The sequence below is a fragment of the Arachis ipaensis genome, chromosome B4, assembly GCF_059453495.1.
Source record: "Arachis ipaensis isolate K30076 ecotype BB chromosome B4, ASM5945349v1, whole genome shotgun sequence".
NCBI lineage: Eukaryota > Viridiplantae > Streptophyta > Magnoliopsida > Fabales > Fabaceae > Arachis > Arachis ipaensis.
In genome coordinates, this window is record NC_142439.1 from 34,599,556 (window position 1) to 34,671,644 (window position 72,089).

The 72,089-nt window shown below is 36.5% G+C and overlaps 3 protein-coding genes and 1 non-coding gene across 7 annotated transcripts; all 4 read right to left on the reverse strand.

Annotated features, from left to right (window-relative positions):
- Positions 1–32,714: 32,714 nt before the first annotated feature.
- Positions 32,715–35,523, reverse strand: LOC107639246 (vesicle-associated membrane protein 721). The gene is made up of 5 exons (XM_016342724.3): positions 35,088–35,523; positions 34,795–34,942; positions 34,565–34,685; positions 33,307–33,369; positions 32,715–33,052 (listed from the first exon to the last, which is right to left on the reverse strand). Exons 1-5 carry the CDS (start codon positions 35,275–35,277, stop codon positions 32,903–32,905), a joined length of 672 nt encoding a protein of 223 aa, XP_016198210.1. The 5' UTR covers positions 35,278–35,523; the 3' UTR covers positions 32,715–32,902.
- A 2,729-nt stretch (positions 35,524–38,252) lies between these two features.
- Positions 38,253–41,141, reverse strand: LOC107639245 (FKBP-like peptidyl-prolyl cis-trans isomerase family protein). Its single transcript, XM_016342723.3, has 5 exons — positions 41,106–41,141; positions 40,274–40,739; positions 40,008–40,130; positions 39,719–39,835; positions 38,253–38,533 (listed from the first exon to the last, which is right to left on the reverse strand). The coding sequence occupies exons 2-5, from the start codon at positions 40,655–40,657 to the stop codon at positions 38,411–38,413; spliced, it is 747 nt and encodes a 248-aa protein (XP_016198209.1). The 5' UTR covers positions 40,658–40,739; positions 41,106–41,141; the 3' UTR covers positions 38,253–38,410.
- Positions 41,142–41,640: 499 nt separating this feature from the next.
- LOC107639244 (uncharacterized) lies at positions 41,641–49,430 on the reverse strand. Of its 4 annotated transcripts, none has more exons than XM_088484019.1 (18): positions 49,141–49,278; positions 48,807–48,905; positions 48,319–48,464; positions 48,088–48,132; positions 47,878–47,918; positions 47,707–47,788; positions 46,967–47,011; positions 46,285–46,341; positions 45,840–45,899; positions 45,629–45,756; positions 45,181–45,448; positions 45,025–45,091; positions 44,425–44,495; positions 44,265–44,354; positions 43,600–43,708; positions 43,121–43,212; positions 42,722–42,827; positions 41,641–42,121 (listed from the first exon to the last, which is right to left on the reverse strand). In XM_088484019.1, the coding sequence occupies exons 2-18, from the start codon at positions 48,865–48,867 to the stop codon at positions 42,009–42,011; spliced, it is 1,581 nt and encodes a 526-aa protein (XP_088340145.1). In that variant the 5' UTR covers positions 48,868–48,905; positions 49,141–49,278; the 3' UTR covers positions 41,641–42,008. The 4 variants fall into 4 exon arrangements, with proteins under 4 accessions (XP_088340145.1, XP_088340147.1, XP_088340146.1 ...); XM_088484021.1 differs by having other exon boundaries at positions 48,811–48,905; positions 49,141–49,159; XM_088484020.1 differs by lacking the exon at positions 48,807–48,905 and having other exon boundaries at positions 49,112–49,430.
- An 18,861-nt stretch (positions 49,431–68,291) lies between these two features.
- LOC148567152 (small nucleolar RNA R71) lies at positions 68,292–68,395 on the reverse strand. The gene has a single exon (XR_015881703.1). It is a non-coding gene; the product is annotated as a small nucleolar RNA R71 (small nucleolar RNA).
- Between the last annotated feature and the right edge of the window lie 3,694 nt (positions 68,396–72,089).

Below are 72,089 nucleotides of genomic sequence, written 5' to 3' on the forward strand. Positions count from 1 at the left end.
AGTATTACCACTGGATACATAAATGCCACAAACACTTAATTGGGTGAACCCTTTCAGATTGTAATTTAGCTTTGCTAGAATTTCCAGCCAGTGGTGTCCAGAGTTCTTAAGCACACTCTTTGCTTTGGACTACGACTTTAACTGCTCAGTCTCAATCTTTTCACTTAACACCTTCACACCACAAGCATATAGTTAGGGAAGTAGCTCAATTGAACTGTTTAGGCTAAGATATTTCTTTTAGGCCCTCCTAACCATTGATGCTCAGAGTCTTGGATCCTTGCTCTTGCCTTTTGGTTTAAATAGTTATTGACTTTTTCTGCTCTTGCCTTTTTGTTTAAAGTGCTATTGGCTTTTTTTTGCTTTTTATATCTCTCTTTTTTTTCTTGCATATATATAATATATATATATATTTCTTTTATTGCTTTTTTGCTACTTTTTCTTGCTTCAAGAATCAATTTTTGGATTTTTTTCAGATCACCAATAATACTTCACTTTTATCTTTATTCTTTCAAGAACCGACATTCTTAACTTCAACATCAAATATGCACTGTTCATTCATGCATTCAGAAAACAAAAGCAATGCCACCACATCAAATAATTGAACTATTCTTAATATATAATTTGAAATTCATGCATTTTACTTTTCTTTTTCAAATAAAATTTTTCTTTTAAGCAAGGTGATAGATGCATGGAATATTTCATAGCTTTAAGACATAAAGACAGATGATCATGCACTTAGAAACAGACAATGAAACATAATACATGGAAAATAGAAAAATAACATGAACAACAGGGGAGTAAAGGGAATGAATCCACCTTAGTGATGGCAGCTACCACTCCTTCTGGAGGATCCAATGGAGTGCTTGATTTTCTCTATGTCACGCCCCTTCCTATGTTGTTCTTCCCTCACGGCTCTTTGATCTTCTCTTATGTCATGGAGGATGGTGGAGTGCTCTTGATGTCCTATCCTTAGTTGATTCATGCTGGAGCTTAATTCTCCTAAAGAAGTGTGTAATTGGTTCCAATAGTCTTGAGGAGGAAAATGCATCTCTTGAGGCATCTCAGGGATTTCTTGTTGAGGTAGCTCCACATGCTCTTGCTGTGGTCCATGTGCTGACTCTCTAATTTGCTCCATCCCCTTCTTGGTGATGGGCTTGTCCTCCTTAATAGGAATGTCTCTTTCTATGACAATTCCAGCTGAATTGCATAGATGACAGATAAGGTGGGAGAATGCCAACCTTGCTAAGGGGAAAGGCTTTTCAACTTTCTTGTACAACTCTTGAGGTATTACCTCATGTACCTCCACCTCACTTCCAATCATGATGCAATGAATCATGATGGCTCTGTCAATGGTCACTTTTGACCGATTTCTAGTAGGAATGATAGAGCGTTGGATAAATTTCAACCATCCTCTAGCTACGGGCTTGAGGTCAAGCCTTTCTCAGTTAGATAGGCTTGCCTTGAGCATCCCTCTTCCATTGAGCTCCTTCCACACAAGTGTCTGAAAGGACTTGGTCCAACCTCTAGACAAAATTAACTCTCCTAGTGTAAGGATGTGGGTCTCCTTGCATCAGTGGAAAATGGAGCGACAACCTTACACTTTCTGGGCTGAAATCCAAGAGATGCCCTCGGACCATGGTATGCCAATTTTTGGGACTTGGTTTTACACTAGTGTCATGATTTTTCGTGACCTATTCATTGGCATAGAACTCTTATACCATCAAGATCCCAACTTCTGGGATAGGATTGGTTAGGACTTCCCAACTTCTCCTCTGGATTTCTCTTCGGATCTTCGAGAACTCATTCTTTTTTAACCAAAAGGGGACTTCAGGAATCACTCTTTTTTTTTTGCCCCTACTTCATAGAAGTGGTATTGATGAGCTTTGGTGATGAATCTCTCCATCTCCCAAGATTCAGAGGTGGAAGCAACTGCTTTCCCTTTCCTCTTTCTAGAGAATTCTCCAACTTTAGGTGCCATAAATGGAAATGGAAAGTAAAAAGCAAGGTCTTTCCAACACCAAACTTAAATGCTTTGCTCGTCCTCGAGCAAAATAGAAAGAAAAGAGAAGAAAATAGTAGAATAAGAAGAGACTGGAGGAGAAGGAGAGGGATAGTGGATTCGGCCAGGTAGGGCTTTAGTGTAAGAATAGAGTGTGAATGAAGGGTAGGAAGAAGGGGTATTTATAGGAGTGGAAAAGGTTGGGTTCGAATGAATGGGTGGGAATTGGGTGGGAAATTTTGAATTTGAAGTGGGTGGGAGTTGGTGGGAGTTATGATGGTATTGGAAAGTGATATGGATGTGATTGGGTTAGGGTTTATAGGGAAGAGTATGTAGGAAAGAGTGAAAGTAAGAGAGAGAAGAAGGTGGGGTAGATGGAGATTTTGTGAGACCCACTGATCCTGAGAGGCTAGGGAATTCAAGTTCCCTGCCCCCTTGTGGGCGTTGAACGCCCAGCTCTTGCTCCTGGCTGGCGTTCAACGCCAGCTATGTGCCTCTCATTGGGCGTTGAACACCCTTAAGGGACCTCCTTCCTGGCATTCAACGCCAGGTCTATGCCTCTGTTGGGGCATTGAACACCAGGTTCTGCCTCCTGACTGACGTTCAACGCCAGCTTCAGGCTCCCTGTCTGCCGTTCAACGCTAGCGAGGTCTCTGCATCCATGGTGTTATGTTTTTAGCTCTGACTGTTTTTGTTTCTGCTCTAACTACTGCACATGATTACAAACTTAAATGAATATGAAAATTAAACTAAAATATCTTAAATAAACTTAAAGAAAAATAAGAAGATATTAATTATTGATGGGTTGCCTCCCAACAAGTGCTTCTTTAACGTCACTAGCTTGACTGTTAGCTCCTTGCGGAGATGCATAGGGGCTCAGAATTTCGTCCCTTACAGTGAACTTCTTGCCTATGCTCTCATGGATGAGCTCCACATGCTCTAGAGACAGGATCTTGTTCACAGTGTGTGGAATGACTGGGTTATCAGTGAAGATAACTCTCATGTCAGGTGAGAGGCCTTTAGTGGGATTTTCTTATCCCTCCAGCCTTTAGGTACTTTCTTCTTAGTACCTTTGTTCTCAGTGCTTGATAATGGCTGTCCAACACCAAACTTAGAGTTGGTGTCTAGGGACTCTGCATAACCTTACACTGAGAGAGAGGGTCGAAACACTAAGTATTGCACAACTGTTTCTCTGTTGTCAGAGAGAGTTAGGGTTAGGCATCTTGAATAAAATGTGGTCCTTCCATAACTGTAGAATTAGCTATCCCTTTGCTGCATCAATGATGGCATTGGCAGTGGCTAAGAAAGGTCTTCCAAGGATGATGGATTCATCCTCTTCCTCTCCTTATCCAAGATTATGAAATCTGCAGGGATGTAAAGGTTCTCAACCTTTAATAAGACATCCTTTACACGACCATAAGCCTTTTTCATTGACCTGTCTGCCATCTCTAGTGAGATTCTTATAGCTTGTACCTCAAAGATTCCTAACTTCTCCATTACAAAGAGTGGCATAAGGTTTATGCTTGACCCTAGGTCACACAGAGTGTTATCAAAGGTCATGGTGCCTATGGTGCAGGGAATCAGGAAGCGTCTTGGATCCGGCAGCTTCTGAGATAGTTTCTGCTGAACCAAGGCATTGAGTTCCGTGGTGAGCATTGGAGGTTCTTCTTCCAATGGCTCTGTGCCAAACAACTTGGTATTTAGCTTCATCAGAATTCCTAGGTACTGAGCAACTTGCTCTTCCCTGGTTTCCTCTTCCTCTTTAGAGGAAGAGTACTCTGCAGATTCTATGATCTTCAACCAAGCATTCAAGGGAACTTCAATGGGCTCCACATGAACCTTGGGTTCTATCAGTTCTTCAATAGAGAAGTTCTCAGTGAGCATAGGGTTGCCAACTATCCCTATTGTGGCATTCAATGCCAGGACTTGTGTTTCTTTGGGGGTTGAACGCCCAGCTTGAATAGCTTCACTTGTGCTGCCTTGGGCGTTGAACGCCCATTAAGGTGCTCCTTACCGGCGTTCAACGCCAGTGATGGTGGCTTGTTGGGCGTTGAACGCCCAGTAAGGTCTTCCTTATTGGCATTCAACGCCAATAATGGTGCTTTTGTGGGTGTTGAACGCCCAGTAAGGTCTTCCTTACTGGCGTTCAACTCCATTGCATCCTCTTTAGATTTGGCCTCAGTCTCTACAGTGATGGACTTGCACTCTTCTCTTGGGTTTACTTCAGTGTTACTAGGAAGAGTGTTATGAGGGGTCTCAGGGATTCTCTTGCTTAGTTGACCAACTTGTACCTTCAGATTTCTGATGGAGGACCTAGTTTCTGTTATGAAACTGTGAGTAATCTTAGAGAGCTCAGAGACTATGGTTGTTAAGTCAGAAAGGCTCTGCTTAGGAGTCTCCATCTTCTGCTGAGAAGATGGGAATGGTGGTCTGTTGTTGAACCTATTCTGGGTTCTTCCACCTTGATTATTGTTGAAGCCTTGCTGAGGCTTCTATTAATCCTTCCATGAGAGGTTAGGATGATTCCTCCATGAGGAGTTGTAGGTATTTCCATAGGGTCCTCCCATGTAATTCACCTCTTCCATCATGGGTTGATCTGAATCATAGGCATCTCCATCATGGGAGGTGTCATGCGTGCTGCTAGTTGCAGCTTGCACTCCAATCAAGTGCTGAGAGATCATATTGACTTGTTGAGTCAATATCTTGTTCTGAGCCAATATGGCATTCAGAGTGTCAACTTCCAGGACTCCATTCTTCTGAGCTACCCCATTGTTCATAGGGTTCCTCTCAGAAGTGTACATGAATTGGTTATTTGCAACCATTTCAACGAGTTTCTGTGCCTCTTCAAGCATTTTCTTCAAGTGGAGTGATCCACCAGTAGAATGATCCAAGGACATCTTGGATATCTCAGATAGGCCATCATAGAAAATTTCTAGGATAGACCATTTTGAGAGCATGTCAAGAGGACACCTCCTGATTAGTTGCTTGTATCTTTTCCAAGCCTCATAGAGGGATTCACCCTCTTTTTGTCTGAAGGTTTGAACTTCCACCCTGAGCTTGCTCATCTTTTGAGGTGGAAAGAACTTGGCCAAAAAATCATTGACCAACTTTTCCCAAGAGTCTAGGATTTTCTTAGGTTGGGAATCTAACCACATCCTAGCCCTATCTCTAACAGAAAAAGGAAAAAGCATAAGTCTGTAGACCTCATGATCAACTCTATTGGTCTTAATAGTATCACAGATTTGCAAGAATTCAGATAAGAACTGATGTGGATCTTCCAGTGGAAGTCCATGAAACTTGCAATTCTGTTGCATTAGAGAGACTAACTGAGGCTTAATCTCAAAATTATTTGCTCTAATTGCAGGTATAGAGATACTTCTGTCATAGAGGTCAGAAGTTGGTGCAATGAAATCACTAAGAACCTTCCTTGCATCTCCTCCATTATTTGGCTCAGCTGCCATATCTGTGTTTTCAGCTTCTTGTTTGAATAGCTCTGTGAGGTTTTCTCCGGAATGTTATGCTTTAACTTGCTGTAAACGTTTTCTTAGGGTCCTCTCAGGTTCAGGATCAGGATCAAAGAGAGGTTCTTTATCTCTGTTCCTGCTCATAAACAAAAAAAGAAAACAAGAAAGAAGAAGAATGAGAGCTCTATGTCCAAGAATAGAAGACCCCCTGTGAGATGTGAAGAAGAAAGAAGAATGAAGATAGAGAGAAGAGGAGAAGAATTCGAATAAAAAGGGGTAAAGATTTCAAAAATTAAGAAGTGAAAAGAAAAACTATAATTAAAATATTTTTGTTTTTATTTTATTTATTAAATGAATTCGAAAATAAAAACTAATTAACTAAAAAGATTTGAAAATTGAATGATGAATTTCGAAAAAGAAGAGAGAGAAAGAAACAAGAAGTTTTCAAAAATAGAAGAGAGAAGAATCAGTTATGAAGTTTTGAAAAACAAGAAAGAGAAAACAAGTAACTAATTAAGAAAGATTTGAAAATAAGTTAAGAGATTTGAAAAAGATTTAATTTTGAAATTTAAAATTAGAAAAGATAAGATAGAAATTGAAAAGATTTGAAAAAGATTTGATGTGGTCGACGGGGAAGAAAGAAATGAATGAATGTTCTTTTGGGAAAATGTATAAGAATACACCTACCGAGACGGAAGCCAAAGGTGAGTCTCGCAGGTGGACGTATCGAACCGAAATAAGATCTCAGATTTACATCTTTATTTTTGAATTTTGAAATTGAAACAAGATAAGATAAAGATTTGAAAATAAGTTGAAAAAGATAGGATATGATAAAGATTTGAAAAAGATTTGGAAAGATAAAATTTGAAATTGAGTTTTAAAATTTGAATATGAAATAAGATAAGATAAGATTTTTTTTGAAAAAGAAAGATAAAGAGATAAGATAGAGGATTTGAAAACAAAAGATTTTGAAATTTGAATCTTGAAACTAAGATAAGATAAGATAATAATTTGAAATTTTTGAAAATATTTTGAATAAAGATAGAAAAGATATTTTTTGATTTTTTTAATTAATGAAGAAAGAGAAAAACAACTGAAAGACACCAAACTTAAAATTTTTAGATCTAAAATACTAAGTTTTCGAAAATTCAAAAAGAAAAACACCAAAAGACACCAAACTTAAAAATTTTAAGATCAAAATAAGAACTTGAACACCAAGAAAGAACACAAAGAACAAATTCGAAAATTCAAAGGAAACAAAAAACACACAAAGGACACCAAACTAAAGAATTGGCACCAGACTCAAACAAAAGACACCATTTTTTTGAAAATTTTTTGAGAAGAAAGCAAGAAAGTTCAAAACTTTAACAAGAACAAGAACAAAGACTCAAACAAAAAGATAAAGATCAAAAGGAAAAACAAAGATTTTTGAAAAATTTTTTATTTTTTCGAAAAAGAAAATAAAAGACTCAAACAAAATTAAAAAGTACCTAATCCGGTAGTTTGTCGAATCCGAACAATCCCAGGCAACAGTGCCAAAACTTGGTGCACAAAACTAGCTCCGCAGAATTCGCACAGATAGACCGGCAAGTATATCGGGTCATCCAAGTAATACCTCAAGTGAGTGAAGGTCAATCCCACAGAGATTGTTGGTTTGAGTAAGCAGTGGATACCTTGCAGATCTTAATTAGGCAGATAGAAATTATAATTTTTCACGAAAAGCATATAAAACAGATAAATAGAACATTACTGGATAGATGAGAAATCAATGGTGATAGAACGGTTGAGGCTTCGGAGATACTTTGTGTTGAGTTAAGAAAATTAACTAAATTAATTAGTGATGACAAACATTATTTTATTGGGCAAAATAAATAATTAAATATTAATTGTTTATAATTATATGCTGCTGATTATTTATGATGATATGTTGCAGGCCAAAAATAAATATAATGCAGCAGCAGCCCAAGTGAATGAGAGAAACATATAAATAAGGCTGGTGGGCTAAAATGCAAACGAAGCCCAAAAGAAACAAAGAATACAAGGCAACGGACTCAACGAAAAAGATCCGATCCAAGCCCAGTTCGTTGCCTCTCTCATTCAAACTCTTCCACCTTGCTCTCACCCAAAAGCAACGTTATCCTATCCCCTCTTGGTCAGAACTCAGAAAAAGAAAGAGAGAGCTTCTTCCCTAAGCTATTCACTAAAGAAGCAAGAAAGAGAAGATTAAGTAAATGATAGAAGTCTAATCACCCATCATCAATCTATATCAAGAAGAGGTCAGAAGTTAAAGGTGATTTTCATTTCCTTCTACATGCATCTCATTTTCTTCTCTTCTTCCCAACACTCTGCCATTCCAAAAATGGGTTACAAGGGAAAGTTGATTTTTGCTCTAATCTGCTGTGTATCCACGGTCACAAGTGTATCTTGGGGACCAAGTTGGTTTTCAATGGCTGAGATAGGGTTTTACCATTGGAAACATCTGTATATGATGTCAAATGTCTTCGGTCAAGCAAAAAGGAGACAGCTTGGGAACCAATTTGGGATAAATGAAGAAAGTAATCTCTGTTCACCACTACTGTACATCAATGGTCAAGATTGTTTCTTGGGGAGCAAGAAGTATCTCATGGGTTCAGATCTGGGTTTACGATTGAAGAAATCTTTTCTGCTGTTAAAGCGGCTTTCGTTCAACCAAGGAAGGTTAGAAGCAAAGTTTCCATTATGAGGATTAATGGGAAAAAATGAGACAGTGGGTTGGTGAAGCTCAAGGCTCAAGGTGTTGACCTTGGAAGAAGAACCAAGCAACATGTAAAGAGATAAATGAAGCTTGTTGTTCATTCAGAAAGTAAGGAGAAAAAACCAGAGTGTGAGAACAGTGTTCTGTTAAGAAGTTCCTCTACTTGGATAATGCTTTCTTTCAAAGAAGCATTCAGCCAATACTGAAGAACTGTATCTGAGGTTTGCGAATCTGGTTTTGCACATAGCAAAGAGGCTGCTGATGAAGTCAATCTCCTTCATGTTTTACAGATTGTAATGTACTTTTCTATGTTTATCTTTCTGTAATTTCTTGTGAGAAAAGGCATTGTGAGAAAGCTCAAGTAAAAGCCATGAGTGGAAAAAGGCTGAGTGATACACTTGAGAGAAAAGCCTAGAGTTATTTTCAGATTTCTTTAGGTATGTTTGTGTCTTGTATCTTGTACCTGTAAGGTATCCCTTTCTTAGTTGGGTCAGCACTAAGAGGTATAGTTAGGTATTAGCATAGCCAATGTCAAGTTAGGTTAGAACTTGAGTGTGAAAGGATTGGGTCAATCCTGTGTTATTGGTGTATGTAATACTGTTAACTATAGTGAAATTCTTCCATAGTTGTGGAGGAGACTAGATGTAGGTTGCATAGCACAAGGCAACTGAACCAGGATACTTGCTGGTGTTAGCTTTTCTCTTCTCTGCTGTGTTCTGTTTTCTGATATTCATGAGACAAAAATAAATTGTCTCATAAATTTCCGCTGCTGAGTTCAAACAGAATCAGAATTGCAAATTTGTTTTAAAAGGGTAATAACAGCAACTTAAAAGGAAGGCATAGATTCAACCCCCCTTCTCTAAGCCTACCACAACCTTCAATTGGTATCAGGAGCTAAGGTCTCAAGAATCAAGCTTAACCGCTTGGAGCAAAGATCCAATGGCGAACAATCTGGGCACAACCACAGTTGCCTACATCCTCACTGAAGGCCAGTCAAACAACCGACCACCTTTCTTTAACGGAAAGAACTATTCCTACTGGAAAGAAAGGATAAGGATCTTCATCCAATCCATTGACTACAACTTATGGAAGATCGTTGTGAGTGTGACAAACCCCAATTTGACGGTTTGTTTTGTATTGAATTTAGAGCATCTTGATAACCTTTTGTCACAATTAGCCTAGGAATTAGCATGATTTTGTTATCTCTCCCATATTTGTGCTTAAGTGTAAAAACATGCTTTTTAAGCCTTATTTTAATGAATTCTAGTTCTTCTTTGATTCCATAAGATGCCTTGATGTGTTTGCTAGTAATTCCAGGATTGAAGTAGGCTAGGCATGGATCAAAGGAAGCAAGGAAGGAAGCATACAAGTGGAGAGAAGCATAAAAAGTCAAAGAAGCAAAGTCAGCCATGCACGCGCACGCGCACAAGGCGCTCGCGCGCACATCGCAGAATTAGCCAGGGACGCGCACGCGTACCGTGCGCGCACGCGTCGATGAGGGCACATGACCTCACTAATGCAACACGTGCCTGGCGATTTGAGAGGGTTTCTGAACCCATTTTTGGCGCCAAATTGCTAAGGGAAAGGAATAAAAGGATGAAGGATTAAGGGGAAGGCATCATTTTTACTAATCAAAAATTCCCAACCACTAATCACTTTTAGTTTAGAGTTTTAGAGAGAGAAGCTCTCACTTCTCTCTAGAATTAGAATTAGGATTAGGTTTAGTTCTTAGACCTAGATTTAGATTCATGTTCTTCTACTTCTACATCTCAATTCTTTGTTGTTACATTCATTCTTCTTCCATTCTTTAGTTGTAATTTCCTTTATGTTGTTCTTATATTTTGTTGTAGATCTACTATTGTTCCTTCTATTTTCTTTCAATTCAATAAGAGGTAATTCATAACAATTGTTCTTCTTTGCTTTTCTATTGTTGATCTCTTGCCTTTGTAGTTGTAGATTCCTTTAATTCTTGCAATTAATAATGTTTACTTCTATTGCACTCTATGTGTTTGTTGAAATGTCTCTTTTAGTTTTAGTGTAGATTTTGTTCCTCTTGGCCTAGGTAGAGTAATTGGTGACACTTGAGTTATCTAATTCCTTTGTTGATTGATAATTGGAGAGATTGCTAATTGGTTTGGAGTGCACTAAAGCTAGCCATTCCTTTAGGAGTTGATTAGGACTTGAGGCTCAAGTCAATTCATCCACTTGACTTTCCTTTAATTAGTAAGGGTTAACTAAGTGGTAGCAATGAACAATTCTCATCACAATTGAGAAGGATAACTAGGATAGGACTTCTAGTTCTCACACCTTACCAAGAGCCTTTTTATAGTTGTTAGTTTATTTTCATTGCCATTTACTTTTTATGCTTCTTATCCAAAACCCCAAAATAACTCGTAACTAATAACAAGACACTTTGTTGTAATTCCTAGGGAGAACGACCCGAGGTCCAATACTTCGGTTTATAAATTTTAGGGGTTTGTACTAGTGACAAACAACTTTTTCTATGAAAGGATTATTGCTTGGTTTAGAAACTATACTTTACAACGAGAATTCATTTGTGAAATTCTATACCATCAAAAATTCATTCATCAAAATGGCGCCGTTGCCGGGGAATTGCAATGGTGTTATGTTATTGGTTATTGTATATATGTGAATAGTGTGAATATGTTTGCTTTTGTTAGCTCTTGTTAGTTTTAGGATTTAATTTTCTTGCTTCTTATTTGATTTTGTTTTCATTTTCTTCTTGCTATCATGAATTCTCACCTTGGCTATGAGTTTGGCTATCAACATGTTGTAGGAAATGAGGACTATAATGAAGATGTGTATCAAGAATGGGATGACCAAAGGTGGGAGGAGCCATATGCATATGATCAATCCTCATGGCAACAACCTCCACCAATGCACTATGAAGAAGAGCCATTCTATGATGCATACCAATCCAATGGCTATGGTGAATCACCTTGTGACTTCCAAGCACCGCCACCATATGCCTACGACTCTCACCCTCGACATGAACCTCAACCATTCTCACAAGCCTTCCCATACCAAGCACCTTCTATGATCCCTACCCCTCATATAACCAACCACCCCTACCATATTCTTATGACCATTATGAGCAAGAGCCCTTAGAACCACCACCCTATCAAGATCACTCCCAAGAACCACCTCAATACACACAATCTCCACAACCTTACCAAAAAGAACCACCTTCCTATTATGAACTCTCTCTCCAAAACAACGAACCTTCCTACCCACCACAAGCCCCAATAGACGATTCTCTCACTTTGTTACTTCAAGGACAAGAGGCCATGAAACGGGATACACTTGAGTTCGTGACCAACTTGACTAAGGTGGTGCACACTTTAGCCCACCAATGCTTGAATATTCAAGGTACTTCCGTGACCACATGTGAAAAGTCAAAAGAAGAGCAAAGCATGAAGGAGAAATTGGAAAATTCGGTGGAAAAGGAGGAGTCAAATTTTGTGTTGGAACAATTGGAGAAACCTATGATCATTGAAGAAAGGGGAGAAGTGGTTGAAGATCTCGGAGATGTTGAAAGTCCATGGGAATGTAGCATCATGGAGAACTCTTCCAAGAAGCTTGATATTGATGTTGAGGAGGGTGCGCAATCTCCAAGACATATCATCGTTGGAGACTTGGAAGAGGTTTATCAAGAAATGGATTCAATCATAGATGAATTGCTCTCTACAATGGAATCTTCACCCGTTGGACATGGAGTTGAAATTATAGAAGAGTGTGCACGACCTCCCAAGGAAGATGAGAAGGGCATGGTGTATATTGAAATTGAAGAATATGAAGAGGTTGATCAAGAGATGACCTTGTTCATCAATGAATTTCTATCCAAAATTGAATCGCCTCTCATTAAACAAGAAGAAGTTCTTGAAGATAACACCAAGCCACGTAACAAAGAGGATGAGGTTGAAAGTGAAGAGAATTTTGAAGAGGTGGAAACAACTAAAGAGGAGCACAAGAAAGTGGACCTTGGATGGTCTAAGTGTGGGGAAGCCTCTCTCCCCAAATTACCATCCAATACAACATTTAAGTGGGTAAAATCTCTATCCCTGAGCTTTAATCTCTCACTTGAATATGGTTTGCTTGAAAATGATGGTCAACTTAGAACTCTTTGTGGAATTAAAAGTAAAAACGAGTTGTGTAGTGGTTGGAAAATGGGTGTTAAGCCTATCAAGGCCAAGGCCTCAAGGTATAGGGATGATGCTGGGACAAGGATTACTTTATACGGATCTAGGAGGAAGCATTGGTGGAGTAAAGAGAATTCTATGAGTCAATCACCTTTATGTCAACCGCTCATCCGACAAAACCATGAAACTCAACTAACGGATGGGTGTGAAGACAAGATATGGGATCCCGGTTCGCTATGTGAAAACCAACTATGGGGACTCATATCTTGGGTAGAACTGTGCCCAAGCTTGATGAACATGGTTGGAAATTCTGTCAACCAATTGAGAAGCAAAGATCCTTGGAGATTCAAGGACGAGTACAAACACAAGCCACCATGACAATAGGCTTCTCAAAATGTCCAACTTAAGGACTTAAACTAAAAGTGCTAGGTGGGAGACACCCCACCATGGTAAACTCTTTCCACTCTTTTAAATTTACTTAATAAGTGATTTGAGTTACCATTGTAGGTAGATGCTTCATACAAATTTGTTTGTACAACTTAATTGTTAGCTTCGTCACGTGCATGTTGTGTTTAGTAGTAGATGAATAATATCAAAAATTGCATTTTTGGGAATTGTATGATGGTTGAGTGAATAAGAGTTGTGAACACTAAGGGGAGCACCCAGCAATTTTTTTCTGAAACGAAAAAGAAAAAAAAACAAAAAAAAAAACAAAAAAGAGGGCGTGGACGCGCGCGCACAACGTACGCGTACGCGTCCCGGTGCGCATGCACCACGAGCCACACTCCCGAGAGTTGAGCCTCTCTTGGGCAAACATTGTGCCTTGACCCCAACCTGACCCACGCGGACGCGCACCTGCCACGTCCGTGCCGATTTGCTGCTGCAAATGATTGAGCCAAACCCCAGAGAGTTAAGCCATTTCTGGGCTAGCTTTAGGCCCCAGGCCCAACCCGATCTGCGCGAGTGCATGCATCGCGCCGACGCGCCATTTCACAATTCGTCAATGTACGCGGACGCGCATTTACCGCACGCGCGTCCTTGCGTGTTGCCACCAATCTAGGCCACGAACCCGAGAGTCGGGCGTGCCTCAAGCCCATTCTAAGCCTCAGGCGCAATCTCATGTACGCGTGCGCGCACCGTACGCGCACGCGCCCCTGCCTAATATGCCACCCCACGTTAGCGCGCACTGCACGCTCACGCATGAATCTCCCTTTCCCCCAATGCGCGTGGACACGTACATGCCGCGTGCGCGCAGGTCTGGTGCGCGACTCCCAGGCCAGTCTCCAGAGAGTTAGGCCTGAGTTAGGCCAACTTTAAGCCCTCAGCTCAACTCAACTCGCGCGAACGCACGCTGTACGCGTCCGCACCCCTCGCTGTTCACGCGTTGGCGTACTTCACGCCTCCGCACCCATCAAATAAGATCAAGCAACTCACGCGAACGCGCCCAGTGCGCGTGCGCGTCGATGCGTATTAGCATCACCCAGGGCCAAAGGACCCGAGAGTTGTGCCAACTCTGGGCCTCTTTTAAGCCTCCAGCCCAGCACATCCGCGCTGCTGCGCACCTTGCGCGCCCGCGCCATTCCTTCATTCCTTCCACTCACGCGAACGCGCACGGCGCGCGCACGCGCGGATTCAAATTTTCACTTACCCCAGAGACGCGAACCCTAGCGCATTCGCGCACCACACTTCTTCCCCCCCTAACGTTCCATTTCTCTTCCCCCACCACTCAACCCCCAGCAACCTCCGGCGAGCGCCACTCACCGCGACCGCCGCCGCACGACCTACCTCCGTCACCGTCCTTGGCCATCAATTCCCTTCCCCTCTCACCACCACCCGTCCTCTCTCTCTCCCTCTCACTCCTCTCACCCATCTCACCGTGACCAACCCCTCCGCTGCCACCCCATCATCACTGCCGGCTGCTCGCCCCCTCTCTGTTCTTCCTGCACATTCTCCTATCATTCTCCTCTTTCACCATCATCGTCCCTCCTCCCCTCAGTTTCTCCAACCACCGCGCCAGCCGTCTTCACCGCCACCGTTCACGGCGGTGCCAGTTTCTGTCTCTGCTGCCCCTGCCCTATCGTAGTCCCCCTTTCCATTCTCAGTTTTTCCCGGCTCCCAGGTTCCTGCTCCATTTCTGTTATTTCTTTTTCTATTTTCCTTTTTATTTGTTCATTTATGTTAGTTACTGGAATTGCATGTTAGTTAGCTAAATTCAAATTTTGTATGTTAGGTTAGATAGATATAATTGCTGTTAGGTAGCTAGGGCTGGATAGAGGATTCTAGGCCTGATAATTGCTCCGTATGTACATATCTGCTGCTTGCTTCCTTGGGTACGGTATGTTGGTTTTGGGTTGATATTCCATGCAATATGTGTTGCCAAATAATATCTGTTTGCTGTTGTGCGTGATTGATGTTATTTTTTGTGCTAATTGTGTTATTTTGCTATCCGGGAACGTCCAATTTTAAGCCGGAATGCTGCCCGATTTTCAAGGAAATTAGTTTCATTTTGATCTTTATTTCAGTTTTGGGTAAATTTCCGTTTCCTTTTTGACTTCCCGGATTTGCACAACCATTGTGAACATGAACCGCAACTTCCGGTTCAATTGAGCCTATATATCATCATATCACTAATCCACTTTTCTAACTTACTAATTTCTTTAACCGTTTTACTTCCACTCACCTTTAACCCTCTTTAACAATTCTTTCAAAAATATGATGATATTATTGCCTTTTGAATATGAGATGTTGCCTTTAATGAAGATTACAGTCTTGGTCCATTCACTTATGTTCACTTGTTCACTTTTACATATTCAGTGCAACATCATGATTGCTCTTTGATAATTGTATCCTGAACATGCCTTCTTTGTTACATGCTAAATGTTTTATATATTCTATCATATTTTTCAGGATGTCGGATAAAGGAAAAGCCATAGCCACTGCTTCCAAGAAAAGGAAGCGCTCCAAAACCTCTACACCCCACCATCTGCTAACTATGCGAGGAATCCACTGAATGAGGAGGAGAAAGAAAATCAGTTACTCCCGTCCACTGATCCAACCAAATTTCCAAATCTCTACTGCGAGCTACGCCTTTCCCGTTATACAAAGAAGAATCTGAATATTGAGAAGAAGCTGAATCTTCCCAATGATGTGAGGCGTGCCATAAACGCCCGTATTTCTGAGCTGGGCTTGGATTTCGTCGATAGAGACTTGGGACGGATTAACATCTCGTGGGTCAAGGAATTTTACTGCAATTTCTTTCGACCGGGCTTGGATTCAGTATTCTTGAGGGGTAGAGAGATTATGATCACTGAGGATGCCTTGAGGGATGCACTGCTCTGCAGAGTTGGTACTCCTGAGACGTGTGCCTACCAGCAGGCAGAGGTAGCTATCCTCTCGATGACTTTCAACTATGAGGCACTTCGGCGCGTGATTGCTACACCAGATGCTTCTTGGGTACTGGATTCGAGCAACACAAAGCCCAAGGGCATGCTATTTGCACATCTGACTAGGGAGGCTAGGACTTGGCAACAAATATTTGCCCACTATGTCTTCCCTACCACTCACTTTTCAGAGATTCCGATGGATATGCTAGTCTTGATTGGGTGTGTCATGGAGGGGAAGGAAGTATATTTTCCCCGACTGATTAGGCATAGCATGTGGAGAGCTCATATTCGCGGCTTGTTACCGTTCCCGACACTGGTTACTAGCTTAGATGAGCTAGCTGATGTCCCGTGGGAGGACAATGACGTGACACCACCACCTCCAGATGACGATGACAAGGAAGTTACTATTCCCTGGGGTGTGTGGGTGCACGAGAGGCCCCCGACCAGCCGCCGTTCTCGAGCTAGAGTGGCAGTCGAGGCAGCTATACCATCTTCTTTGACAGCAGCCCCACCCCCTTCAGCACCTGAGCCTACTTACCTACTAGTTCAGCGTCTGTTTCGGTTCTTGGAGCGCGAGAGGCTCAATGTCAGACGCCGACTGGATCGGATGGATCAGGCACTCATCTCCCTTGGCGCTGAGTTACCTCCGCTTCCAGACTCTCCGACCTCCGATGAGCAGGATCATCAGGAGGAGGATGCGGATGAGCCACTTCAGCGGGATGCACCTCCAGCTGCTCCTACCGCTACCGAGATCCCACAGCCACAGTCAGAGCCAGAGCCTATCGTTGTACCTCCCACTGATCCTCCGGTTTAGCATCGAGGATGATGCTTGATTTTAAGTGTGGGGAGGGCACCGGTAGCATTATTTGGGAACCGGTGAACTTTTCAGCCTAGTTATCTCATTTTGCACATCTTTGTATATATTTTGATGCATTTCTAGTTTGCTTTGGATACTTTTATTGCTTATTTTGGATTTTAGATATTTTGATGCTTTTGGATATTTTTAGATGTTTTGGATGATAGATTCCGTACTTTTAGTTGGATTCTTCTTTATACATTTTGTTTATCTTTGTTTTTAGTTTGTAGTTGTGATTAGAAATCATACTTTGGATTGCAAATATTTAGTCACCCTTTTTGCATAATATATTGGTTCTAAGTGAAAAAGGAAAGGGTGAACTAAGAAAATTTTTGAACTTTTCAATCACAACAATGCTTAGTCAAACATTGAGATTTTTCAAGAAGTTTAAATATAGGGCATTAACCCAATTGATTGAAAGAGAATTTTTGAAACTTGCTTGAATTTCATACCTTGTGAAGCATGTATTGAATTGAGAACACAAGCTTGTGAGACTTGAGCCTATTGATGTGGTTACATTTTATAACCACTTATTTTCCATTCTTGTGTGAAATTGTTCTCTTTCCATGATTGTGATCCTTGATTTGCTTGATTCTATATATCCGTTTATTTCTTGTGTTTGTGCATTTATATGATTGAGGCCATTCTTTCATTAGCCACTTACCCAAATAGCCAACCTTTTACTCTCCATTGTTAGCCAATTTTGAGCCTATGCTTAACCAACTTATTCTTATTTTAGCACATTACAAGCCTAAGGCGGAAAACCAATGAAAAGTCCTTGTTTGGATCTTTGATTGACCTAGGCTAGTGAGAGTGTTTTATTATTCAAAGTTGGTGAGGCTTGGGAACATTGGATGGGATAAAAAGGGGCAGTACACTTTTATGTTTAGGAATTGGGCACATATTCATGTATTGATTAAATGTAGAGACCTTATGCATTGATGTTCTTGTATTTAGTTTGAAAAGAAGAAAAAGAAAAAAAATATATATATAAAGAAAAGAAAAAAAAACGATGAAAAGAAAAGAAAAAAAAATGATGATGATGAAAAAGAAAAAATAATACAATAAAGAAGGGACAGAATGCCCCAAAGTGAAGCCAATAAAAAGGGGATCAATGCATAAGTATTATGAATCAAATAAGAATGCATGAATATGTAAGAAAAAGTGAAGAATGGGTAGTTAGAATAGCTTGCATTTGTATAGGTCATTAAATAGGTTAGGTGGGAAAGTCTATGCTAATCAAAGATTCAAATCCTAGTCCACTTGACCATAAATGATCTTACCTTGACCCTAACCCCATTACAACCTAAATGAAAGACCTCATGATGAATGTATGCATGCATTGAATAAGTGTTTATTGTTAGAAGAAAATCAAATTTTGGAAAACATGATTAGAAGAGAATTGAGTGAATTAACCCTTAAACACTTGAGTGAATAGAGCGGATACACATCCGGTGAGGGTTCAAAAGTTCAATCACATGTGTTCACCCATATTATCTATATTCTTGAGAGTTTGAACTCTTTTTGACAATTCAATATAATTGTGGTTTGGACTTAGTCCTTATTGCCTAGCTCTTGTGCTTATACATGCTCTCTTGGGAATTGATTTGTTTGAACTAAGCATTTCCAATTGCTTTAGATAATTGCATTTAGATAGGACTCATATAGTTTAGTTGCATTCAATAAATGTCATAACCCTTAGTTCCTTCTTAATTTAGCATGAGGACATGCTAAGGTTTAAGTGTGGGGAGGTTGACAAACCCCAATTTGACGGTTTGTTTTGTATTGAATTTAGAGCATCTTGATAACCTTTTGTCACAATTAGCCTAGGAATTAGCATGATTTTGTTATCTCTCCCATATTTGTGCTTAAGTGTAAAAACATGCTTTTTAAGCCTTATTTTGATGAATTCTAGTTCTTCTTTGATTCCATAAGATGCCTTGATGTGTTTGCTAGTAATTCCAGGATTGAAGTAGGCTAGGCATGGATCAAAGGAAGCAAGGAAGGAAGCATACAAGTGGAGAGAAGCATAAAAAGTCAAAGAAGCAAAGTCAGCCATGCACGCGCACGCGCACAAGGCGCTCGCGCGCACATCGCAGAATTAGCCAGGGACGCGCACGCGTACCGTGCGCGCACGCGTCGATGAGGGCACATGACCTCACTAATGCAACACGTGCTTGGCGATTTGAGAGGGTTTCTGAACCCATTTTTGGCGCCAAATTGCTAAGGGAAAGGAATAAAAGGATGAAGGATTAAGGGGAAGGCATCATTTTTACTAATCAAAAATTCCCAACCACTAATCACTTTTAGTTTAGAGTTTTAGAGAGAGAAGCTCTCACTTCTCTCTAGAATTAGAATTAGGATTAGGTTTAGTTCTTAGACCTAGATTTAGATTCATGTTCTTCTACTTCTACATCTTAATTCTTTGTTGTTACATTCATTCTTCTTCCATTCTTTAGTTGTAATTTCCTTTATGTTGTTCTTATATTTTGTTGTAGATCTACTATTGTTCCTTCTATTTTCTTTCAATTCAATAAGAGGTAATTCATAACAATTGTTCTTCTTTGCTTTTCTATTGTTGATCTCTTGCCTTTGTAGTTGTAGATTCCTTTAATTCTTGCAATTAATAATGTTTACTTCTATTGCACTCTATGTGTTTGTTGAAATGTCTCTTTTAGTTTTAGTGTAGATTTTGTTCCTCTTGGCCTAGGTAGAGTAATTGGTGACACTTGAGTTATCTAATTCATTTGTTGATTGATAATTGGAGAGATTGCTAATTGGTTTGGAGTGCACTAAAGCTAGCCATTCCTTTAGGAGTTGATTAGGACTTGAGGCTCAAGTCAATTCATCCACTTGACTTTCCTTTAATTAGTAAGGGTTAACTAAGTGGTAGCAATGAACAATTCTCATCACAATTGAGAAGGATAACTAGGATAGGACTTCTAGTTCTCACACCTTACCAAGAGCCTTTTTATAGTTGTTAGTTTATTTTCATTGCCATTTACTTTTCATGCTTCTTATCCAAAACCCCAAAATAACTCATAACTAATAACAAGACACTTTGTTGTAATTCCTAGGGAGAACGACCCGAGGTCCAATACTTCGGTTTATAAATTTTAGGGGTTTGTACTAGTGACAAACAACTTTTTGTATGAAAGGATTATTGCTTGGTTTAGAAACTATACTTTACAACGAGAATTCATTTGTGAAATTCTATACCATCAAAAATCCATTCATCAGAGTGGTCCCAAGATCCCAACAAAAATAAGTGCTGATGGAGTGGTGACTCCGAAAGAAGAAGCTGAATGGAATGAAGATGACAAGAAGAAGATAGAGCTGAACGCTAAAGCAATCAACCTTCTTCACTGTGCTATCAGCTTTGAAGAGTACCGGAAGGTGTCTAGATGCAAGACAGCCAAAAAAATCTGGGAAAAACTCCAGGTTACACATGAAGGCACTAAACAAGTCAAAGAAACGAGGATTGATATGCTGCGAAAAGAGTACGAGATGTTTAGCATGAATGATGGAGAAAGCATTGATGAAGCATTTGAGAGATTCTCAATCATAATCAACAACCTTGATGCTATGGGTACAAACTATGCAGAACAAACCTTGGTGAGAAAACTCCTTAGAAGCCTCACAAAAGAGTGGAAAAACACTACCACTGTCCTAACCGAGAGTAACAACATAAGTCCCATAACCTATGATGAGCTGAGAGGAAAACTCCTTGCCTATGAAGCCACACACACAAACACAGACTCAAAGAAAAGGGGAATAGCTCTCAAGTCACAAATAGAACCGAAAGAGAGTGAGTCTAGTGATGGTATTTCAGATGACGAGCTTTTGTTTTTTGCTAGGAGATTTAGAAGGATGATGAAAAGCAAGGGAAAATACAAGGGCTCAAGTTCAAAGGAGAAAAAGATAGACTTGAGCAAGGTGACGTGTCATCATTGCAAGGAGGCTGGGCACTTCAAGTCAAATTGTCCAAAGCTCAAAAAGGAGGACAAATAAAAGAAGGAAAGGAAGAGAGTACTCATGGCAGCTTGGGAGGATCTTGAGAATGACTCAAATGAAGAAGAAGAATCTGAAGGAGATAACAAGGACTGTTTCATGGCTGGAAACAACAATCTTGATGAGATTTGCCTAGCATCCAAGAACAAAAAGGACATGTGGTACATGGATAGTGGATGTTCAAGGCACATGACTGGAAGGTCAACCTACTTCATCAAACTAAATAAGTATGATGGTGGTTTTGTGACCTTTGGAGATGATGGTAAAGGTAAAATCATTGCTGTTGGAAAAGTAGGTAATGAACAATCTACTTTCATTGATGATGTGCTTTTGGTTTGTGGTTTAAAGCACAATCTTTTGAGTATAAGTCAGCTGTGTGATTTAGGATATTTAGTTGTTTTCAAAAGGCTTGAATGTTGTGTTGTTAATGAAAAGACAAATGAAGTGATGTTTGTTGCCAAGCGTTTCAATAATATGTATGGACTTACTCTTGATGAACTAAAGGATCAAAATGTAGCTTGTCTTCACTCTAAAGAATCTGAAAAGTGGTTGTGGCACAAGAGATTGGGCCATGAAAGTATGTTTCAAATAAACAAACTTGTAAAGAAAGAATTAGTAAGAGGTCTTCCTTTGATAAAGTTTGACAAAGACATCACTTGTGATGCTTGCCAAATGGGAAAACAAACAAAAAGTTCTTTTAAACCAAAGGAAGACATCTCTGCTAAAAGACCACTTGAGTTGCTACACATTGATTTATTTGGTCCAACAAGAACTCAAAGCCTAGATGATAAACATTATGGTTTAGTAATTGTGGATGACTACACTAGGTTTGGTTGGGTTTTATTTCTTGCACACAAAAATGAAGCATTTTCGGCCTTTGAACCTTTTTGCAAGAAAATTCAAAATAAAAAGGATTTGAAAATCTCTTCTATAAGAAGCGATCATGGAACTGAATTTGAAAATAATTTGTTTGAATCCTTTTGTGAGGAATTTGGAATATCTCACAACTTCTCTTGTCCAAGAACACCACAACAAAATGGTGTTGTGGAAAGAAGAAATAGAAGCATACAAGAAATGACAAGAGCCATGCTTTGTGAGAGTAATGTTCCAAAATTCCTTTGGGCTGAAGCAGTTAACACAGCTTGCCACATTTTAAATAGAACAATCATAAGGAAATTTTTGAAGAAAACCCCTTATGAACTTTGGAAAGGCTACCCACCAAATTTAGATTACTTGCACATCTTTGGATGCAAATGTTTTGTTTTAAATAACAAAGAAAATTTGGAAAAATTTGATCCAAAGGCTTATGAGTGTTTATTTGTAGGATATTCCACAACTAGTAAAGCATATAGGGTTTATCATCAAGATGCTAGGATTATTGAGGAGTCCATACATGTTACATTTTGTGATACTAACTTGGTACAAAGCATTTTGGAAGATTGTGATGCAGGAAATCAAGCTCAAAAGGAGGATGAAACTGCTCAAAATCTTGGAAAAAAAAATTCTGGACAAGTTGAACCAGAAACTGCAAATGCTGATAATTCAAGAGACAATTCCATTTTGTCTCATGAATCTGAAGGAAATCCTGCAGCCAACAGCGCCCAGAATCCCTTGGTGACTGAATCTGCCTCCAAGTCCACCAGACCTCATGAATGGAGATTCTTGAAGAATTATCCTGAGGAATTTGTCATTGGGGACGTATCTCATGGAGTGCAAACTAGGTCTTCCACTAGAAAGACAAATGAAGGATCAAACATTGCCCTTCTTTCACAAATAGAGCCTCAAAACGTCAAGGAAGCACTTAGTGACCCTTCCTGGGTTAAAGCTATGGAGGATGAGCTTCTTGAGTTTGAAAAGAACTAAGTATGGACTTTGGTTCCAAGGCCAAGTGGAAAGAAAGTGACCGGCACCAAGTGGATTTTTCGGAACAAGTTGGGAGAAGATGGTAGCATTGCAAGAAACAAGGCAAGGCTAGTGGCACAAGGATATGACCAAGAAGAAGGAATAGACTTTGATGAATCCTTTACCCCTGTTGCCCGAATGGAAGCCATAAGACTTCTCTTAGCTTATGCTGCATATTGTGGTTTTAAATTATATCAAATGGATGTGAAATGTGCATTTTTGAATGGAGTGATAGATAGAGAAGTGTATGTAGAGTAGCCTCCTGGTTTTGAAAATAAAGAGCACTTTGATCATGTTTTCAAATTATCTAAAGCTCTCTATGGTTTAAGACAAGCTCCTAGAGCTTGGTATGAGAGACTTAGTTCTTTTCTTTTGAAAAATAGTTTTCAAAGAGGCACCACTGACACAACTCTATTCATCAAGAACTCTAATAATTCTTTTATTCTTGTCCAAATATATGTTGATGACATTATTTTTGGATTAGCAAATGAATCCCTTTGTTCTGAATTTGGAAAACTCATGACAAGTGAATTTGACATGAGTATGATGGGTGAACTTAATTTCTTCCTTGGGCTGCAAATTAAACAAACTGAAAAAGGTATTTTCATTCACCAAGAGAAGTATGCCAAGGAATTAGTTAAGAAATTTGGTATGGAGAATGTCAAACCCATGGGAACTCCCATGCATCCTAATTCAAAATTGGATAAGGGAGAAACTGAGAAAGATGTTGATGAGACTAGGTATAGAGGAATGATTGGTTCTCTTATGTACTTAACTTCCTCTAGACCCGATATTGTGCAAAGTGTTGGATTGTGTTCTAAGTTCCAATCCAAACCAAAAGAGTCACATCTTTCTGCAGTTAAAAGGATCATTGGATATGTTCATGGCACATCCAATTTTGGTCTTTGGTATCCTAAGATTGATGATTTTTCTGCAGTTGGTTATTGTGATGCAGATTTTGCTGGTGATAGAGTTGATAGAAGGAGCACTTCTGGTTTATGTTGCTTCCTTGGAAAGTCCTTAAATGTTTGGTCAAGTAAGAAGCAACCAACAGTGGCCTTATCCACTGCAGAGGCTGAGTATATAGCTGCTTCTTCTTGTTGTTCTCAGCTTTTATGGTTAAAAACACAACTTGCTGATTACAAATTAAAGGCTGAAAATATACCCTTGATGTGTGATAATATGAGTGCCATTAATATTTCAAAAAATCCAGTCTTGCACTCTAGGACTAAGCATATTGAAGTGAAATTTCACTCAATAAGAGAACATGTCCAAAAGGGGGATATTTGCATTCAATTTGTTAAATCAGAGGAGCAATTAGCAGATATTTTTACAAAACCACTTGCTGAGGACAGATTTTGCATGCTTAGGACTAGTTTAGGGATTTTAAGCTATGATTCATTGTTTGAGATTTGCTGATGTGTTTGTTGAGTCTTGGTCTCACAGGTTCGAATGAGACAATTCTGGGCAGAAGAAGAACCATCACTCTGCACTTTATCTTCTAGGCTCTGAACCTTCTTGGAATAGGGTTCTGAAATTTTTTCAAGAATTCTCTTAACTTGCTGCAAATTGCAAACCTATTCATGTATTGTGCATGTCTTTTCTACATTTCTCATTATCATCATTTCAATTTTTGAAAAATTGCAACTTCTGTTTTAATTGTGCTAATGTCTTTTTTGAGAATTCTAGTTTGCAGGTCAAAGAGTCATTTGTTGAATAAGAAATGAGAGATCTGGTTTTTGTCGTGTAAAAATGGACATGAACCATGCTTGAATCTTATTATACATATGGTCTCTTTTTGTTTTTGAAACCTTCAAGTGATATGAAACTCTCTTTTTAGTTCTAATGATTTTTTACCAAGAATTGGTATTTGAACATTGTGAGTTTTGTTATATAACTATGGTGTTGCTGGTTGAAATATGATCTTTATTTCTCTTCCGAATTTTTTTTGTATTTCAAAACGCAACATCTAGCTTTAACATGCCTCTAACACACTATTTTGCAGGTTCTGTTTTGTTTTATTTTTCCCACCTTGATAACAAAAGGGGAGAAAAATGCATATATGAGGCTTGATAAGACATAAGACTTACTGAGATTATTGGATATTAGTTTTGATTAGTCTTGTGTTTGGTGACTGACTTGGGTTTATGAATTGAAATCTGTTTGACTTGTTTGTGAACTGAACTTGGCTGACTTGTTTGTGAACTGAACTTGGATGACTTCAAGTCATTTGAACTTTATGTTGTACTGGTGAATTATTGCTTACATGCTGCCATCGTTTGCAATATGTGCTTTTATGGATTATTAGACTTTTGTGCAAACATAGAATTCTAGATAAGCATGTATATACATTAGATTGTTGTGTTGGCATTATTGTCTGTGTCCTCAGGTTAAGCGACATTCATATCTCTACTGGCTAGAAATCTGCCCTGCTGAATGTTGTCAAGAATGTTGTTCAGGAGTTTGTCTCTCAATCAAATCACTTGATTGCTATGAGCAAAGAGCAAAGGAAGCTAGCAAGCAAGCACAAAAATTTCCTCCATAAGTCAAGAAATAGTGTGGCTGTGATCATGACTTTCATTGATAACCTTCAAAAGGATGAAGACCCTGCCACTGGTGCTGATGAAGAAGTTGATTCGGAGGGAAGTGGTTCGGATGCCTAAAGAATTGTTTCCTAAAGCTGCTGCTGTCTGCTCATTGTGTCTAATGAATTCTGTTTCTTTTGCTACTGTTGAACTGTTTTGTTCTCTTGGATGACTATAATAACCTTGGATAACATTGCACCTTTGTTAATTCATTATGACTGTGCACTAACTCTCTTCTGCAGGTTATAAGGTGCTGTTTTTGCTGATCTTGCTTATTATCCACCCTTGATGACAAAAGGGGGAGTAATAGCAATAGGATAATAGCAATAGGATAATAGGATGGTAAATGTGTCCTAGGAATTTTTTTGGCATTGCTGCAGCTACTAGTAAATGTGTATAACTCTTTATTGTGCTCTCTTTAAGTGTAATGTAAAACAGGAACAAAGAGAAAAGCATAAATCAAGGGGGAGCTAATCTTGAAAAGGAAAGGGGGAGCAACATAAAAGCAAATGACAAAAATCAAAGGGAGTTTCTAAACCTTACTAAAATTCAATTCCTTTTAGTTATTGCTTAAATATGTTTGTCATCAAGGGGGAGATTGTTGAGTTAAGAAAATTAACTAAATTAATTAGTGATGACAAACATTATTTTATTGGGAAAAATAAATAATTAAATATTAATTGTTTATAATTATATGCTGCTGATTATTTATGATGATATGTTGTAGGCCAAAAATAAATATAATGCAGCAGCAGCCCAAGTGAATGAGAGAAACATATAAATAAGACTGGTGGGCTAAAATGCAAACAAAGCCCAAAAGAAACAAAGAATACAAGGCAACGGACTGAATGAAAAAGATCCGATCCAAGCCCAGTTCGTTGCCTCTCTCATTCAAACTCTTCCACCTTGCTCTCACCCAAAAGCAACGTTAACCTGTCCCCTTTTGGTCAGAACTCAGAAAAAGAAAGAGAGAGCTTCTTCCCTAAGCTATTCACTAAAGAAGAAAGAAAGAGAAGATTAAGTAAATGATAGAAGTCTAATCACCCATCATCAATCTATATCAAGAAGAGGTCAGAAGTTAAAGGTGATTTTCATTTCCTTCTACATGCATCTCATTTTCTTCTCTTCTTCCCAACACTCTGCCATTCCAAAAATGGGTTACAAGGGAAAGTTGATTTTTGCTCTAATCTGCTGTGTATCCACGGTCACAAGTGTATCTTGGGGACCAAGTTGGTTTTCAATGGCTGAGATAGGGTTTTACCATTGGAAACATCTGTGTATGATGTCAAATGTCTTCGGTCAAGCAAAAAGGAGACAGCTTGGAAATCAATTTGGGATAAATGAAGAAAGTAATCTCTGTTCACCACTACTGTACATCAATGGTCAAGATTGTTTCTTGGGGACCAAGAAGTATCTCAAGGGTTCAGATCTGGGTTTACCATTGAAGAAATCTTTTCTGCTGTTAAAGCGGCTTTTGGTCAACCAAGGAAGGTTAGAAGCAAAGTTTCCATTATGAGGATTAATGGGAAAAAATGAGACAGTGGGTTGGTGAAGCTCAAGGCTCAAGGTGTTGACCTTGGAAGAAGAACCAAACAACATGTAAGGAGATAAATGAAGCTTGTTGTTCATTCAGAAAGTAAGGAGAGAAAACCAGAGTGTGAGAACAGTGTTCTGTTAAGAAGTTCCTCTACTTGGATAATGCTTTCTTTCAAAGAAGCATTCAGCCAATACTGAAGAACTGTATCTGAGGTTTACAAATCTGGTTTTGCACATAGCAAAGAGGCTGCTGATGAAGTCAATCTCCTTCATGTTTTACAGATTGTAATGTACTTTTCTATGTTTATCTTTCTGTAATTTCTTGTGAGAAAAGGCATTGTGAAAAAGCTCAAGTAAAAGCCATGAGTGGAAAAAGGCTGAGTGATACACTTGAGAGAAAAGCCTAGAGTTATTTTCAGATTTCTTTAGGTATGTTTGTGTCTTGTATCTTGTACCTGTAAGGTATCCCTTTCTTAGTTGGGTCAGCACTAAGAGGTATAGTTAGGTATTAGCATAGCCAATGTCAAGTTAGGTTAGAACTTGAGTGTGAAAGGATTGGGTCAATCCTGTGTTATTGGTGTATGTAATACTGTTAACTATAGTGAAATTCTTCCATAGTTGTGGAGGAGACTGGATGTAGGTTGCATAGCACAAGGCAACCGAACCAGGATACTTGCTGGTGTTAGCTTTTCTCTTCTCTGCTGTGTTCTGTTTTCTGATATTCATGAGACAAAAATAAATTGTCTCATAAATTTCCGCTGCTGAGTTCAAACAGAATCAGAATTGCAAATTTGTTTTAAAAGGGTAATAACAGCAACTTAAAAAGAAGGCATAGATTCAACCCCCCCTTCTCTAAGCCTACCACAACCTTCACTTTGTCTTTCCGGATTAACTTTTCTTACTGTCTTCTTCAATAACCTTCTGATTCCTTCAATGGCAGCCGTAAGTGATTAACTCATGTCCTCTCATCAAGTTAACCTCCTCCACTGCAGCAATCCACCACATTGAGATGACTCATGTCCTCTCATCAAGCCACCTCTAGGTTTCTCACTGTAGCAAAAGATAAATCTCTAAGCAATCCATTCCCCTTCACGATCCTACTCAAGGTGCCACAGATAAGGCAGATCTTCTGGATCAGAAAGTGCTGCTTCTTTGACTCTAGCCTTAATGCCACAAAGACCTCACGCACCCATAGTCAACGGGATTATATGTCATATATCCAAAGTTGCTCAGATGCTCTATAGGAATCCGCAATGCAATCTCTAGCTTTAGTTCAATGCTATCTGGGTCAGGAATCGCACGAAACCCATGTAGAACAAGGGTGATTGTCACGGGTCACCCTAAATTCATAAGATGAAGAACGAGGTTGCATAAGAGAATAGAATAAGACATATTTAATAAAAACAGTAATATTATTGATCCATGAAACTCAGCAGAGCTCCTAACCTTAACCTTTGGAGGTTAGTGACTCATACTGTACACAGGGACGGTTCCAAGCATACTATTGTGGGGGCAAGTCCTCCACTACAATTTGGATTTTTTTTTTTTTTAGTAGTACATGATAATAATATTTATTTGCCCCCATTAGATTATTAAATTTGACCCCACAACAATTTTTTTATTTAACTTTTGGTACTTAATCGTCAATTTAAAAATTTCATAATAGATATTCGTTAGAACGATCAATTCTCAGATTTAATTATGAATATCAATAAGCGTCAGCTTCTAATTGGGTTGGAAAGTGAATTTTTAAATAATTGTTTAGTAATATATATAGAAATAAAAATTTTAATGATAGTGTTAAGAGAAAAATTACTTAATTTTAAAAAAATATATAACCTAAAACAATAGAATTTTAAATTATATATTATTATTTAAATTATTATTTTAATATTTTAATTTGTATATTGGATAGTTTGAAGGCTAATCGTATTTTATAATAACAAAATATAATCATAATAATAATCATGCTATGTACACATAAAAAATAACTATCGGTATAAAATATATATTAAATATAAAATATACATTGAAAATAAGTTAAATAATACATGTATTTATACACAGATATATATAGTAATTAATAAATTATTTCATATTTAATTTTTTATATACATATATTATTTTTATTATAAAAATTATTATCATGTTATATAAATTTTGCCCCCACTACCAAAATTTTCTGTATCCGTCACTGACTGTACATAATAGTATTCGAATGGGCAAAGATCTAAAAGTCAAAAGTCCTTAACAATGGTGATCTTTGTTATATTTATACTAGTCTAGTAACTAAGAATTGCAGAAAATAAGATAAACTAGTCTTGTAGTGCGAAAATCTACTTATGAGGCCCACTTGGTGAGTGTTTGGGCTGAGTTTGAGTGTTTCTCACGATCTAGTACCTCTTAGGGGCGTTGAACGCTGGCTAGGGACTCCATCCTGGGCGTTGGACGCCAGCTGCTTCCCTGTGGGCACTGGACGCCAGGAATGGGGCTAGTGGCTGGCATTGAACGCCAGATTTGGGCCTTCATTTCCAAACCAAAGTATGGACTATTATATATTTCTGTAAAGCCCTGGATGTTAGCTTTCCATAACCGTTGAGAGCGCTCCCTTTGGATCTCTATAGCTCCAGAAAAGCTCTTTCGTGTGCACGGAGGTCAGATCCTGACAACATCTGCAATCCTTTCTTTGCTTATGAATCAGACTTTTGCTCAAACTCCTCAATTTCAGTCAGAAAATACCTGAAATCACCATAAAACACACGAACTCAAAGTAGAATCTAAATATATGAATTTTGCATTAAAACCTATGAAAACTTAATAAAACTTAAACAAAACATAAAGAAAACTATATGAAAACAATGCCAAAAAGCGTATAAAATATTTGCTCATTACACCGCTGTCCCAGACTTGTCTCCAAACATAACGTTCTCAAATAATAACATTATGTGGCACTTGACGTACCTCTAAATGTGAATTTCATCAGCCAACACTAAATGATCTTTCAGTCCTCAAAACCACGTGAACTTTATGAAGCTTCTTCTACAGTTTGTCTTCCTAGGTGCAACACCAAATTGATCCAAGCATTTGGCCTCTAAAGCCTTATAACTAGTGAGGGTCGGTCCTGTAACTGGAAGCCCATTCGTCAAAAGACCAAGAATTATTGCCACGTCCTCCAATGTCACAGCACACTCACCAACTGGAAAATAGAATGTGAGTCTCAGGGCGCCATCTCTTGATCTGAGCATTAACTAATGCCGACTGACATTGGACAACTCCAATTTAAAAAACGTGATAAAAATCAGTCTCCCATAAATGCCCCTCCACAATTTGATTGTACGGATCCGACGATATTAGGTAGTTACATTCCAACATTCGTGAACCCTACCAAACGTAGCCATATATCACATTAAACAAAACAAAGATTACCATATTTAATTAACAAATTAAATTTAACAAAATCAAATTCTCATTATCACATAACCAGCGAAACATAATCATATTAACAACTATATTATTAACTACTTTAAATATACTAAATCTATTTTACAAAAAATTCATATTTATATTTATTAGATTCTTATAATTATCAATAAACCTTAAACGAATCTTAAATATAAATATAATTATTATTAGATACATTAAAAATATATTTTTTAATGTCTAAAATCTATTTATTTTATAATAATACTTCTTATTCATTTTTTTCTATTTATATAACCCAAATAATTTAAAAAAAGTATTAAACACCTCAATTAAATTATTATTATTATTATTATACATATATATTTTATATCACCAAATTTATCAATAATCATAATTAATTTATTAAATTCATATTTAAAATTTAGTATTACTAACATAATTAATTACCTAAATTACACTAAATTTATTCGATTTTCATTCCTCATGGTACTATAACAATAATAATAATATACCTTAATTATCACTTCCAACAATTAGTATATCTAAACAATTTTAAAATTTCCACTTCCAACCTAATAAACAAACATTTTTAACTAACTATTCTAATCTTAATCTCATCTAACAACACACAACAAAAAATCATTAATCCTTAATTAATTCACTTCAAACAATTATTATATTTAAACAATTTTAAAGTTTTCACTTCTATCATAATAAACAAACATTTTCAAATAACTATTCTAATCTAACAACACACAACAAATCATAAATTCTTAATTAAATATCTAAATAATATACTCATAATAATAATAATAATTAATTCAATAATTTTTTAAATATCTTCTAAATTTATTTTATTTTATTGACTATTTCTAACCATTAATAACCTAATTATTTTATCATACCTATAATCTATCTTAATAATTATTACTACAATATTTTTCTACTAATTTCTAACATTATTAATATTATTTTTATTAAATCAAAATATTTGATAATAAAAACTTACATAATTAGAATGATCAAGATAATTAACAATGTGAAGTTACGGATGATTGACGTCTTTTATTTTTCGTCTTCTTGGCATTGTTGAACTAAGGTTAATGATGGTGGTGGTCCAATTTTTTGTTTCCTGATCCGATGTTGCTTCAACAATGGGAGAAGAGAGGAGAAGGTAGGGTTGGGGGTGAGTGAGACACGAGTGAAAGGGATGGTCCGATTTGTTTAACATAGAGATACAACCAAGGGCTGAAGAGCGTGCATGTTTGACGCGTGGCATGCAGCGCGCAAATCGGACGATCCGATTTGTGTCCCTGCGATACCTGAAATTGAACCGTCCGATTACTCTCCTCTCAAATCGGACCGTCCGATTCATTATTCAACGCCGTCACACCTTTGTGATACACCCTGCACTCCAATAAACTAGCCATACACCACTCCTATCCCAATATCAAAATTAAAAAACTCGCTAAATTTAGTATATAGAGCAAACATCAAATCCTAATTTAGACACGAGTTTTCTTTATTTATTTGTTTTGGCCATGAAGTTAAAATGTCGAAATTCAGTACATTTTAAGTGACACGGAAAAATAATCTACCTTCAAAATTGCAGAAACTTTGTGTATACTTGTGAATTTAATTAAGCTATACAAGTTAGTAAAAAGAAATCGTAAAGGAAGTTGATGGACTTGTCAATTGTCATTTCGTGAAAGGTTATCTTATTCTACTTGTTATAGCTTAGGAAGAATGTCAGTATTTTTGAAATATCAATGTTCTAATAGTTTTAGTTGTTATCGGTATTTCAAAAATATTTGAAATTTTTTCTATAGTTTATAGGGTCTGTTTTCGGTGGGGAAGTGAAACGGATGTGGTTGAACACCAGTCAAGAATATTCTAATTGAGTCGATGAGATTAAATCCGTATACAGGGTTAAAATGTTTTGCATATTATCAAAGGAAACTTGAAATTAGGAAAGTGGAATGAGGTTTTGCCTCGCCTGAATGTGAAATTGCACTCCACGGAGCTTGTTCTCCTTCATATAAGGAGGTTCCGGCTTTCGGAATCAGCGCCGTCGGAGTTTGTTAGCATCTTCTTCATCGATGGGGAGCTCGTTGTTATGGTGCCGAAGGGTGAAATGAAGAAGAGGAGCCATGGGAGAATGTTGAGGATGATGATGGTGGTAAAAGCAATTAATAAATATAAATGTGGAATTCTTTTTAAATTTACTAATTATAATATGACCCAAATAATTTTTCTTAATTTCATATAAGCTTAAAACATCACAATACTCTTTCTCCACCGAAGAAGCCTCCTTAGTTTATAGATAAAGGAATGAGTTCAAACCGAAGAAGAAAACAGAAAGATGAAATAATGAATCAATATATATTCAACCACATTATCATATATATTTGTACTTAAAAGTCCAGCATATGACTTTAAGAGTATTTGTTGATGGAATATTAGCTGAATTATGAAAAAATATTAGTTATGATAGCTCTATGATAAAATATAATTGCTAATCAGTTATCTAGTAACTCTTCTGAAGTGGACGAGTGACTATCTGCCAAATTTTTAGGTTTGATGGAAAAATGGTATAAATTTGCTTCACTGATTAAAACTTGGTCAATGGAGAAGAAATCAAACTACAATAGATGGCCAAAATTTTACCTTCAAAAAGCATTCTTATATCATATTGTAAAAATATCATGAGTAGAACAAAGTGAATAAGGAATATGATGTCTTTACTACGTACAAAATCATGTCACGAATGTGATATCTTTCCTCAACAATATATAATCACAAGAGTGGTCAAAATGAAAAAATATAAAATATGTTGGAAAATGGAGTGCTTATTTTCCACACTTGAATCCATGGCAGACGGAAAGGACAATTACGAGGATCAGGACTATCAAAATTGCCAATACAATCAGCTTCATCTTCATGTTCTGCAGCCACATTTTTCTACGAATTTTGGTCCCTGAAGTCCTAAAGTCTTGTGCCTGTCTCAAAAAATCTCAATCATGAATGAAACAGGATTTTGTCTTTTAAAATTATAAAAAAAAAAAAAAAAAAAAACCCTAGGATTGGGAAGCGGGGTACCAGGAGACTAGTAATCAGTATTGCATCAAAACTATCAAATATCAAGAGGCTTATTAAATGAACCTCAAGCATATATAAGAAATTTCATACGTCCAAGAATCAAGACCTTTCAGGGAGAGAAGAACATGCAGATACACGTAAACGACATACTAACCTGATTATGAAGGTTCTCGGTCTTGTCAACTAGAAGCTCTATCTTTTCTCCCCTGTCCAGAACCTACATTATATTATGAACAAGTCAATATGATTGAGCAAATGCTTTATGTTACAATAAAAAAATATAATGAGAAGTCAATGAACAATTGAACATGGAGTTAGTTTTCAGTTACAATATTTGAGCTAGATTATTTCAGCCACAGACAACTGTAATGATATACAACAAATTTGCATAAATGTCACCCTATCTCAGAAGGATAATATTAAATAATTCACCTACAAACAGTAGCCGACTGACCAACACATCAACTTAAACGCTGTCAAACCTATACAGCTCTAGAATTGACAAATTCCCGGCTGTTCAGTCATCATTTCCATCTTTTGGGGAAAAAAAAAGGTTCGTAGCTGGAGAATATCCTACTATCCATGATTATCTCCATCAAATCTCAAATTTTTCCCAGTCAAGAAACTTATCTATGAAACGCCAACTAACATGAGCATAACCCACCTTCAAATCTAACTTAACAATAATTTGCTCTCAACACAGAAATCTTAAATCCATTTGCTCCATTGAAATGGGTTATGATGAAATGGCTTCTTTTTACCTTGTGCCTTAGGGTATGGACAATAGACAACAAATGTCAGAAATGGACATGAATCGGGGAATGTAAAACCCATCAGGACCAAATTTTCCTTGCTCCTCCTGGGCCCTGTTCCTCCAAAGGCTTCCTTTTTACTAAATTAATTGGCCAAGCTACATGCACAACTAAAGTTTCCTGTTTTATTTTAATTAAAGTTTCAAAACCAGATCAACAGATACTATGGGGAAAAAAAACTGCATATCTAATTGAAACGAAGTTCTCACGTTTCTACAGTGACTTGAAATCCAAAAAGAACAAGAATATATAACCGATAATACCTCGGATCCAAATCTGACATGCTTAACCAGTTAAAATATCAACAATGTATAACAGCATGAGTTTGAGAAGTTTGAAAAAGTTGCTGACTAAACTAATATAACAGCCTCATTAATGATGTTTAAGTATTATGTTAATTTTCCAAAGATCCACTGTGTTATGACATGTCTTTTTTATTTTTGAAATTTTAAAGAGCATCTATGCTTTGTAGAAACACAACACCTATGATCCACCAATTTGATCTCTTCGATTTCAGCAGTAACAACTATATCGCCATAAGCCAACACACCAGCGTGGGCAGTGCCCATAAATCACAGCTCGCAAGGCATCTGTATGTACCTTTTCAATATTCTCCATCATGACACCCTTAACTTCAGAGACCTGATTCTGAACCTTGGCAAGCTTGCTTATCTCCTCAGGGTGATCGATGCAGTATTGCATATGCTCCTTCAATTTCGGCCTGCACCATCCAAACAAAACAAAACAACACAATTTACACAAATTCAAACAAATCAACCTCCATAATCAATTAGTCTCGATTCTCACGACAGCACAAAACACAAAATTACCCAAACTCCTTGTTAAGGCTGTTGGCGGCAGCATTAGCACCGGCCTTATCGGAGGCACCATATTTAGAAACAAAATCATCCTTCACTCGCTCCAGAAACGCAATAGGAACCTGCCTTCCAGCAGTTTCATCCGCAACAACACAGTAAGCTGAAAAACGACAATGCAGCATTTCAAATCACTCAAACACAATGAGAATTCCACCCTAACAATCATCTGAGCAAAAATGCATACATATATACACAAAATTGAATCAGAGGAAAACAGATCTAGAGAGAAAAAGAGAGGAACCGACTGAAGCCATTGTCGACGAGGAAGTTGAATGTGTGGCTGTCGCAGTTGTAGGTGAACTTGTTGTTGGAGGAAGGAAGCTTCTGGAGGCACTGGAAGGCGATGGTGTTGAAGTTGCCGCTGAATTCAGTGTACTCTGCAAGAACCACGGTTCCGCGAGAGACGAAGGCGTAGATCAGAGATTTCTGGCCCATTTTTCTTTTGATTTCTTCTGATTCAAGATCAGATCTGAGTAGTAATACAAAGAAACCAGTGGTTTTGCTTCTTCTGCTTCTGTCGAATCGAATCGCTTCTTAACCAACGAACGCTTCTTTCTACTTTTTCTTTTGAAAGGGAAGATGATAGAGACAATAAAAACAAATAGCAAATTTTGATTATTGAATTATTCTTAATATTTTATTTATTAAAAAATTGTCAAAAACTAATTTTGGACATTCCTCGCAAAAGAAGCACGAGAGGAGGATTTTATTTAGGAAGCCGTTGGCTTTTGAAGTTAACTACTAATAAAGTCATTATTTATTTGAGTTTAATATAGGTATAATTTATTCTATTATACTAATGAATAAAGTTTTATATTTAAGTGATAATTCTAATCAAATTCAATCAAATATTTTAAATTCATATACACGTTTTGTTGTCACAAATTCATGCACACAAGTTTTACTGCCGTCGCTTCTTCTTTTAAATTGAGGTTCACTTGATATTGCTATTAAGTATTAACTAAATTTTTTTTCATTTAAAAAATTTTAGTTTATTTTTTAGTTTAATTTAGGTTCATTTGATTTCATTTTGCTTGAATTTGTTGCACTTGTTCATGTGTAGTTGTTTAGTTGATTTTTGTTCAAATTTAAATTAATTTCAGTTTATTTGTGAATTAATTGAGGTTCACTTGATGTTGCTGTTAATAACCAAATTTTTTATTCCTTAAAAAATTTCGATTCATTTCTTAATTTAATTTAGGTTCATTTGGTTTCGTTTCACTTGAATTTGCTGAACTTGTTCATGTGTGATTGTTTAGTTAGTTTTTGTTCAAATTTAAACTAATTTCGGTTCATTTTTGAATTAACTAATGTTCACTTTATACTGCTATTAATTATTGACTAAATTTTTTATTCCTTAAGAAATTTCGGTTTATTTCTTAGTTTAATTTAGATTCATTTGATTTCGTTTCATTTAAATTTCTCCTTCTCATCTTCTGCTTCGTCTTCTCCTTCTTTTTCATCTTTTTTCATCTTCTCCTTCTCATTTTATTTTTTCAAAATTTTTCTTGATTTACTCTCTTGAGAAGAATAAAACCATGAAAAAGAGAAGGAGAAGAAGAAACAAAAATAAAATGCAGCAACAATATTGTTAGTGTTGCAAGTGTGAGGAGTGTTGAAGTTAGTCCCACATCAAAGAAAGTATGGAAGAGTGAGGAGTTTATAAGATGAGAGACCCATTAACTTGACACCTTAAGGTTTTGAGTTGGATGTGGTGTCTTCTCATTTTATGTTCTCTCACTTGATTTCTCCCTGAATTCTCCCCGGTTGTCGAGAGCTCCCCACGATTTTCCCAAGAAGGAGAATTTATGACAACTTGATTAAATTTGGTTACAAAAAATATTTAAATGTGTAGTAGTACTCTATACTAATATGCTATGAATTTAATTTTTATTTATTGTGAGTATAAAACTGTTTTATGAATGCATTCAATAATACAACATTACATTTATAAAAATAATTATCTTTTACTTTATGAATAATTGTCAAAAAAAATAGTTATAATTGCATAACTACATTTTATATCGTACTATATAAAAGTTAAATTCATAATTTTATATTTTTTTAAAAGTGAAAATTTAGATATAATTTTTTTATATTAATAATTAAAATTAATTAAATAATAATTTAATTAAAAAATTAAATTATTTAATAATTTTTAATTATTAATTTTATGTAAAATAATTTCTATTAAATTTTTATCCTCGTTAATATACAAATAAATGTATAAATTAAAATAAAATTTATATATAATTATTTTAATATAAAATTAATTAAAAATTATTAAATAATTTAATATATTTAATTAAATTTATTATCAAATTATATTAATTAATAATTTTATATAAAAATAATTACACGCGAATGTTTAGTATAAATAAATTGAGGAAATAAAGAGAAAACGCAGAGTCACAGTGGATAGCGGCTAGTGGGGTACCGTTGGCCGGGAACCTGGTGGCAACAAATTAATAATGGATTTATAATTCTTAGTATGAAAAGAATTTTAAAATTAAAAAATGCTACTTATTTTTTAAAATTTAGTTTTTATTCAATATTTTTAAAAATTTATTATTATTTAATTAATTTAAATATTTATTTTCATGTATTAATTATTTAAAAAATAAAAAAATTATTTATTTTTTATTTTTTCTTTTAAACATTAATTAAAAAATAATATTTAAAAAATACTTAATTATACTGTTTAAAATTACTAAATATATATATTAATTAAAGTTACTAAAATATTAATATTTCAAAATTTTCTTAAATTAACTATGATAGTGGTCCATGCCTTCCAGCAAAAAAGAAAAAGGTAACGGCGCATCCATTCACTTTGACACTTCCAACTCACCATTCTGACTGTAGTCGCTACTCGCTAATCCACAATATTATTAATAGTTAAATCTTTAACTAAAATTTAAATTTATAAAAAAATTAGTCAATAATCTATTGATATAGTTATTAAGTTAAGTAATATATATTATATTTTTTAAGTGTACCTCTTCTCTGAATTATGTATTAATATGAGATGTATATACAAAACTATCTTTTTTCTTAATTGAATTTTAAATTGGTCGATAATTATTTTTGCAATTTTTATTATATATTATATTATATAGAATATAAAGAAATATAACAAGTTTTCTCCTTAAATACTACTGTGTTTAATTTTTACATATATCATGGATAGATTGTCTAGCCAATTATTTATTTAAGGACTAATATATCGGCAAGAAAAAATACTATAAAAAATAATTTGGGATTCTACTTTTTATTTAATTAGTAGTGGATTTTTAAAGTATAATGTACTTTTAACTCTTTAAAATACAAGTTTATTGTCATTATCATTTTAGCAATGATTTCAGTCTTTAATATGATCCATCTTATTCGTTAAAAGAAAGACCAATAAGTTGTAACTTCTAACATAACCAATCTAATATGGTAGTGCAAAAGTTTGAGCAACAAGGAAATCAGCATTGCCGACACCATAGGTTGAGATAACTGAATTTGGCTAATAACAATGGATAATGAAATATGACTACCCTTAAATTTACAAATAGATAGAAATTCATTGATGCCTCAGGCTAACCAGTTCAATGTCAAATATAAGTGTCCCTAAAGTGGAGCCTTCTCCATTAGCAAGACGAGTTGGATTAAATATGGTTGTGAACAGCCTCTGCCTGTCAAAGAACTTTATTAAAAAAAATGAAAGGAAGAGACCAAAATGTTAGTACTGAATGAAATAATAAAAGCTAAGGGATTGACAATAGAGAAAAAGAATACGTTAAAATAATAAAGTGAAGAATTTTATTATATGAGTTTTAATATCTTAATTTTTTTATTATCACTTTATCAACTTCTTTGTTTTAGAAGTGATATATAATGAACCAACGTTAACACAGACACAGAACATGCGAGTACACAAATTTTAAATTCTTATAAGATACGGGAATACGATGTATATATAAAATATAAATATTTTTTAAATTATTTTTAATGTCTTTTTTAATTATATAAAATATTTAAAATATTTTTTTATTTTAATAAATAACAATATACACTATTTTTAAACTCGTATCAAGAATACATGTTAAAAATAAGATTGAACACGCTAACACATAATAATATTTAAGTGTGTCTAAACGTGTTCGAAAAAGAATTTTTTATTTTTTTATTAAGATACGGTTAAACACAGAAAACACACGTATCAAAAAAATATCCATGAGTATTGTGTCTAAAAGATGTACAACACATGAACACGACGTCTTAACAAAATGTCCCTATTTTTAACGAAGTGATTGATTTGATAATTTAATATCAATAGTGCTAAGTTGTAACAAAAAAGGGCAAACATTTAACATGTGCACCTTTGCAGTGTTGAGAAAAGCAGTCACAAGACTAGAACATGCTTTAGCAAATCCACAAGTTGTGTGTAAGATAAGCAAGTTCCTATGAATGAGTCTACTTTCCCTTTTTTCTGGTTTTTTTTTTTCTATTATTATTATTATTTAAATTTTGACATTTTGGTACTTAGTACACATGGGTTTGATTATCTATTTATAAGTGTGTCCTCATGTTGTGTAGTGACTTATGTGACAGTTACCAAAATGGCTTAAGCATCACTTATCTATCAAGGAGCTTAGTGTATACTAAAAATAAAAATAAAAATAAAAAACCCAAACAAGCTGTCTATGCAGATACAATATAACAATAAACAAGCACAAACACCACTAAAAAAATAAAAAATAAAAAATTACTACTAGGCCATCTAATTATACATATGCATATTCTAGGAGGAAGAATATAGCTAGAAAAAAATGAATCTAATGTAACATATGATGATGTAAGTGTAAAGAAGAATTAAAAAGTAGCATACATTGGGTGGAAGTGGTTCCTGTGATGTGCTTTGATATCCAAGGGATGGAGGTATGATGACTCTTCGGATACCACCTACTTTCATTGATCTCACTGCCATCTCAATTCCATCTATAACCTGTCACAAATTAAATTCAACCCATTATTCACCTTATCCTAACATAGACAGTATTGTTTTTTCTTATTATCACCTTTAATTTTCACATAACAAGTGATTAAAATCATTACACTGTTTATTAACACTAATTTCTATAATAACTACTCCCACTTGTGGTAATAATAGGGTTTACCTTGCCACTCCCAAGAACAAAGACAAAGGGATTAGGATCACCATTCTCATCTTTATGGTCATAGGTTGAATCAAAGCGCCACCCTTGTTTTGCTGCTAGTCTACCATAGTAATGTATTGCAACCTTCAACAATAACAATACCATATTTATTTACATAGAATAATCATATACTTTAGAAAAAAAAGTATTTATCTCTTATAACAATAACATCCATCTCAGAACTCAAAATTCATGTTACTTTGAAGGTGTGTAAAGGATAAAGGTACCTTGTCTCCGTCAGAAGGAACTTCATCACCGGAACCAAGAAGGAGGTCTAAGACCTTAAGTCCACTGGAATTGGGGAGCTCATAGAATTCTGATATGGGGAACTTGGAGGAAGGAGAGAGAGAAGAGGATGAAGCAGGAGCAAGTGAGAATATGAATGAAGATAAAGTGGTGCAGATGAGAGACACATATAAAGATCTTCTTTTAGTTATAGATATGGTAGTAGATGTAGATGAAGATGTTGCTGAACATAGAGTAAACTTGTTACATGGTTGGTGTTTAAAGTTGTTATCTCTAATAATGTAAGGTGGAGAGAAACTAGCACATGTTGCACTTGCAGAGTAACACCGTTCTATTATCATTTTTTTTTTCCTTACCAATACCATTCAAAAATACGACATTATTCCCAACTCCCAAGTCCCAACGTGTTGTTTCATTTAACAGAGGTTTGCAACAGCCATCACTCGCCTAAAATTTTTTATTATGGAGGATAAATATGTGCAATTTAATTCTATCTGTGGTGCATGTATTTTTATTTTGATATGAGAATCAGTAATCGGTGATTACTTTGTAAGTTGATTTTTAAAATTTTTTTAATATCAAATCGGAGTTGGATTTGTTTGTTGTGATTTTTTAAAAAAAAATTCATAAATCGGAAGATCCGATTTTTGTTCCTAACAAATCGAATGGTTCAATTTTTTTTTCAAAAAAAATCGGAAGATCCGATTTCCACATTTTAAATAAAAAAGTTCCACATTTAATAATACCCTTGTAATCCATAATTCTAAAAAACACAATTTTCACTTCAATATCAAAAATAATTTCCACCATCACTCACTATCGGCTGTGGATGTAAAATGGCAAAATTCCATCTAAATAATTTTAATATTAAAAATTCTTTTTAATAATTAAATTTATTTAATAATCTTTTAAAAAAAATTTCCAATTATTTACCCTAATTATATCCAGCAAATAATACTTCATATTTTAATGACAAATACTCATTGTATTTTACAAAAATAATCATGTCTTCCATTAAAAAAAAAAATTAATGGTCAAAACAATCCCAAAAATGAAATCACTAAATCATTGACTATTAACAAAAAACAAAAGGCAGTGGATGGTCCATTAAATCCAAGTATAACATGTTCGCCTAATGTTCATGGTTTGCAATTTGCCAAACTCATCTCCCAAAATGATGCGATGACGATGCAAAACTTCAGTGCACAATGCTTTCACATTCCACTCTTGTTGCTCTTTAAAAAGTATGAAGAGCCCCAAATTGAAACAAAAATTTAATTGATATACAGATGTAAAATAATTTTACATGTATATCTAATTATATAACGTCATCTCAACAAAAAAAAACTTTTTACATTGAATAATCATCCAAAAAACTAGATTTAATTACATGACCCTAAAATATTTTACACTGTCACTGCATCAAAATTAAACTCTTAAAACAAACACCAGAAATGCTTACCAAATTTATATAAAGATTACATCTCTCATAAAACATATCAAAAGTATGAAAAACAGCAAGATTGCATGCATTTTAAAATAATAATAATAATAATAATAATAATAAAGCGCTAGTACATGAGGATCAAAGAACCAATTTTTCTTCCTTTTTTGGTTTCCTTCATCTGGCACAACAATTCTTCCATCTTCTCTTCAATTAATTAGGGTGGTTCCGGCAGCCACCAGGATGAGAGGAGAGGAGGCGGTTTACAGTGTTCATTCAACTTTAGTATTATTTGCTGATTCGTAAGCAACATCGGCAGCAGAAGTATCCATATCATTCAAGCCTAATTCTTCATTTTGCTCCCATGACCTCTCATACTCCTCAACTGCAGCAACCAGAGCAATGAAATTGCCACAACAGAAAAACATGACACAAGAATATATTAAGATGAAGAACGATTCAACCAAATGAATACAAGCAACCAATAATCAATAAATACACATCATCATCATCTTTGCCATTATCCACATCCATAAAGGGCACAGAAATATCGTCCATCAGTACACAGTTCAAATAGGAGTGTCAACTGTCAAATGCAAGAATTATCATTCGAGATTCGAGAACATTATTATTGGCATGTTCTAGAAAAGAGTATATTGAAATGACATGATTCATTGGTCAAGCATATTGAAATCTGAAGGTTACAACTGTACCACTACATAAGCAAGCAGCATAAGGTGATTAAACCAAGAGCATAAATTTTTATTTATTGGTTTGGTCTTGAATTCAGTCCACTTTAATGCAAATAATAGCATATTATTATCATCTCAGTAACTTGACCATATGAAGCAGAATACGCTGATGCATGTTGGGCAATGGCTAGGACCAAAGACAAAATATGTATTCAGATTTTAATTTCAAACTAGGGAAATTTGAACTTCATTAAGCATGTCTTTATGTCTAAGACTGTTGAAGAAACACTTACACGTTAATTGATTGTCGTCTTTTAAATCATCAGTTGCAGGTGCTATAAAGGAATTGGCTAATGCATCATCAAGAATTAAAGTCCAAGGTTTTTCCAAGCTAAGAAGCTGCACACACAAAAATATAAATAAAAAGATGCCATTAGGTAAAAGTCCTTCAAGGATAGGAATCTACTGATTGTATGACAGCAACTGCTTATTAAGCACTGATATTTTAGAAAGCATCTGAACTCTGTTGGAGGTCAAAAGTAGAATGCTTGTTCCCTGGGAACAGAAAATAGCAAGTTTTGTGCTCCACCATGAGAGGAATGAGGAAAGCAACTGTTACTCTGCGAGAATATATGCTACGAGAAAATTATTCCTATTTAAATTATTCCTATTTCATAAAGAAGACGCTCTACCTTGTCTAGCTTTTCTTTAAAATCTAGCCACTTGCTTTTTCTATTTTCATCCAAACTATCACCGAAAGTAAATCCATGGACCCTCTGAAGGCCTGCAAATGTACAGGATTAAAGCCAGCATAATGAATATTACATATATAAATGATAAAGTAGAGCAAGGAAAATAAACTTATGGATGAAAGGAAAACAACTTAAATTCAATTTTTCCAACACATTAACATTTAACATTTAGAAGCCTGTTCCAACATACTTGATGCAGATTATTCATATTGGAAAGAATATTCATGTTAGAGGTGGTTGAAATTTGATTACTTTGTACATTTGAAGCTCAACTAAATCTATGCACAATACCATTTGTCTTTTCCTTTTCATGCACAAATATGAACACTACAAAGATCCTATCATGAGAGGATAGGTTGTCCTGTTATTATGTGTGCATGCAAATGTGTGGGGTGATGTGACAGAAAGAGCGCACTTACTTTCGTTAATTTTTGTAATCAAACCTTCAACAGTTGAAACCAAACCCCCAAGGGTGCCACTTGCCAATTCCAATTCAAGTTCAGGAATTTTTACACTTGCAGTATCAGACTAAAAAAAGAAGATAAGACAAGGTTAATAATGCCTTAAAATAATATATAAATATGTAACAATTATTGAGGGACAATTATATTTTTAGGACTCATACCACAGAAAATCAACAGTTGACAATAGATAAGCGTGCAAAAGAATGAAGAATTCATATGTAAAGGTACTACATTTTTCTTACAGGTTTATCTACATAAGTATCATAAAAGCAGTTAACAAAGTTGAAAACAGGATACATTGATAGCAGGAAAGCCATTTGTGACAAAAGCTCTTAACAAAACCATCAATTTGAAGCTTCGGAAATACAAAACTTATGATTCAGTCTGCTCATAGCAATTATAGTTTCATTGAAGTATCATAATAAATTAATAACAAATCATAAATTAAATAAAATAGACAGATTTACAATTTTTGAAAGCAAAACTTCAAAAGAATCCAGGGAGCTGGTTTCTCTTTACTGAAAGCAAAGATTTACTACCATATTCATATTTGAATATCTAATTATTCAAACTCAAACTACCCAACTGCATGTGTTGCTATTATAAAGGTGCTCACATACCTTGATTACATCACGATTTAAGTCGTTAACATTTTTCACATGAAGTGAAATTCTTTTGCCTTTTTCAGAAATTCGTCCACCTGGTTTTAACTGCATGATGAAATAAATAATTATCTCGGCTCTCAAGAGAGACATCTACACTCGAGAAATCAGAACATACCTCGGAGTTGCGGTAGCCACAAGAGTCACATGTGGATGCCATTACGATTACTTCTTGAAAGTATGGAATATCTGTGAATTGTTAAGCTTAACAAAATGTATAGATAAAGTAATGAGGCAAATTGCTCACACATGTTCTGCCAATATTGCAGAGTTTTTGAAAAGTGAGTCACTGTTACCAAAGCATTCAAATGAAGCTCTTGGCATACATGTCACCCTATAGACATCAGTTTGTAATTTTTTTTTATCACCAATCTCGAAATTAATCTTGGGTAGCTAGCCTGAATCCAAAACTAAGGTTAAACTATGAGGGTGTTTAATTTGTGGTATTTAGCTATCAAAATATATGAGATAAAATTTCAACTGAAAAATACACCATGGACTCAGCTAGGAACAAAGGAAAGCATAAGCATGTAAATTATTAAGGCAAACCAGCCTTATATAATTTTGGATTTCATTACTAAAGTATTAATCCTTCAAATCAAACAGTTCAAAGTTTTAAACCATGATTTCCGTTGATGGTAAAATGGACAATCCTTCTAACAAATTTAAAAACACAAAAAAACATACAGAAAGTGGTATAAAAGTAGTAAAAGGATACTGGTGACAAACATTCTAGTCTCACACTTAGTGGCACAAGCACCACAAGTTGAAGGGAAAGTCATCACCTGTCGTTCACAAGCAACATGTCACTCACAACAAAATAAAGAAGAGACCCAACCCAGGTTTTCAACAATACAAAGTTCAGCATTCATACCTCTTCCGGTGCAGTGTATCGAAATAAGGCTTCCGCAATTTCTGAACTACTACTCTGTGCAATGGCTCGATGACCAGCAGTTGCCCCTACAGATCCATGTGGCTCTCCCCTCACTTGATCAGTAACCACAGCATTTCCCCCTGCTTGTGCTTCATTGCGAGTTCCTTCAATCTGTGTAGAATCAACAAGATATCCCAACAATGCTTGTTGCTCAGGGGTTCGGTCATAAAACTTGATGGTCAATGATGGATCAGATGATGGTGCAAACCTGTTCAGAGTAAACAGAGGTAGCCAATGCGTTCAACTGATGTAAAGGAAGCACTAAATAGAGGCACCAAGCTGTCTAAATAACAAATACAGTTCAAAGTGGTATACAATAAAGATATATGATACGATGTGAAATAATATGGAGAGAACTAATGTAATACAACAATTTGCAATCACTTACGGATTTTCAACAAAGCTGTTTCCAGCAGGATCATCAAGAATAAATGTGAAGGCTGACTCTCCAGTAGCACAGGCTCGCAATTTCACCAAGAACTGATCAATGGCTTCAGCTGTCTCTGGAGACACTTTCTATAAGACAAAATCTTATATTAAGTTACTGAATGCCAAATGTCACATCAAAAAATGAATAAAAAGCAGAAAAAAATTTGTACCCTGCGCTCCTCTTGAAGGGCCTGAAGCTCATCAGCAGCTCGCATTAGTATGCCTTCCACCTACAGCCAAAAAAAAAAAAAAAAAAAAAAAACTCAATATCAACGAATGGATAATGGGTAGTATTTTTGCTTATGGAATTATGTTTTGACCGACCGAATTAAAGAAAACATAAACATGTTCATTTGTTCATTATAACTCAGCTAGATCAATTGAAGGTCAATTCCTAAAACGGTTTTGCATAAGTGAATAACTTTGGCCAAAATCAATTATTCAATTGCATAAAACACTAAAGCCGGATATGCATGTCAAAAAGAAGGCCATATTCACTGAAAAATGAAATGTCAGACAAGCAAAAAAATGAAATAAAAGAAAAAAAAAAGACATCATCAATCATTCAATCTTCAAAATTAGAAAAGAATAAATAAAAATATGTATCAAAAGTACCGTTGAAAGACTACCACGCTGAGCCTCTGGTGGAATCTCAAAATCCAACTCTGGAATCTGCATAATCACATACATATAAGTGGTGTGTCTATCATGAATTGTACAAACAATTCAAAACATCAGAAAACAGAACCACATTACTTATTCACAATTTTATATTCACCAAGAATCACTAATTAAAATGGTGCATAAACAAATATAATACAGGATCCTCTAACTAAGACCCTTGGCAAATATACTGCTAATACAGACAGTTCACGAACCAAGCAGTAGTCATAAATATCACAACAAAATATGCACACACAGCAAGACCAATAAAGTAAAAGTCACAACAATCAAGCATTAACCTACAATGTAAGGTCAAGCACATGAAACAATCCATGCCAGCTCTACCAAATACCAAATTTCATAGTCAGGTCTTTTTTAATTGTTATCGTATTGTATGTTACGGCATTCCTCTATGTCTTCTAATCAGAGCAACTTTTAGATATAGCAATGTCAATGCCAAGGACAAAGATGCCACCGATGAGCAGCAACAGCATGTCAAGACTTGAAATGAATCACAATGCCAATAAGCCAAAGTGTTCATAGTTTATACAAATATAATAGGGACTGAAAGAATCGGAGAATGTAAACAAAGTTTAGAAAAGTACAGAAAGATAAGCATCATCAGCTTAAGTACCTTAATGGTAGCAGATTCTGATTTTACCACTTGTCTGTCAAGCATCTGCATCAAATGACACAGGCAGCAAAGACCATTTTAAAAAGGAGAAAAAAGATGAGTGTGCAATGTGTTTAGGAGCTCATATGAAATCTAGTCATCAAAAATCCCCAAACCTAAAATAAGGGTGCAAAAACATAAGTAATGTCCATAAAATTAACATTTTGAACAAATGTTAACAATTCTACTTCCAAAGATATTTCTATGTCTTCCCATTTAAATACTTTGGTCAGGCACTAAGGGTTAAAGAATATGACATCTTTCCCCTTTCTTCACAAGCACACCAATATCAACTTTTATCGAGCCACTATTCATTATGTTTTCCTTCGCATTAGTATGTCATTTACTTCAAACTTGTTACATAATTGACCCCTCACTAAAGCATATGTCTATTTGGCTAAAAACGGAAGTATTCTGAATAAATGAACAACAGCAAATGAATCTGCATCCTAGACCTGGTCAATAGTGTAAAGAAATTCCAATGTGGAGACTCACTGTTGGATACCTCACTAGTAAACCATGTGATGAGACATGGAAGGCTTGAGCACATCCACTCAAGTCAATCTTGTATAAACCTTAAACAGAATATTATGTTTATACTATGTTTTAATCCATCCATTGGCAACATTAGTTTGTTCAAACTAATATAACTAATTTCTAATCAGGGGAAGCCAAACACTAATAATTCCATTCAACACGACCTTTGGATTGTCAGATGGGATCTGCAGAGTGTAACAGCAACCACGCGGTTGAATTTCACCAGCAAACTGTACTTCATTGTTCCTAATGGGCAAACAAAGACACCAAATGAAATTAGAGCAAGCAATCACATTGCAGCCAATAAACATAGTTCATAGTGAAGAGCAACTCACCTCTCACCACAATGAGGACACTCAAAAGCTGACAACAAAATCTGCACAAAAGTCAAAGGCAACAAAGCATTACGCTTACATACCATAATCACCAATTCATGCTTCAAAATTAATCATTTAATTAAAGCACACAATAAATTCCTATTTAAAAGGCAAAGAAAGAAATTATTGAAGCATTACCATAACTCCATAAGGATAAAGCACACATACCTTTCTGAAGTGAGGAATTAAGGTGAGTAAGAATCTTGTAATCCCCTGCGAAACACAACAGAAATGAAATCAAACTCACTCTAAAAGCGGACATTGTTAAAGTGGAATCCAGCTCACACAGCAATAACCACAGAAACAAACAACACACAAAAGAAAGTGAGAAATCAAATAACAAAAAAAAAATCAAAGGCTATGAAAGGAGGGAGAGAGAGAGAGAGAGAGAGAGATTACATTTTCACCGCAACGCATGCAGAGGCTCTCAACGTTGTAGAGGGGAGCATCACCTTCCTCTGCAGTAACAGCTTCAACAACCGATCCAACGTCCACAATTTCCTCGCGTTTCCCGCTACCACCATTGCTGCTGCTGCCTTCCATGTCTGGATTTATCCAAGCCAAGGTTGTCAGCAACGAGTTCATATACATGCACAGAAGGAACGATAAACGTAGAAACGCATCACTGAACGCAAGTCCCACAAAAATCCTTATGATGGCACATAATGTAGTAACGCAGACTCAAGCAAAAATAACCAATGTAGTAATACAAATATATAATGGCAAATACGGAAAAGATAAATAGAAAATCACCAATCTCATGTAATCACACAAAATATCACAAAATATAAGTAATAAATCATAAACCATAAAATAAAAAATACATTCACAAGTTTTTGAAATAGTCTTAAACTAAGATTAGTGACATCCAAAATATGTAACACCACCTACTAAATTAAAGTGACATCTAAAGTTGATTTTGGAGGCCATGACCATGATCATCATCATCACTTGCAACACCTCCTCCAAGTGAAGACATTTTCCTCCTCAAAAACACCAATTAACAATCCATTAATCACATAAACAACACTAAAAGGATACTACAACATATTCACAATTTTTTAAAAAAAAAAACTATTTAATAGGATTAAATCACAATCCATATATTAATAATTTCATACATTAATTATATAAATATATATAATGCAAGATAGTAAGAGAACAGAGGAGAACTTCAGGAAGGGACTTGAACCTGAAAGAGGAGTTTGAGGCGGGGCTTACTGCGAGCAGTGAGAGGAGACAAAGGAGCGATGGCCAACGCTGGAGGAACGAGTTTCACCGCCGGCAGAGAGTTTCAGAGTTGAGACATAGGAGAAGGTGAGTGAGAGAATGATAAAGAGAGAGGCGCAGAGCAGCGTGTTACGTCGAGCTTTTCGTTTCGTTGAGGCTTCTTTCAACTTCAAACAAGAGAGCGAAAAGAAAGAGGTATTGTTAAGTTCCAAAAGAGGGAACTAGAAATGCCTAGGTTACTCGAGTTGGGTCGGGTTGGAGGAGATGGTTAGAATTGGGTCGGGTAATGATGCAAAATGTCAGACCTATTTAAAATGGCCCATTCTATTTGTGCGATAAAAGTCTTCTCGATTAGTTTAGTGGTTTATTCATTAGATTGTTTAAGTAAGTATCAGATATTTAAATTTTATTTTGTGTATATAAAATTTTTTTTATCTGCAATAAATTCTTAAATGGAGTTCAGATTTACTAAACTAAAAAAATTCTCTATGATACCAAACGAGCATGGAATGATATTGCTTAATAGTAAAAAATTCGTTTTTCTGAATTTACGTATAACTCTTATTAATTGTTTTTTATTTATTATGAATTCTAATAAAATAGATAAAATTTTACTTCAAAATTATTATCTGTAATAATTTTTTATAAACATATACGTTATTATAGTTAATGATACACATAAACATCATTATTAAATTTTATATAATAAATTAATAGAAAGATAAAATATATCCATTATTTATTATTGTTGAGGATCTAATCAAAGGTGAAACCTCTCATAGCTCAAGGGGCAATAGCTCCCTAAATTTTAATTTTTTTTTTTATAAATTGTGTGTAAATTTTGATTTAGTTTCTTTTAAAATTTTTATTTTAATCTCTTTATATTTAAAAATTAAACTTTAGTCCCTTCTCAAATTTTATGTTAGTTCTTCTCTTGGATCTAATAATTTTTTTTTCTCAAAAACTAACTAGTTAGAGATTAAAATCCTCTAACACTTAATTATCATCTTATTTAAAAAAAAATTATTATCAAATAAGTAAGAATATGTTTAATTTGTATTTTTATGTTTAATATTTTTTGTTTTTAAGATTAAAAAAAGAAAATAAAAAATAATAAAACAAAAAATACAAGGTCCAGTTTGGGTAACTAACTTAATTAAGCTCCTTTTGATAAAATAACTTAAACAATAAATAACTCTGTTAAAAGTAACTTATAAATAAGTTATTTTGTGTTTGGATTTTTAACTCTAAAAATCCTTATTTTAAAGAAATGTAATGAAAAGTAGAAGTATTATGAGAGAAGTCATTTTTTTTAACTTCTCTATAAGCTCCAAAATAGCTTCTTAGAAAGTTGCAATTTGGTTTTGAAAATTGCACCCGACATTAATACTACTATTTTTCATAAGTCAAAAGTTAAAAAAAGCTCCTTCTAGAGTTTCCAAACGGGCCCTTACTCTTTTTTTTTGTTAATTCTCATTTTTCTTCTTTTGCACAACATTCATCGTCCCATTTACGTCGTTTTTCTATCAATAGTTAAGTACTACTTTTCCTTTTAATTAAACTACACATAAACACATAAAGAAACATATATGCATATGTATGTAGGTGTAGTTTCTGATGGTTAAGTCCATCTAGTGGCTACGATGACTACAGGCGTGGCATATATGATATTTGACACTTGGAAATGGAAAGTTGGGTTGACTGTAACTATGACCTGTTTATGTTGCGATAAATTCATTAATCAAATGGGATAAAGTTTATGCCTTTACTAAACATTCGCAGAGATATAAAAAAAATAAAAAATATACTAATGAAACATTAATTTGAATAAAGAGTAAACTACTATTTCTATCCACGAAAGTTTTAAATGCTGACAAATCTACCCATAAAAAACAAAAATTACCATTTGTACCCATAAAACATGAGTTTCATATAACAAAATTATCCAAATACTAAAAAATCATTTTAAAACTCCAAATTACCCTTTTCCTAACCCTAATCTCAACCCCCTTCTTCCAAATCTCATCCCTTTCTTTATTCTTTTCAAAAATTTAACCACCTCCTTCACCAACACCACCACCATCTCCACCGCCACCAACCGTTAACCTCACCTTTCTCTTTTTCCACAGCCATAAACAACAATGATAGCAATGATCCTTTGCTTCTTGCAACCTTTGCTTCCTGCAACTGCTCATCTGCTCTACGCCTTGCATTCTTCTCCTCTTCTATCACAAACACGCCGTCACTCATTCCTCTTCTCAACCACCTCCATTTCGATAACTACCACTCTTTCACTATCTCTTACCTCACCACTAAGTGCGGTTTCTTCCATGAAAATGCTCTCAGAGCACACAAGCATGTTCTCTTTGACACCCCATCAAGCCAGATTTTGTCATCTCTTCTTCAAAGCCCACAGTTTCTCACTCTCCCAAATCACCACCATCATATGCAAGATTCCTGTGTTACTCACATGCGACCCACCAAAGCGATCTTGCCAAAGTTTCAATTTTTAGCATCTAAAGGTGCTTCTCCTTCTGACATTGTATTGAAAGTGATGGAGGAAGGGTGGTGATGGTAATGGCAGTAATAGAGTGTTGATAGGATTTGGGATTGGAGAAGTGATGATGAGAAGTAAAATTAAAAGTTAGAGTAAAGTTGTTGTAGTTTATGGCTGTGACAGTGGAGAAGGAGGAAGATGAGGTTGACGGTGATGGTGGCGGTGATGATGGTGTTGGTAAAGGAGGTGGTAAAATTGATGAAAAGAATAAAGAGAGGGTTGAAATTTGCGAGAGGCGTATTGAGATTAGGGTTAGGAAAAGGGTAATTTGGGGTTTTTAGGTTATTTTTCAATGTTTGGATAATTTTGTCATATAGAATCCATCTTTTATGGGTACAAATGGTAATTTCTTTTTTTTTTGTGGGTAGATTTGTCAGTGTTTAAAACTTTCGTGGGTAGAAATGGTAGTTTACTCTTTGAATAAATTAAAATTGTGATAGAAATACTGAGGATGTAAATTATAGAAGTTGAAATGAAAGTTTCATGAAGGCACAATTGTAGTAGTTCGGAGGCAAGGTTGAGTTTGTGTAGGTGTGGAAGTTAAAGATGCGATTGCCGGTCTGAAGTTTTCGTCTGCAACTTCGTGGCGTTATGGAGTTGAGTTCATGACCAACTTGAGGGTTAAGATTCAATCGGGTCTACAATTTGTGTCTGCAATATGGCAAAGTCATCGAGGGTTGAGGTTGTGGCCGAAGTGGTTAGTTGAAGATTGGATCATCGATGCGTCGGTCGTCGGAGTAAATTTTCTTCCTCATTTTTCATTGTGTTGCTGGATTTTGGGAACGAAACTTTTATGTTGGACAATCTGATTATGTCTTATCATCTACGATAACCACAACACTAAGTAACATCACATGTCATCTCTTCATTGGGTGGTCCATTTCTAGCCACCAATAGTCACAAAAAACATAGTCACCAGAGACGTGGCCAATGTACGTATTATTAATGTTATTCTTTTATCTTAGAAAAAATTTTTTGACGAGATTTGTCAAAGAAAAAAATATTCTCAATTTTATTAGTATCAATTGTTGTTAAAATAGTACCAACTGAAAACCAGGTGATACATTAAAATTATTGTTGATGCTCATACGAAATACATTACTATTTTCTTTTTGAGTCATAAATCACAATTTTTACAAGCCTTAAAAATTATAAAATGTTTATGGAAACACAAATAGAATTAAAGCTTAAAGCGTTATAAAGTGATAAGGGTATAGAATTTAGGTCTGATTCCTTTACTCAATTTCTAACTAAACATGATATTATGTATAGAATTTTATGACCTTACACACCCTAACAATAAAGTAACGTGGAGAGACGACACAGGCATATAATAGAAGTAGGACTATCTTTATTAGTTACTGCTGCATTGCCAATGATTTTTTGAAAAGACCTCTTCATTTCTGCAGTATTTATTATTAATAAATTACCAAATTCTGCATTAAGAAATAAATTCCCTTTGAAACTCTTTGGTAAACTGTCAGCTTATTATAATCTGAAAATATTTAGATGTACTTACTTTCTTTACTTTCTTTACTTAAGACCTTATAATAAAATTAAATTTATCTTTAAATCAGAAAAGTTTTTATTTCTTGGCTATGACAATCACTGTAGGGGCTATAAATGTATGACTAAGGATGGTAAAGTTCATCTTTCAAGGCATGTGATTTTTGATGAAACAGATTTTTCATATATTTCTCTCTTTGGCAATAAAATTATAGCTGCAGATATTATTATCTCTAGTGATCTGTCCACTTTCACTTTTAGCAATTCACCACCACCTCAGAACTCCACTGCAGCATGTGATGGTTCATCACAACCCTCACCTCCTATAGACATATGACACAGAAACACCACAAGCACTTAACTGGGGAACTCTTTTTGGAGTTTTGATTTTTCTTTTAGCTACTCCTAGACAGTGGTGCTCAAAACCTTTGGCATACTCTTCTAATTGCAATTGATCTCAACTCTAAATGTTTTGTCTCAAGGATTACTTGACACAAGAACACCACAAGCATATAACTAGGAAAACAAGTCTTTGAGCTTTTAATCATGTCTGACCTCCCTAGTCATTGATGCTCAGAGCCTTGGACCTTGCTTCTCCTTTTGTCTATATTTTTTTTCAACGCTGTTTCTTTTGCTTCAAGGATTAAATTTTTGTTTATTTCAGAGAAATCATAATAATTCTCTAAATTCCCGTTCCTTGTACATTAACATTCTTTGATTAAAATTTAAATATGCACTGTTCATGTCATGCATTCATAATCACAGAAAATACCACCACATTTAAGTGAATAAGACTACTCTTCAATATAAACTCAATTTCTCATGCAATGTATCACTTATTTTTCTTTTCTTTTTAGATTCAAGTTCAGTGAGCGGTACATGAGATAAATAACAGAATGAAACTACTTCTAAAAACTGAAAGTACTAAAACCATGCAGGCAATCAAAGCAACAGAAAACAGAAAACAACAAAATAAGAATGGAAGAGAAATAGAATGAAAGGAACTCAACCACCTAAGTTATGCTGGTGGCCATCTCATTCCTCCATGAAGAACGTTCATCTTCCTTTGGTGCTATTAAAATAAGCAGAAAAGCCATAAGCTAAGCGACACAACACCAAACTTAAAGTTTTGCTTGTCCTCAAGCAAAGAAAAACTGAAAACAAAAACAAATAGTAAGATGAAAGAAGAATAAAAAGATAAAAGAACAAGAGAGAATTAGGATTGGGGGGTGGATGATTTGAAATCAGATGCGGAGGTGGTTGAATTGGGTGTCGCATGCGACGCGTACGCGTGGATCGCGAGAGTTTCATATGACGCGTACGCGTCAGGGACGCGTACGCGTGGACTTGGTTTTGTGCGAATCGCGCGAAGGCGGCTGCGCGCACGCACAACTCTCTGCTCGCGTGGTATGGGAATCAAAATTTTCAGATGACGTGTGCGCGTCATGCACGCGCAAGCGTGGATGGCCATTTGGGAAAAATGACGCGCACGCATCAGGGACGTGTACGCGTGATCAACTTTGTGCTTCTAGTACACTTCCAGCCCTAAGCCATCTCAACTCTCTGCCCAAACACTTTTTACGCCGATTTTACTTATCCACGTGTGCGCGTACTTGACGTGTCCGCGTGGAGTGCCAAAATCACAAATGACGCGCACGCGTCAGGGACGCGTACGCGTGACCATGTTTGTGCGCAAGGCACACTTCCTGCGCCACTCCCGTGCAACTCTCTGTAACTTTTATTTTTTTTTCTCGCACCCACATATGATGCGTACGCGTCAGCGACGCTTGCATGTCAGGTGCTTTTTTGTTTGTGTGTGTGTGTGTCGCCTAAAGTGTTTGGTTCCTGTTATAAAATAGCTGCATGATTAGAAAATAGTAAAAAAAATCAAATAAGTAATGAAACTACTACTACGAAAAATAACTAAGGATACGAAATTATCGGGTTGCCTCCCGACAAGCGCTTCTTTAATGTCACTAGTTTGACACTTGATTGTTAAATTTTCTTCCTTTTCTTCCAGTTGGTTAAAAGAAATGTCTCCAAGGGAGAAGAGGTGAAAATTAGTGCCCCCTGATATAAATTCCTCCGAACAAGCCTTCTTTTATTGTGATTAACTTGATTCACCTTGCTTGTTGGTGTAAAGGTTGGATTATTTTTTTTTGTACCTTCTCTTTTTCATGGGTATTTTCTTCTGTTTCTTTGTCACAATCCTCTTTTTAGTGCTTTCCTTGGTTGCCTTCACTTCATTGATTTCAAACTTTGGGTGTTGTGCGATGGTTAGAGTGTACCCTTCATTAAGAACTTCTTGAATTGGTGGTTCAATAAACTCACCCTCTATGCCACTCTCTGCTTTATTAGAGTGTAAATTCCTATCATTGTTTTCATCCCTTACAACCTCCTTTGTTTGTGCATCTTCCTCCTTTGTTTTTGCATCTTCCTCTTCTTCCATGTGTGCGGGTGGAAAGTTCTCTAATTCATTGGAGTATAAACTCCTTTGATTGATTTCATCACTTTCTTCTATAGGATCTTGCATTATATCTCTTGGGAAGAAATTTGCTTGCTCCTCTTCCTGTGACTTGATAATTGACTGCACATGTTTCTCTACATTTTTTACACTCGTCTTTATATCATGTATGAATTCTTTCATGAGAAGCTCAAGATCTGATGGTATTTGGGATGAATAAGGAGATGGTGGCTCTTGATATGCATAAGAAGGAGATGATGATTCTTGATAAGAGTAAAAAGATGATGGTTCTTGGTATGAATATGGAGATGGTGGTTCTTGATAGTTGGAACATGGAGCACTGAAGTTTCTTTAGTTTTGACTTTGCCAACCAAAATTCGGATAGTTCTTCCATCCACAATAATATGAATCACTCCTTGGGTGTGAGTAGTAACCCATGTGATCTCTCTCCATTATTTTTCTTAGCACAAAATACCAAAAAGAATTAAACGCACCATGTGGTAAACAGGAAAGCAAAGAAAAAAGAACAGAATTCTTTTCTTTTTTTTTTTTTGGAAATACTAAAGCAAAATTTAAATAAGAAAAATTAAAATAAGACTAACTAGGAAACAGCAAACTTAATTTCATAAATTAAGAAAAATATTAGTGCTATTTATTTATTTATTTATTTTTGAAAATACTAAAGTAAAATTTAAATAAAATTAAAACTAAAACGCCTAATCTAAGTAATCAAACAACTGATAGTTGTTAATCACTATCAATTCCCGGCAACGGTGCCAAAAACTTGGTACGAAATTTCTAACCACAAACTAACCGGCAAGTGCACCGGGTCGTACCAAGTAATACCTCAGGTGAGTGAGGGTCAATCCCACGAGGATTGATGGATCAAGCAATAATGGTTGATTGATGAGCTTAGTCAGGCAAGCAGAAAGGAGTGTTTGAATGTTCATGGAGCATTAAACAATCGTTCAGAAATTAAAATAGTAAAGTAAATGAGTTGGAAATAAAATATGGATAAAACAGTTAAGGTTTTAGAGTTATCTATTTTTTTCGGATTGACTTTTCTTACTAACTATTTTAATTATGCAGGATTTAATTCATGGCAAACTATGTGTGACTAGACCCTAATTTCTTAGACCTTTCTAGTCTCCTCTAAAATTCATCAACTGCCAATTCCTTGGTTAATTAATTCCAATTAGAGGGTGATGATCAAATTCCAGTTTATATGCCACAGAAATCCTAATTACCCAAATATAAGAGGATTATATGTCACGTATCCCGTTAAATTCAGATAATTAAAATTTAGGAGAAATTGTTTTCAAGCTATTGTTCAAGTAAAGATCTTTTCCAAGTTATACAAGAACACAATTAGAAAGAGGGTCATACTTCTGTTCCACCCAAATTCATAGAATAAAGAACGAAAACAATTCTTGAATTATAAATCAAAACATGAATTAAAATAGAAAAATAATAAAATCAATCCATACAAATAGACAGAGCTCCTAATCTTAACAATGGAGGATTAGTTGCTCATGGTTCAGAGAAAAAATAAGGATTGTAGATTGGAATGGAATAATGTTGTTCTGGAATCCCCCTGTTGGAGTCCCTTTTTATATCTAATCCTAATTAATTTAAAATCTATCTTCTCAAACTAAAATAATATCCTTTTCTATTTTAAAATAAAAATTAAAGTTTAAATCAGAATTAATTAAAGCAATCAGCATGTCTTCAATTGATGGATGGGGACCACTTGCTTCGTAGGGTCCACGCCTAACTTAGAGTGGGCATAACCATTCTTGTGTGAATCTTCCTTGAGTCTCTACTATCCCCTGGCTCTAGTATGTGTTTTTGGGCTGAAAACTGGGTCGAAACTCGGCCAGAAATCGCCCCCAGCATTTTTTGAGTTTTCTACATATCGCGCATGTCACGCGTACGCGTCAGTCACGCGTCCGCGTCGATGGTCTTTTCCGCGTGTCACGCGTACGCGTCAGGTACGCGCACACGTCGCCATGGATAGCTCCAAATCACGCGCATGCGTCAGGCACGCGCACGCGTCGCTCCTCGCTGGTCAGCTCCTTGTTTTCTTCTTTCTCTGCAGAAACTCCATCAAATCCATCCGAATGCTACCTAAAATAAATAAAATTGCACAAGACTCAAAGTAGCATCCATAGTGGCTATAAGATCATTAATTCTTGATTAAACTTAACAATTTAAATGCAAATTCACTAGAAAAAGATAGGAAAGATGCTCACGCATCAACATACCAAGTTCATCATCATCACCACTAATCCTGACACCCAATCTTTAGACCATACTTCTTTTCATACTAGTCTTAGGTCCAATTCTACTATTTCAATTTCTGGCCTTGAAGTTTACTTATCCTCAGATCTTTCTACCAACACAGTTAATACTACACCTTCTAATACTCATAACATGCTAACAAGATCAAAAACCAGAAGTCAAAGACTTCAAGCTTTAGTTGCTAGTACAGAAGAACCTTATGATTTGATCAATAACATTCCCAAGAATGTTAGGCAAGCTCTTCAGTATTTCCACTGGAAGGGTGTTATGGATGCTAAAATCCAAGCGTTGGCTAGATGTCACATTTGGGATCTAGTTAATTTACCAAACAATAAAACTACTATCAGATCTAAATGGGTCTTTGCTATAAAAAGGGACATTTCTGGTAACATAATTAGGTACAAAGCTGGTGCACAAAATTGTGATCTCAGGCAACGGCGCTAAAAACTCTGTACGCACGTCTTAATAAATTATTTTTCATTCACAACTTCGATACAACTAACCAGCAAGTGCACTGGGTCGTCCAAGTAATAAACCTTACGTGAGTAAGGGTCGATCCCACGGAGATTGTTGGTATGAAGCAAGCTATGGTCACCTTGTAAATCTTAGTCAGGCGAATATCAAATAGTTATGGAGTTTTCGAATAATAATAATAAATAAACAGAAAATAAAGATAGAAATACTTATGTATATCATTGGTGAGAATTTCAGATAAAGGTATATAGATGCTTTCGTCCCTCTGAACTTTTGCTTTCCTGCTGTCTTCATTCAATCAGTCTTACTCCTTTCCATGGCTGGCTTTATGTAAGGACATCACCATCGTCACTGGCTACTTTTAATCCTCTCTGGAAAATGGTCCGATGCGCTGTCACTGCATGGCTAATCGTCTGGAGGCATCACCGTGGTCAATGGCTGCATCCTATCCTCTTGTGAAAATGGTCCAAATGCTCTGTCACAGCACAGCTAATCATCTGAGGTTCTCGATCATACTGGAATAGGATTCACCCTCCTTTTGCGTCTGTCACTACGCCCAGCACTCGCGAGTTTGAAGTTCGTCACAGTCATTCAATCCCAGAGTCCTACTCGAAATACCACAGACAAGGTTTAGACTTTCCGGACTCTCATGAATGCCGCCATCAATCTAGCTTACACCACGAAGATTCTGATTAAGAGATCTAAGAGATACTCATTCAATCTAAGGTAGAACGGAGGTGGTTGTCAGGCACGCGTTCATAGGGAATGATGATGATTGTCACATTCATCTCATTCATGTTGAAGTGCGAATGAATATCTTAGAAGTGGAATAAGTTGAATTGAATAGAAAAACAGTAGTACTTTACATTAATCCTTGAAGAACAGCAGAGCTCCACACCTTAATCTATGGAGTGTAGAAACTCTACCGTTGAAAATACATAAGTGATGAAGGTTCAGGCATGGCCAAGAGGCCAGCCCCCAAAACGTGATCACAGGATCAAAAATACAATCCAGGATCTTCCAAAGATGTCAAATACAATAGTAAAAAGTCCTATTTATACTAAACTAGTTACTAGGGTTTACAGAAGTAAGTAATTGATGCATAAATCCACTTCCAGGGCCCACTTGGTGTGTGCTTGGGCTGAGCTTGAATGTTACACGTGCAGAGGCTCTTTCTGGAGTTGAACGCCAGGTTGTAACGTATTTCTGGCGTTCAACTCTGGTTCGTGACGTGTTTCTGGCGTTTAACTCCAGACAGCAACGTAGAACTGGCATTCAACGCCCTTTTACGTCGTCTAAACTCGGCCAAAGTATGGACTATTATATATTGCTGGAAAGCCTTGGATGTTTACTTTCCAACGCAATTGAAAGCGTGCCATTTTGAGTTCTGTAGCTCCAGAAAATTCACTTTGAGTGCAGGGAGGTCAGAATCCAACAGCATCAGCAGTCCTTCTTCTACCTCTGAATCTGATTTTTGCTCAAGTCCCTCAATTTCAGCCAGAAAATACCTGAAATCACAGAAAAACATACAAACTCATAGTAAAGTCCAGAAATGTGAATTTAACATAAAAACTAATAAAAACATCCCTAAAAGTAACTAGATCCTACTAAAAACATACTAAAAACAATGCCAAAAAGCGTATAAATTATCCGCTCATCAAAAGCCAGGTTTGTTGCAAAAGGTTTCTTGCAGGTCGAAGGTATCGACTATAGTTAAATATACAGTCCAGTTGTGAAGCCAACAACAGTGAGCATTGTGATTACTCTAGTCCTATCTCTCAGATGGACTCTACGGCAATTCAGTTTTGATAATGCCTTTCTTAATGGCATTCTTGAAGAAGATGTATATATGTCTCCATGAGCAGGTTATCAATTTGGGAATCCAACACAGGTTTGCAAATTAATCCAAGCAATCTATGTATTAAAGAAAGCTCTGAGAGCTTGGTTTAATACATTAACTGTAACTCTGTTACAATTTGGCTTTACTAGAACTAAAAGTGATATTTCATTATTTGTCAAACATACTACTCAATCTACAATTTTTCTCTTGGCTTATATCGATGATATTGTTGTCACTGGCAGTGACAGTAGTGAAGTCAATAAACTAATTTATGATCTAAACAAAATCTTACCACTCAAAGATCTTGGTAAACTTAGCTACTTTCTTGGGTTAGAATTTTTCTATTTAATAGATGGATCTATCATTGTCTCTCAACAAAAGTATGCTTGGGACTTGTTGCAAAAAGCTAAGCTGGATGCTGCCAATCCAACTCCAACTCCTATGGTCTCATCCTTGAAGCTAGTATCTAATGGTGCTGCTCATTTTTAGAATCTGGGACAGTATAGGGAAGTTGTGGATCCCTTCAGTACTTAACTATCTCTTGACTTGACCTTGCCTTCTCTATTAACAAGGTCTCTCAGTTTATGCATTCACCAATAATTGAACATTGGAAAGCAATGAAAAGGATACTATGATATGTGGCAGGTAGTGTCAGCAGGTATTTGATTTTAAAAATGTACTAACTTGAGATTGCTTGCTTTTACAGATTCGAATTGGATAGGGGACTTGGAGGACAGAAAATCAGTCACTGGTTACTGTGTATACTTAGGAAGCAATCTTGTGTTATGGAGAATCAATAAACAAGCCAAGGTTACCCGCAGCAGCACTGAGGCAAAATAGAGGAGTATGGTAGCAGCATAGTCAGAATTGGTGTCCATTCAGCAACTTCCAAAGGAACTTAGAGTCCAATAATCAATAGCACCTACCATATATTGTGATAATCAAAGCGTATGTTCATTGGCTGTCAAAGTAGTGTTTCATACAAGGTGCAAACATATGAAAATTGACCTTTACTGTCTTAGGGAAATGATGACTAAAAAAGAGCTTTATGTTCTTCATATACGCTCTATAGATAAGATTGGGGATATCTTCACTAAACCACTTTTAGCTCTTCTGTTTCACAAGTTTAGAGATAAACTTCGAGTCGTTTTTCAATCCACTGCTAAGTTTGAGGGGGACTATAAGTGAGTAAATATAAAACGGTAGTTATAGACCTAAACTAACTTCCCAATTCTATTAGTTTTTTTCTGGTGTTCTGGTATTTTCTTTTTTTCTGTTGCTATATCCAGCTCTCTCTATATATAGTAGTATCCATGCTTCAATACACACAATAATCTTCTATCTCAATGAATAAACCTTAGTTCAATTTTGCTATATTTTAGTTTCTATTCTCATAGTCTGAATTTACTTTTATGCATTCAATTCTTGATTCATATTCCATTGTTATCATAACTGTTCTGGCCCAGCCCAACAAGGGCCGGGGGTCAACCATACGGACTGTCGACCCGACAAGTTGTCGATCCGCATGCAAAAGTGATATGTGTGTTACCTCACACCTTGATGAAGACCTGGATAGTTGGCAGAAGCTTCCAGACGGACGGGCCCAGGGCAAAGGGCCCACCCAAAGTACAAGGTATAAATGGGGAGGGACCCACCCCTCCCCAGGGGTACTTCACTCTTACCCTAATTAGCCACCTCATTGTATGGATATTCACTTTAGCATCAGAAAGTCCTTATAGGTGGCTCCACCCGCCAATCCACCGACGCCAGGAACAACACCTTTCCATAGAACTCACGCCTAGGTCTAGAGACACCCTCGATCAGCCCGTTGCTCTCGACCCGCCAACCATCCGATCTACCTTTCTAGCGAGCAACCGAACATTGGCATCGTCTGTGGGAACGTAACACAACCATGGAGCTCTTACCCCATGTGGAGGAGGTACGAGCAGAGGGAGAAGCCCGCTTGAGAAGTCAGGTGAGCTCGGGAACCTCTCAAGAACGTTCGAGATCCCCGTCTCGTCAAGGCGACTCCCTCACCCGATCTTCCGAGAGACGCCTGTTTAGGGATACAGGCAGCGACAACTCTAGAATCATGCAAGAGCTTAGACAGAGAGTACAAAACCTAGAGAGGGAACTGGCGACGAAGGACCGTTATTGTCCTGAACACAGTCGTGACTCTCGTTCGAGTTTTTCACGAACCCGAGCTCCAACCAAGAGATCAGAAGATCACAGAAAGAGTACTCGGAGGGATGACGAGCGTGACCAAACTGACGCTCAGTCCCTCACTTTCACCCATGGCAGATCGGGAGACGGTGGGGAGCAAAAAAGAGACAAGGGAAAGAAACGCGTGAGATCCCGTTATAATGAAAGCTACCCCTTTTCACCCATTTATCCTCAAGGTTCGGCTAGGGAAAAACTTCGAGAAGCCAACTGACATGAGATATGATGGGACCAAGGACCCACAAGAGCATTTGACGGCCTTGAGGTCAGAATAAACTTGGAGGGCGTGGGTGACGCCGTCAGATTCTGTGTTTTCCCCATAACCCTAGCAGGACTTGCGATTCGTTGGTTCAATGCACTCCCGCAAGGGTCTATCACGGCTTTCGCTGACATCACGCAAAGGTTCTTGGTGCAGTTCACCACCCGAATTGCCAAGGCTAAGAATCCGATCAACTTACTTGGAATGGCCCAACAGTCTGGCGAGCCGACGAAGAAGTTCCTCAACCAGTTCAATGACGAGTGTCTAGAGATTGACGGCTTGACGGATAGGGTGGCGAGTCTGTGCCTAACTAATGGTTTGCTATACGAGGATTTCAGGAAACACATCACCACCAAACCCATATGGACCAGGCAGGAAATCCAAAATGTGGCAAAAGAGTATATTAATGCAGAAGAAGTTAGCCAGGTGGTGGCAGCCAACAAACAGCAGCCACCCAACCAGCCAACTTGTCAAGCCGACTACACGGAAAGGTATATTAGCTAAGCCAAAAGAGGCCCCAAAGGAAGGATCGTCTGGAAAGTCATTTAAACCATTTCCTCAGGTAGGGAAGTTCACTAACTATACCCCTCTAATGGCACCTATTGTTGAGGTATACCAACACATTGCAGAGAAAGGTATATTAGCCAAGCCAAGGTAGCTCAAGGACAGAACGGGGGGAAACAAAAGCTTGTACTGCGACTACCATAAAGGCTTTGGCCATAAGACGCAAGACTATTTTGACTTGAAGGACGCTTTGGACCAGGCCATTCGGGAAGGAAAGCTGATAGAGTTCTCGCAGTTCATCCGAGAACCAAGGAGAAGAGAGAGAGAGAACGATCTAAGGAAGATTGGAGTCAAATTATGAAGCCGAGGTAAGGGCTCCCCGAGAGTAGTGGTTGGAAGAGATGTACCACCTAAATCAAAGTTGACGGCAAAGAAAGATGCCAAGGTGCTAGCTGTGTCATTGGGGAGCCCCTCGTGTCCCCTCTGGGGAACTCCTCGAGATATCTTTTGGCCCGAAAGGCCGTTAATTCCATTAACTCCCCGAGGACCTGTCAATGGTAATCATGGCAAGGATCGGGACAGGATTGGTCAAGCGGATTTTAGTGGACACAAAGGATGATTTGAACATCATGTTCCGGAATGTGTTCAATGCCTTGGGGCTTAAGGAGAGTGACCTCAAAAGTCACCGTCACGGGGTTGTAGAGCTAGGAGACAATTACATTAAGCCTGATGAGTCTATCACACTCCTGATCAGCGATGGCAGAGTTCGTAGTCTTGAGAGATTCTACTGCGTACAACGTCATCTTAGGACGAAAAACCATTAACGAGCTATCAGCCATCATTTGCACAAAGCTCCTCACAATGAAGTTTGTAACGGATAACGGATCTGTAGGGATGATCCGAGGAGACCTGGAGATGGCGGTTGCCTGTGACAACGTGATGAGTGGAAAATTTATACCCTTTTTGGCATTGTTTTTACATAGTTTTTAGTATGTTTTAGTTACTTTTAATTATATTTTTATTAGTTTTTATTCAAAAATCATATTTCTGGACTTTACTATGAGTTTGTGTGTTTTTCTGTAATTTCAGGTATTTTCCAGCTGAAATTGAGGAACCTGAGCAAAAATCTGATTCAGAGGCTGAAAAAGGACTGCAGATGCTGTTGGATTCTGACCCTCCAACACTCGAAATGGATTTTCTAGAGCTATAGAAATCCAATTGGCGCGCTCGCAATTGCGTTGGAAATTAGACATCTTGGGCTTTCCAGTAATATATAATAGTCTATACTTTGCCCGAGATTTGATGGCTTAAACTGGCGCTCAAAGCCAGCCTAAAACTTTCTGGCGTAGAACGCCCAAACTGGCACTAGAATTGGAGTTAAACGCCCAAACTAGCATCCAAGCTGGCGTTTAACTCCAAGAACAGCCTATGCACGTGTAAAGCTCAATGCTCAGCCCAAGCACACACCAAGTGAGCCCCGAAAGTGGATTTCTGCAATATCTGCACTTAGTTACTTATTTTCTGTAAACCCTAGTAACTAGTTTAGTATAAATAGAACTTTTTACTATTGTATTCGGATACTTTATGCTATCATAGACCATTGTTCACGTTTGGAGGCTGGCCTCACGGCCATGCCTAGACCTCTTTCACTTATGTATTTTCTACAGTGGAGTTTCTACACCCCATAGATTAAGGTGTGGAGCTCTGCTGTTCTTCATGAATTAATGCAATTACTACTGTTTTCTATTCAATTCATGCCTACTTCTTCTCCAAGATATACTCTCGTACTTAATTCAGTTAAGTCAGAATGAAGGGGTGACCCGTGACAATCACCCAATCTTTGTTACTCGCTTAGCCAAGATTCGCGTGCCTGACAACCACAAGCGGTCTACATGATGTTCAACGTAGTCATTGGACGACAGCTGGAGTATATTCTCTTGGGTATCTAATACACGGACTGAGTCCGTGAGATTAGTATCTTCGTGGTATAGGCTAGAACAATTGGCAGCATTTCTGGGATCCGGAAAGTCTAAACCTTGTCTGTGATATTCTGAGTAGGATCTGGGAAGGGATGACTATGACGCGCTTCAAACCTGTGAATGTTGGGCGCAGTGACAGTGTGCAAAAGGATCAATGGATCCTATTCCGACGCTAGCGGGAACCGACAGATGATTAGCCATGCGGTAGCTGTACCTGGTATTTTTCATCCGAGACGAGAAATCCAACAGTTGATTAGCCGTGCAAAAACCGTAGAGGACCATTTTCATTGAGAGGATTCTACAGCTTGCCATAGAAGGGAGTAGACATGGTTGGAAGAAGACAATAGGAAAGCAGAGGTTCAGAAACAACAAAGCATCTTCAGACGCTTATCTGAAATTTCCACCAATGAATTACATAAGTACCTTTATGTTATTTTCTGTTTTATTTATCTTTTAATTATCAAACCCTCATAACCATTTGAATCCGTCTGACTGAGATTTACAAGATGACCATAGCTTGCTTCAAGCTAACAATCTCCGTGGGATCGATCCTTGCTCACGTAAGGTTTATTACTTGGACGACCCAGTGCACTTGCTGGTTAGTTGTGCGGAGATGTGAAAAGTGTGAATCACGATTTTTCACACCAAGTTTTTGGCACCGTTGCTGGGGATTGTTCGAGTTTGGACAACTGACGGTTCATCTTGTTGCTTAGATTAGGTAATTTTATTTTATGTTTAAGCTTTTTATTTTTAATTTCGAAAAATTCAAAAATTTTTTTTTTCCAGAATTTTAAAAAATGAATTCTAGAGTTTCATGAGGTATGTTGAAACCTGGCTGGCTGCTAAGCCATGTCTAATCAATTTGGCTGTTGTATGTAATGCTCTGCTAAAGCTTGGCTGGCCATTTGGCCATGTCTAATTCTTTTGGACCAAAACTTTAGACTAACATTGCATGATTCTTGGAATTCTTTTTAAAAATTTTGAATTTATTCATTCTCTTTTTCCAAAATAATTTAAAAAAAATACAAAAAAAATTTATAAAAACCAAAAAAAAATTTTGTGTTTCTTGTTTGAGTCTAGTGTCAAATTTTAAGTTTGGTGTCCATTGCATGTTTTAATTATCTTAAAATTTCGAAAAATATATGCATTATGTTCTTCATGATCTTCAAGTTGTTCTTGATGATTTTCCTTGTTTGATCTTTAAATTTTCTTGTTTTGTGTCTTTTCTTGTTTTTCATATGCATTTTCGAATTATTAGTGTCTAAACATTAAAAATTTTTAAGTTTGGTGTCTTGCATGTCTTTCTTTTCCTAAAAGTTTTCAAAAATATGTTCTTGATGTTCATTATGATCTTCAAAGTGTTCTTGGTGTTCATCTTGACATTCAAAGTGTTCTTGCATGCATTATGTGTTTTGATCTTAAATTTTTATGTTTTGTTTCATTTTTGCTATTCAATGAAAAAAGAGAAAAACAACAAAATGATATCTTTTCTTTTTCTCTCTCCTTATTAAAAATTCAAAAATAAAAAATAATATCTTTCCCTTATTTTACTCATAAAATTCGAAATTTTGGGTTGATTTAGTCAAAAAGTTTTAAATTTTAGTTGTTTCTTGTTAGTCAAGTCAAAATTTCAAATTAAAAAAAAAATTCTATCTTTTCAAATCTTTTCAAAATCAAATCTTTTTTATTTTTCCTTCATATTTTTCGAAAATTTTAAAATTGATTTTCAAAATCTTTTTCTTATTTTTATTTCATATTTTCGAAATTAATGCTAACAATTAATGTTTAGATTAAAAAAAAAGTTTCAAGTTGTTACTTGCCTATTAAGAAAGGATCAATCTTTAAACTCTAGAATCATATCTTTTAGTTTCTTGTTAGTCAAGTAATCAACTTTAATTTTCAAAATCAAATCTTTTTAATTTCTTTTTCAAATCTTTTTCAAATAAATTTCAATCATATCTTTTTCAAAATTTAATTTCAAAATCTTTTTCTAACTTCTTATCTTTTTAAAATTTATTTTCAAATCTTTTTCAATTAACTACTTGACTTTTTGTTTGATTTTAAAAAGTTTTCTATTCCAATCATATCTTTTTCAAAACTCCCTAACTACCTTTCTCTCTCTCTAATTTTCGAAAACCACTAACCATTTTTTTTCAAAATTCCTTTTTATTAACTAATTGTTTCAAATTCTAATTTTATTTTATTTCTTTTAATATTTTCAAATACTAACTAATAATTAAAATAAAAACAAAAATATTTTTCTTTTCTTTTAAATTAATATTCGAATACTTTCTCCCTCTCATCTCTTTCTATTTATTTTATTTATTTACTAACACTTCTCTTCTTCTCATAATTCGAACCCTCTCCCTCTCTCTATGTTCGAATTCTTTTTATTCTTTCTCTACTTCATTCTTCTATTCTTCTACTCACATAAAGAAATCTCTATACTATGACATAGAGGATTCTTCTTCTTTTCTGTTCTCTTCTTTTTTCATATGATCAGAAACAGGGATAAAGACATTCTTGTTGAAACTGATCCTAAACCTGAAAGGACTCTAAAGAGGAAGCTAAGAGAAACTAAAGCACAACACTCTGGACAGGACCTAACAGAAATTTTCGAAAAAGAAGTAGTTATGGCAGCCAAAAATAATAACAATGGTAGAGATGCAAGAAAGGTGCTTGGTGACTTTACTACACCAACTTCTGACTTCTATGGAAGAAGCATCTCAATTCCTGCAATTGGAGCAAACAACTTTGAGCTTAAACCTCAATTAGTTTCTCTAATACAGCAGAATTGCAAGTTTCATGGACTTCTATTGGAAGATCCTCATCAGTTCTTAGCTGAGTTCTTGCAAATCTGTGATACTGTTAAGACCAATAGGGTTAATCTTGAGGTCTACAGACTTATGCTTTTCCCCTTTTCTGTAAGAGATAGAGCCATAATATGGTTGGACTCACAACCTAAAGAGAGCCTGAACTCTTGGAAAAAGCTGGTTAATGCTTTCTTGGCCAAATTCTTTCCACCTCAAAAGTTGAGCAAGCTTAGAGTGGAAGTCTAAACCTTCAGACAGAAGAAAGGTGAATCCCTCTATGAAGCTTGGGAAAGATACAAGCAATTGATCAGAAGGTGTCCTTCTAACATACATTCAGAATGGAGCAACTTATGTATATTCTATGATGGTCTGTCTGAATTGTCCAAGATGTCATTGGACCACTCTGCTGGTGGATCCCTCAATCTGAAGAAAACACCTGCAGAAGCCCAGGAACTCATTGAAATGGTTGCAAATAACCAGTTCATGTACACTTCTGAAAGAAATTCTGTGAATAATGGGATGACTCAGAAGAAAGGAGTTCTTGAGATTGATACTCTGAATGCAATATTGGCTCAGAACAAAATATTGACTCAGCAAGTCAATATGATTTCTTAGAATCTGACTGGAATGCAAGCTGCATCTGGCAGTACTAAAGAAGCCTCCCCTAAAGGAGAAGCTTATGACCCTGAAAATTCTGCAATGGAAGAGGTGAATTACATGGGAGAATCCTATGGAAACACCTACAATCCTTCATGGATAAATCATCCTAATTTCTCATGGAAAGATCAGCAGAAGCCTCATCAAGGCTTCAATAATAATGGTGGGAGAAATAGGTTTGGCAATAGCAAGCCTTTTTCATCATCCTCTGAGCAACAGATAGAGAATTCTAAGCAGAGCCTCTCTGACTTAGCAACCATAGTCTTTGATCTATCTAAGACCACACTCAGTTTCATGACTGAAACAAGGTCCTCCATTAGAAATTTGGAGGCACAAGTGGGTCAACTGAGTAAAAGAGTTACTGAAACTCCTCTTAGTACTCTCCCAAGCAATACAGAAGAGAATCCAAAAAGAGAGTGCAAGGCCATCAATATAACCAACATGGCCAAACCTAGGGAAGAGGAAAAGGCAGTGATTTCCAGTGAGGAAGACCTCAATGGACGTCCACTGGCCACCAAGGAGTTCCCTAATGAGGAACCAAAGGAATCTGAGGCTCATACAGAGACCATAGAGATTCTACTGAACTTACTGTTGCCATTCATGAGCTCTGATGAGTATTCTTCCTCTAAAGAGGATGAAGATATTATTGAAGAGCAAGTTGTTCAATATCTAGGAGCAATCATGAAGCTAAATGCTAAGTTATTTGGTAATGAGACTTGGGAGGATGAACCTCCATTGCTCATCAATGAACTAAATGATCTGGTTCAACTGAAATTACCTCAGAAGAAACAGGATCCTGGAAAGTTCTTAATACCTTGTACCATAGGCACCATGACCTTTAAGAAGGCTCTGTGTGACCTTGGTTCAAGTATAAACCTCATGCCACTCTCTGTAATGGAAAAACTAGGGATCTTTGAGGTACAAGCTGCTAAATTCTCATTAGAATTGGCAGATAAATTAAGGAAACAGGCTTATGGAGTTGTAGAGGATGTCTTAGTGAAGGTTGAAGGCCTGTACATCCCTACTGACTTCATAATCCTAGACACTGGGAAGGATGAAGATGAATCCATCATCCTTGGAAGACCCTTTCTAACCACAGCAAGAGCTGTGATTGATGTGGACAGAGGAGAGTTAGTCCTTTAATTGAATGAGGACTACCTTGCGTTTAAAGCTCAAAGATCTTCTTCTGTAACCATGGAGAGAAAGCATGAAAAGCTTCTCTCAATACAGAGTCAAACAGAGCCCCCACACTCAACTTCTAAGTTTGGTGTTAGGAGGCCATCATCAAGCTCTGAGTCTCTGTGAGGATCTCTAAGAGCTCACTGTCAAGCTATTGACATTAAAGAAGCTCTTCTTGGGAGGCAACCCAATGTTATTTAATAATATTTAATTTTATAAACATTTGTTTTCCATTGTTATTTTATGTTTTCTTTAGGTTGATGATCATGTGAAGTCATAAAAATAGCTGCAGAATTAAAGCAAAATGAAAAACAGCATCAAAAATAGCACACCCTAGAGGACAAGCTTACTGGTGTTTAAACGCCAGTAAGGATAGCAGAATGGGCGTTTAACGCCCAGCCTGGCGTTAAACGCCAGAAATGGCAGACAGACTGGCGTTTAACGCCATAAATGAGTGTCTGGCTGGCGTTAAACGCCAGAAAGAGGCAGCAGACTGGCGTTTAAAGCCAGGAAAGGTAGCAGAACTGGCGTTTAACGCCAGAATAGTGCAGGGAGTAGAATTCCTTGACACCTTAGGATCTGTGGACCCCACAGGATCCCCACTATCTCACCTCTTCTTCTCTCCTCTTCACACCTTTCCATAACACTCTTTTCCAAATACCCTTGATCAATCCCATCAATACCTCTCCCACATATTCTCTTCACCACTCACATCCATCCATCATAAACCCCACCTACCTCACCATTCAAATTCAAACCATTTCTCTCCCCTACCCTATAAATACCCCTCTTCACTACCTTCAATTTCACATATCATACACACTACTACCCCCTTGGCCGAAACCACTACTACCCTCCATCTCCTCCATTTCTTCTTTTGCTCGAGGACGAGAAAACCTTCTAAGTTTGGTGTGGGAAAAGCTCTGCTTTTTAGTTTTTCCATAACCACTAATGGCACTTAAGGCCGGAGAAACCTCTAGAAAGAGGAAAAGGAAGGCAATTGCTTCCACCTTCGAGTCATGGGAGATGGAGAGATTCATCTCAAAGGTCCATCAAGACCACTTCTATAAAGTTGTGGCCAAGAAAAAGGTGATCCCCAAGGTCCCCTTCAAGCTCAAAAAGAGTGAATATCCAGAGATCCGACATGAGATTCAAAGAAGAGGTTGGAAAACTCTCACCAACCCCATTCAATAAGTCAGAATCTTAATAGTTCAAGAGTTCTATGCTAATGCATGGATCACTAAGAACCATGATCAAAGTATGAACCCGAACCCAAAGAATTGGCTCACAATGGTTCGGGAAAATTACTTGGATTTCAGTCCGGAAAATGTGAGGTTGGCATTCAACTTGCCATTGATGCAAGGAGATCCTCACCCTTTCACTAGAAAGGTCAACTTTGATCAAAGGTTAGACCAAGTCCTTAGGAATATTTGTGTGGAAGGAGCTCAATGGAAGAGAGACTCAAGAGGCAAGCCGGTTCAACTAAGAAGGCTTGACCTCAAACCCGTGGCTAGGGGATGGTTGGAGTTCATCCAACGCTCTATCATTCCCACTAGCAACCGATCTGAAGTTACAATAGACCGGGCTATCATGATCCATAGTATCATGATTGGAGAGGAAGTAGAAGTTCATGAGATCATATCCCTAGAACTCTACAAGGTGGCAGACAAATCCTCTACTTTGGCAAGGTTAGCCTTCCCTCATCTCATTGATGAGGACAAGTCCATCAGTAAGAAGAGGATGGAGCAAACAAGAGAGCCCACCCATGGACCTCAACAAGAGCATGAGGAAATTTCTCATCAAAAAATCCCTAAGATGCCTCAAGGGATGCAGTTTCCTCCACACAATTATTGGGAGCAAATCAACACGTCCTTAGGAGAATTGAGTTTCAACATGGGGCAACTAAGGATGGAGCACCGAGAGCATTCCATCATCCTCCATGAAATCAGAGAAGACCAAAGAGCCATGAGGGAGGAGCAACAAAGGCAAGGAAGAGACATAGAGGAGCTCAAGCACTCCATAAGATCTTCAAGAGGAAGAACTAGCCGCCATCACTAAGGTGGACCCGTTCTTTAATTTTCTTGTTCTTATTTTCCTGTTTTTCGAATTATATGCTTTATGTTTTGTCTATATTTGTGTCTTTATTACATGATCATTAGTGTCTAGTGTCCATGTCTTAAAGCTATG

Excerpts from the sequence above, each read along its gene's own strand:
- LOC107639246 (XM_016342724.3), bottom strand. The coding sequence starts at position 35,277 with ATGGGCCAGAAATCTCTGATCTACGCCTTCGTCTCTCGCGGAACCGTG. Across the intron at positions 34,943-35,087 it reads CCTCGTCGACAATGGCTTCA|CTTACTGTGTTGTTGCGGAT; the intron begins GTCGGTTCCTCT and ends GTCGTTTTTCAG. Across the intron at positions 33,053-33,306 it reads CCGAGAACCTTCATAATCAG|GCACAAGACTTTAGGACTTC; the intron begins GTTAGTATGTCG and ends TTTTTGAGACAG.
- LOC107639244 (XM_088484019.1), bottom strand. The coding sequence starts at position 48,867 with ATGATGATGATCATGGTCATGGCCTCCAAAATCAACTTTAGATGTCAC. Across the intron at positions 48,465-48,806 it reads ATGTCACTTTAATTTAGTAG|ACATGGAAGGCAGCAGCAGC; the intron begins GTGGTGTTACAT and ends GGATAAATCCAG. Across the intron at positions 45,092-45,180 it reads GATACACTGCACCGGAAGAG|GTGATGACTTTCCCTTCAAC; the intron begins GTATGAATGCTG and ends TGTGAACGACAG.
- LOC107639245 (XM_016342723.3), bottom strand. The coding sequence starts at position 40,657 with ATGGTATTGGTAAGGAAAAAAAAAATGATAATAGAACGGTGTTACTCT. Across the intron at positions 40,131-40,273 it reads TTCCTTCTGACGGAGACAAG|GTTGCAATACATTACTATGG; the intron begins GTACCTTTATCC and ends TTATTGTTGAAG. Across the intron at positions 39,836-40,007 it reads TTGTTCTTGGGAGTGGCAAG|GTTATAGATGGAATTGAGAT; the intron begins GTAAACCCTATT and ends AATTTGTGACAG.